The sequence below is a fragment of the Numenius arquata genome, chromosome Z, assembly GCF_964106895.1.
Source record: "Numenius arquata chromosome Z, bNumArq3.hap1.1, whole genome shotgun sequence".
Taxonomy (NCBI): domain Eukaryota; kingdom Metazoa; phylum Chordata; class Aves; order Charadriiformes; family Scolopacidae; genus Numenius; species Numenius arquata.
In genome coordinates this window covers 70,484,397-70,555,866 of record NC_133616.1, presented here as the reverse complement: position 1 = coordinate 70,555,866, position 71,470 = coordinate 70,484,397, and the positions used below count along the sequence as shown (strand labels likewise).

At 38.8% G+C, this 71,470-nt stretch overlaps 3 protein-coding genes across 10 annotated transcripts; 1 reads left to right on the top strand and 2 right to left on the bottom strand.

Moving 5' to 3' along the window:
- Positions 1–8,927: 8,927 nt before the first annotated feature.
- CDO1 (cysteine dioxygenase type 1) lies at positions 8,928–19,408 on the bottom strand. Its single transcript, XM_074166103.1, has 5 exons — positions 19,079–19,408; positions 16,719–16,796; positions 14,542–14,699; positions 11,785–11,954; positions 8,928–9,695 (listed from the first exon to the last, which is right to left on the bottom strand). The coding sequence occupies exons 1-5, from the start codon at positions 19,273–19,275 to the stop codon at positions 9,666–9,668; spliced, it is 633 nt and encodes a 210-aa protein (XP_074022204.1). The 5' UTR covers positions 19,276–19,408; the 3' UTR covers positions 8,928–9,665.
- A 6,814-nt stretch (positions 19,409–26,222) lies between these two features.
- On the bottom strand, positions 26,223–32,107 carry ATG12 (autophagy related 12). Its single transcript, XM_074166658.1, has 4 exons — positions 31,921–32,107; positions 31,619–31,755; positions 29,448–29,510; positions 26,223–29,073 (listed from the first exon to the last, which is right to left on the bottom strand). Exons 1-4 carry the CDS (start codon positions 32,090–32,092, stop codon positions 29,014–29,016), a joined length of 432 nt encoding a protein of 143 aa, XP_074022759.1. The 5' UTR covers positions 32,093–32,107; the 3' UTR covers positions 26,223–29,013.
- Positions 32,108–32,173: 66 nt separating this feature from the next.
- Positions 32,174–64,727, top strand: AP3S1 (adaptor related protein complex 3 subunit sigma 1). Of its 8 annotated transcripts, XM_074165924.1 has the most exons (7): positions 32,269–32,395; positions 35,688–35,779; positions 38,000–38,111; positions 45,905–45,976; positions 54,063–54,170; positions 63,424–63,566; positions 64,222–64,722. In XM_074165924.1, exons 1-6 carry the CDS (start codon positions 32,327–32,329, stop codon positions 63,550–63,552), a joined length of 582 nt encoding a protein of 193 aa, XP_074022025.1. In that variant the 5' UTR covers positions 32,269–32,326; the 3' UTR covers positions 63,553–63,566; positions 64,222–64,722. The 8 variants fall into 8 exon arrangements, with proteins under 8 accessions (XP_074022024.1, XP_074022025.1, XP_074022027.1 ...); XM_074165923.1 differs by having other exon boundaries at positions 32,174–32,395; positions 63,424–64,727; XM_074165926.1 differs by lacking the exons at positions 63,424–63,566; positions 64,222–64,722 and adding an exon at positions 57,155–57,190.
- The last annotated feature ends 6,743 nt before the right edge of the window (positions 64,728–71,470 follow it).

Below are 71,470 nucleotides of genomic sequence, written 5' to 3'. Positions count from 1 at the left end.
GACCAGGAAAGAGGCTTGAAATAGTGGAAAACAGTAAACAAGTTCCTGTGAGATGAACTAACATTGTGCCCTGCAATGAAAAGTAATTGGAAAGTAAAGAAAACAAAGGGTTTGGTGCCAGGACATGACAAAAATCATCACAGAGTCTCAGATCCCAGCTAGCCCAGGAACTTCTGGTGCTCGGCATGTCTTGGAAGAACAGTCTGTCTCCTGTTCGACCCAGGAGAGTTCACAGAAATTTATAAATGATAACTGCCTCTGCTGAAGGGAACGTAACAGGTATAAAGAGCATTGCTGCCCTTGTGCTGCCCTTTCCAACCCCATAACTGCAAAAACTTACTATTATGTCTCCTTAGGATACAGATCAACAGCACTGAATCCAGTTCTGCTTCCCTGGGAACTCAAGATATGTTACAAAAGCACTTGTCTGAAAAGCTTTTCTGAAATTAGCCATTGTCTTATTTTGCAAATGACACTTTATTGCTTTTTTTTGAGGGGAAGGAGGGGGCTGATATTAGCCTTCTAGAAAAGAATCACAAATCTACCAGGAACCTTCCTGTAAACCAGCAGATTGACATCTTAGACATGAATTTATTCTGAGATTAAATCATACGTGCTCATTGTCTCAATGCAGAAAAAGATTGTATGTGCCTGAAACTTGTCCATCTTTCCTCTTTGTAGTAGCTGGTCTAATGATGCTTGTGGAAAGAAGTAATGTTTGGTTTTTTTTTTATAGGTTTCTGGGGCATTATTCTTACTAATTTATGAATTATAAATATGAGTAACAGGGCCCACCCTATTGCAAAGATTCCCTGTCATGATCCTCTGTAAGTCAGTTACCTTTCTTGTACCTCATCTGGAAATGCAATGCCAAAGGATGAGGGCATGGAAACTACTGATGGAGCTGGAAGAACCAGTGGTAACCTGAGAAGTTACCTGAGAGACGGAACCCAAGAAGGAACCTGAGAAGGCGGCTGACCTATGAGAATCTGTGTTTAGGAGAAATGCCAACAGAGCTGCAGCATCCGAAAAGCATTTAAGAGCCCAGAGTGTACCCCAGAGCAGTGGTCCAGCGAGTGTGCTGCAGCAGATCTCTATCAATCAGCAAAAAAGAACAAGTCCAGGTATACCCGTGATTCATTCAAATGAGATGGTGATACTGGCTCCTATAATCCATGATGTCCCCGCCCTTGTAGACAAGGCCATGTACTTTGGCCCCTAATAGGAACTTCATGTACTTACTAAACAAAAATAAATCTCTTCTCAGCACTCTTAATGTTTGGTATAAGCTATTTGCATCACAATAACATGGGCAGCAATAACATTGAGAAATCAGCACTGCTTTTAACTGCTAAGTCATTGCCCTTTCACTAATCAATGATTCCAGATCTTTTCTAAGGGAATGTTTTCCCCAGAGTCCTCATGGAAATCTTACATGAGGAGATCTTATGTGATCTTAGGAGGCAAAGACTGTGAGTTGATTGAAGACTTCTGTAAAAATTTCATTTGAGATCTGGTTTGTGCAGGCAACTCTGATCTTACTGCCAGTGGGACTGCTTGGTCCAAGGTCATCATCCTTCCTTCTTTGCTGCATGGTTCCTCATGCGTGGCTGTTTAAACTCTGTTTTTTTGAACATGGAATCACTTCCATGAACCCAGGATGTGGGATAGTATGTTGGTGTATCTGTGTGCTAACTTAATGTGCTGCTGCTTTTCATTAGTGCTGTGAGAGAAACCAAGCTGAAGCTGCTTCACGCCACTGTATTTCTTTAACAACAAGGTTAGAGCATCTGTGTAGAGGGTTAAAGCAACCGCTAGTGGTTCCAGAATGTCATGTCAGTGAGTTGATGTGGTACAACACCAAAATGTTTTCTTTCTACCCATCCTTAATCTGAAGGAGGTAGCTGACAGTTGAAGTGGTTGCTGCTTCACTGTTTATTGAATGTGACCTGACGGCCACACTTTCCGTTCCACCTCGCACCAAGGACAGCTGAAAGTATGTGTAGCTCCTCATGAAATCTGGTGATTTACCGCTCTGTGTGTAACAAATCTGGCACTAACTTCAGAGTGTCTTAATATGCAAAGCTGCAGACTGTGATGGGTCAGAAGAAGCTTCAGCCTCCTGCGAGGCTATTTGGACAATAGATGGGCAGAGAGATAGCTGGAGGTAGCAACTGCTTGACCTGTCCATTTTAAATTACTGGTGAGTCTTGGTCCTGAGTTTTCGTCACTATACAAACATCTTCACAAAGTTAATCCCAGGGAGCCTGCAGCCCGTGGCAAAGCCTGAGCTTCGGAATCTCTCTGTCATACGGTATAGCTGGCTCTCAACAGGGGTTGCAAGGCTGAGGTAGTGGTGTTGCGAACATGCAGTCGTTTGCAATCAATTTGAATTTTTTCAAGTGACAGTGAGATATCCCTGGCAGCTATTCAAATAAGAGAGAGAAGCAATTGTTTCAGAGACATGGCTTATAATTAAGGTAAGCATTTAATGTTGCAGTGACTCCCTAACACACTCATTTGCTTGGGATCCTCTCACTAGCTGTTCCGCAGGTGCAAATAAGGGAATTCCAAAGGCAAGTCAATATTTGGGTCTTGTTTTGTTTAGAACTAACTGGTTTCCAAAACCCCACCTTTATTTTAGTATGAGTCTATGGAAAGAATTTTCCATTTGTTTTGAATCGTTTTCAGCTCTGTGGAAAAGACCTGCACAAGTGTTTGGGACTTTTTGATTACGAAAGATGGTTTTATTTAATGTTTTGATTGTGACTTCAGAGTCAAAGACTACTACAAAATACCTAGTGTTATTTTCTTCGGGAGTGGACTTTCCCTGTAAAGGAGCATTTAATATTTCTAGGTCTTAGTTCAACTTTTCAGTCTTACAATAGAAGTGCAAGGTAACTGAATTAGAGGTGCTCTGTAAGAATATTTACCCACCTTATATTTTAGCTCTCTGTGCAAGATGATAATTTTTTAGGCAGCAACAGAAATACGGAGTAGCTACATTAATTGGAAACTGGCATGGGGTTTGCAACACTTTTGTAGAGCTGTCTGCCCTGACTGACAGAAGGTCACCAATTTTACTGTTCCTCAATTCCCCTATTATTAAACAAATTACTGTTATTCACCCTCCACAGGCTTGATATGATTGGAATAATTATTTTTAGGAGCTCAGATGCTGCAGCAGTTGGGGCTATACAAGTTACTTTTGCATAATTTAGCTCATTTGGCGTACGAGAGCCTAATTTTCTGATACCTATAACATACTTCCACGATTCATGGAGGAATGGCACTAGTGATATCACATTGTATGTAAGAAGGCAATAAGAATTTACATTCTTGTACCTTATGCATTTTGTTTTCATTGAGAACCTTGAGTACTTTTCCTGCCTGGTTTAAGGAAGTTTTACAATTGGAATGTTGTGCTGCTCTGCAAAATGTCCTAACCACTCTTAACAAAAATTCTAAGTTTGGGGAGCCTGAAGATGACTTGAGCTGTTTTTTCAACTGCTTTGTGCCAACAGAGCAGGGGCCAGAATTCAGACCATAAGCCTTAGCCCAAGGGTTTTATTTTTCCAATATATCAGAACCCTAAGCCTCCAAATGAAAGGACCTCTTTAATCTGAGTTTTTGTTGCAATGAGGCAATGAAGTGCAAAAGCAGAGAGGTGTACTGTTTGTTTTAACAGATGCAATGACGTGGGAAGAGGCTTTTCCTCTCACACTTGCCTTTTGTCCAGGGGGTCTAATTCTGAATACTCCTGGCCAACATGAAACACTGAATGTTAGAAGATTTTCTCAAGCAGCGAGGGAGTACCTTTTCACTCATAAGTAACTGTGTCCAGGGAGAGTGACAGTTTGGAGTCTCAGGTAATAAATGTATCAGAATTAAGCACTCAGTCCCAGTAAAGGCTTAAAATAAGAACTGTTGTTTCAACTAACGTAAAACTTTGTAAGTCAGTTGATGACAGCATTGCTTTTCCAGCCTATGTTGAAGAAAGATCTATCCCAAAAAGGTGACAAGGCTTCCTCCAGCCTGTGAGTTTAAGCAGGGCTATTTTGCACATTTCCTTTGAAGCAAGCTTTTACAAATGTTGTTTTATTTCCCATGAATATGTTCGGTAAATATTTTCATATCAGAAGTCCCAGGGCCATTCAGAGCCCTCGTTATGACGAAGGAATTGTTATATGCCACAGGCCCAAAGGCCTCCCAGCAGGTTTTTGAATATTTCAGTGTAAGGTTCAAACCAGGGCTTCTATAACCGTATGTAAGCAGACCTCAAATGAACTTGGTCTTTGCAGTAGCAACAGGCCCTCAGCATTTATAGAGTAGTTCTCTAATCTCCAGAGCTATTCCTGCGCCTCAGGATTGTCTGTTCCTGTGCTCAGGACATGCACTTTCAGGGCCATCCTCAAAGCGAGTGATCGACAAGAGGTCTCCGCACCAGGCGTCAAGCACTCACACAGTTTTGCAATTCTCTTAAAGGCAAAGCTTTGTGCCTACCTGCAGATAGAAACAATGGGAGAAATGCTTTCCCGCATGCTTATTTGATCAGAGTGTTGATTGAAACAGGTGGTGTGTTGCAGGAGCATCTTTTTCAGCTAGAGAGGGAAAAGGGAGTTCATTTTTCTGTCTGCTGCTCCCAGAGCTTCCTGAGACAGAGGCTTACAAAGAAAATCAGACACTTTTCCTTCACGATGTAATTGAAAAAAACAAACAAATATGAAAAAAACAGAGATACTGGGGGTCTGAATCTGAATACCGAGTGGGAGCAGAAAACAGGATGTAGCTGTCTTTTGAAGCAGAAGTTTTGCTCTCTGGTCAGGGAACATGTTTTGCTCATGGTAGCTTCGTGATTCGTGTGGATCTCAAGGACCCTGGCCATATCTCAGGGACATTGTACAGCATGTGCCACACAATCCTCTTACATAATTTTTCTAATTGTTATGAATTAGGGAAGCAGACTAATGAAGTTTCATCCCCTAAGAAATACATTAATTCACATTTGATCATCATGTTTTAAAATGTTCTTCACCACCATTGGCCATAGGTCAGCCAGCTAGCTAAACTAAACCTGGGAGAGCACAAGGCCCTGAAAGAATATAAATCTAAACCCAAGAGCAGGGTGGACATGAAAAATAAACCAAAGCATGAGCCAGTGAACCGCAAATGCACTTTATCTTTGTGGTTCAGAACAGGATTTTCTTTTCCTACTGGGGAATGAAGTGCAAATAGAGTTGATTTTGATGTTATGTGTTCCTCTGAACCTACAATGAGACAGAAAAGGAGGCACACCAAGAAGTTAGGCTTTAAGAGAAAATAATGTACTCATTTGTCTGTACCAATGGTTTTTAGTGAATTGGAAAGTAAAAGCAAAGAGGAAACAGGTCTGGAAAAGACATATGATGTTTCATTATTTGTTAAAAAACCCCAAACATGTCTTGTGTAGCATGCAGGAATCATCAATTAGGTTAGAATAGTTTGTCCCTATTTTGGGGGTCATTCATCCCTGAAGCGATGTAATGTAGTGTAAAGTACCCACAGGATTCAAAGATTTGAGATCTAATTATTGGATGAATCCTTATATAAGCTAGTCGGAACTAGTCTTGAGGGCCTGCACAGTTAGCCCATGGTAGCTTTGCTTCCTTTACCAGCCAGAGAGGCTGGAGCTACTGAAGTTGCAACATAAGACTCTCTAACATTTAAGGACAACAAAGTCTTTCATGAGCTAGACCAGCAGGAGCAGAATATATAGTATGGTTGAAAAGTACTGAGCTTCACGTCGTCCTGTTTGTCTCTGCAAACAGAGTCAGTGTAGGCACAGTCACCTCTTTTAACCTTGGGAAGGCTATATTCTTGCGACACAGCTTTCTCTTGACCATGAGAGGAGTGTGAAAAACCATAAGGATTAGCTAGTGAATAGCACATCTTGTATCCTTGTGGTTCAGGGAAAATACTTTGTAATGGAAGCAGGGTTAGGATACATACATATATTCTGCCGAGTTCCATTATACATCAACAATGGAATAAGGCAAATAATGCTCAGACACCAAAAGGCTTAGCTGTTACCCAGGATTAAATAACAAATTGAGCTAATCTGTGTATGATAAGATTTTGTAGTGAGCTAGACAGAAAGTAGCTCTAGGCTCAATTATCCACAAGAACGTTAAGACACTGTGTTTAGGCAGCAAAGGACCCTCTCCCAGCAACAATTCCTGTTAGAGGCTTCCCACACCTCAGCATGGGAAGAAAAAGAGCTGCTCACCTGCTGGTTACACATAGGTGGAAACCCCCCAGAACACACATCCTGAACTTCTCTGAATCCAGTCCTCATCAGCCACAGCCACACAGACAGGGATAGCAATTCCATTCCTGGAAGAGTCCCTGTTGTCAGCTTTTCCCTTGCATAGGGCTTATGCCTTCCCAGGCTCTCTTTGCTACAGACCATGCCAATGTAAAACATGTCTCTGATAAACAACGTCTCTTCTTGCAAAATTCCTAATAATGACTTTCCACAACAACAATAAAACTGCCAAACCCTTGCAATTTGCTAAATTCATGTAAATGTTACACTTCCCTCCTGGCATTACTTTGCCTCCCTACGTCTTTCTGCTGAAGCTCCTTCACTGAAATCTTAGTTAATGCACCAAACCATAGTTAGACTGACCACCTCCTTCCTACTGTTGCCAGCCTGAATAATTTAGTAGTATTGATGGTTTAGGGCAGTATCTCTTACCACTTAAGGATCTTAGCTGTAACCCAGGTAAATGTTGAACTCTTCAATTTGCAGTGACACTGCTCAATAGCACCTTCCCAGTTGAAAGCGTATGAAACGCCAAACATCTGTTCACTGCCCAGTGAAGGCTAATTGTCAGCCCACAGCATATTGCTACCTCATCAACTGGCCAGTTAGCACCACTCCAAAGGTCAAGTACTTTCATATACCAGAAAGTTTAATACCTTGGCTGTTCACCCATAATAATGGGCAAATGCTATTTTGCTGTTACTGGTTTCTATGGTTTAAGCCAGCACAGGTTATATGAACATATCTGTGTAAGTGAAAAGGTGACTCTGTTTCTCATTATATTGCTTAATATTTATTGATTAAATATTGCTTTCAGTAGGTATTAGCTTTATGCTTAGATGCACATCTAGTGCTTAGGAAGTAGCAAAGGTAGCGGCTATGGTATGTGTTCTAAGGACTCTGAACCCAATTAATCATTTCTCTTGAGGTTTCCTCTATCAGTGCACTCTATGTTGGATAGGCTACCCCCTTATGTTTCTGTTATTGAGGGCATAAGTACCTGGTAAGTACCTTATTCTGAAACCGTTTACCGTGTCTAAACAGTGTTTGGACAATTGGGGTAGATAGTTGTTACCTTTTCTGCTTATATTTCCTTTGCTTCACTTGCTAGGCATGTGTGTGGCTAGCTGGAGTACTGCCTATGTTTCTGTAGCAATGGATCTCGGTACAGCTAGCTGCTGTTGTCGCTACTGTACTTTTTGGCTGTGTCTCCGACCTTTTCAGTTCCCCTGACCCTGACTGAACCTGTGATCTACAAGCTGTTGGGTTTGTCCTTTAATTTTACCCAGTAAGCAATAGCGTGCTGAATATGCTGTATTTGTAGTTAAGTGAAACTGCTCATGTCCTGTGAGAAGGGGGAGGAGGACAAGAGGCAGTAGGTGCAAACTGAAATACAAGATATTTTGTCTAAACATAAGGCTTTTTTACTGTGAGAGTGATCAAACACTGGAAAAGTGTGCCCAGAGAGGCGGTGCTGCCTTCATCCTTGGAGATACTCAAAACCCAACTGGACGTAGAGCCCTGAGCTACCTGCTGGAGGTGACTGTGCATGAGCAGGGCAGCTGAACTGCCAGCCTCAGCTCATCTCTGGTGCTGTGACACTCACACAGCAACTTGAGCCATGCCAAAATAAGATGCTCAAGACCAACGTCTGGCTTGGCAAGATTTTTCAGGAATTGGTTCATAGTGAATGAGAAAGAAACATGCTAAATTCTGGGGTATGCTGGAGCCCAGAAAATGCACAGGGGATTCTTTATGCCTGAGGTGTCATCGCTTTTAATGCTTCTTCCAGTTTTGGGCTGCAAGTTCGCTTGACCCATCTTTGGCACAGCCTCCAAGTCCACCTAATGCAGACAGTCCCCACTAACTCCCAATGCTTGCCCTTTTTCTTTTGCCTTTATTAGGCCTTCCGTATCTTTTATTGTTTTTTTTTCCTTCTCCTTCCATGCCCTTTTCTTCCCACGTACACCTCCCACTCCCCCAAAAAAACAAACCCAAAAACCCAAAAAGAATATTGCAAAGCACCTACTTGCAAAGCTACAAAGCTTTCCCACTGGACCTCAAGGCAAAATTGCAGCCCAAGGGCAGAGCTCAAACATTTTTTTAAAAATTTGACACAGCCTCCCTGAAAACAGGGTCTCATAAAGTAAATATTTTCTGGGCTTGTCTAAACGGAGGGAAATATGTGACTCACCTAAAAAGGGTATTATTTAAACTTAAAACTACTGCCTGAATAACCAGTGGTCACCTATGAGTCTTGCTGCACATTCTCTACTCGCCTTCTGTACTAGCTGCATTAAATGAATGAGATAGCCTCAGTGCAGGGAGCTTTGCTGATTTTGATAAGTTTGATTAGAGTTAACTTTTTTCAAGATGGTTCTTTCCTTGTAACTAAATCTGGAGGATAAAACTAAGCATCAGTGAACTCAGTGGCAGAACTCCCACCAGCTTAATTGGGATCAGGATTCTTCGCATGTTTGAAATCCTTTCAACCTTTTAAAGTCTCTTGTAGTAGTGTATTGCTTGGAAAAGACTTAGATGTTCATGAGGAATGTGGATTTTGGTAAACCATGATGAATATTTTTGTTACCAGGAGAAAAAGGCTGAAAACTTTGAAATCTTTGCACAAATCCAGTTTTATTTCAGTTACCTTTCTCAGTAGCTATACAGAATACTTTGAAACTGGACATTAGCTGAATTAAGTATGATTAGTCTTATTAAAAACCCGAGTCTCTGCCCAATCAATTTTGAAAATCATTGTGCATGAAGCATTTTGCTGTTCCTATTTAAAACAAGATCTGACAAATGAAATTGTAAAAAATAAAAAGTAAAAAATGCACAAAACTATCAAAATGGCCTAGAGCATTAAAACCTAAAAGACTTAATTAAAACAAACAAACAAGAAAAAAGAGCTGCTGTTAGTTGTATCTAGTGTACTACCCATAGGTACAAGTGACTGGAAGCTTACAAGTTTATGTAGTTATTAATTATATTGAGAGCATACATACACATAGGCCTATTAAGTAGTGTCAGACGATGTTTAAAAACCCTATTTCTGATATTCTCAGTGTGGTGTCAGAAGTGGAATTAAAAGGAGGCTAGAATCAGAAAACAAACTACTTAACTCTGACAGGAGCCTAAGAAAAGGCATCTGACCTCTGAAGTAGTTTATGGCACTAGTTAGCTTAGTGTCCTGTAATCGGCATTCGCTCGGGGGAGCTGCGGGTGGCCTAGAAGCTGCCCTAGTGTAATCCTATGTACAAGGTATTGAAATACAGCTGGCTGTCAGCCGTAGCCATGCAAGTCTTCTATCCCCAGTTAAACATTCAGCAGGTCTTATGCAAACGCGTGCTGGTGCTTCTCAGTTGTTCTCCTGCGGCACTGCTGTTGCCTGGAAGGAAAGAGGAGAGAAGTTGCTATTTTAAGGAAAGAGACACCTACTTCATGTTCTCAGCATGGGCCTTTATTGCCAGAGTAGTTCAGCACCTTAAAATACTTAGTGTATTTATTTTCAGTACTCCTTGCCAGAGTTTTATAGAGGGCACTGGGCACCTGAGAAAATCACCCTGTCCATTGGCTCTGTGTCACCACCAGCAAGCCTGCAGCAGAAGGGACAGCTGAGGAGTGCTTTCTCCTTCAGGCTATCTTTTCTCCCCAATACTTTGCTCTACTTTGTTTTGAGAGAAACTGCTTGAAACTGAAACTGATGTGCTGTGACACCCATGACAAAATCAGTTTTCCTTCTGTGAACTTTTGCATCAGCATTCTCATGGTTTGTACCTGAACCGTGGAAACAGTTACTTCCATAGGAAGTCCTTGGACATACTACATAACTGTTTTAATTATTAAGGCTATATAACTTATTACGTATTTACTGGAGATTTGGTTAATTAAGATTTCATCGTGGCCAGAAGCCACAAGGGATTTACCTGCAGAAAAATCTAAGACAAAGAGGAAGCACTCAATGTGCTTTAGCTAGGCAGATCTTCTCATTCATAAAAGATGCACAAGTATACTTTACGTTACTCTCCTGGTGTTTTTAACTTATAGCTGTGTGTCTTCCTACGTCCTTCTGAGATCTGGTAAACAGAAGAAAGTCTGATTTTCCAGTCAGCTTTCCAGAAACGCTCACTGAGACCATAAGGTTTTTGTAGCGTGAAGTCATTTCAGGCAGCTGGATGGCCCAGACTCGCTACCACTTTCCCCCTTACTGGAATTCCATTTACAGGAATTCATGAAAGAGAACCAATGATTAAGATTTACCTCTCTTCTGAAAGCCAGATCCAGTTTCCCACAAAAGGTGTAAACGCTGCCAGATGGTTACAGATTAAGAGTAGGAAAACAGTCCAAGTCAAAACATCTAGTCTCACTTGTTATCTTACATATTTCATAGTCAATAAACACTTAAACCAAAAAGAAAGCAAGCAAACACTGAATTCTTGTGTGAATTTTGTTTAACATTTTTCCTTGTTAATTTCCCTTTAAAATCTGAATTATAAATTGAATTTACTTTCTCAAGGACCTTTCAAACTAGGGAAGGTCAAAGTTTGCATTTCAGCTGTTTGGTAAAGTTGTAATCATGTAACGTGACAGGCTTCAAAGAAATAATTTACATAGTACTTGTCAATTATATAAAACTTTAACCGGATCTTACTAAGAGCTCACTCTGGGAAATTCGTGAGCATTGAATTTCTGGCTTCAGTGAAAGGTGAAAATGTTCTGTATCTAACAAAACCAAACAGTCTTTGAACCTCTGTGGCTGAACATCAGGAATTTGTCTTTTCTCCCCGTACAAGTGGTTATGTTTCCCAATGCATGGAAGAATGTTAGAAGGAACTTTATTAAACTCTCCCAGATGTCCTCGCCTGGTTCTCCAAAGCTGATCTTAAGATTTCTATTCTATCAAAATAAAATCTCATTCCATTGCTCAAGAATGCAGACAACAGCCAACCAGTCTACTCTCACCCTCAGAGCATGTCTTTCTGTGTCAAAGTTTTTATTTTAACGAATTAAATTTACTAAAGAATTCTTTACTTTACAGCAAGCTACAAGGTTTATAGCAACTGACTTGAAATGTGATGCCTTTTGGCAGAAAAGTTTAGGCAGGAAATGTTACACATGACTTAATCTGGCCAAAACAATGTGGCTGCTTCATGGTTTTCCATTGACTAGGTCGCATTTACCACCACTTGCTGCCTGAAGAGGCTTAGCTAGTAGCAAAATTCTCATTAATCCTCCTCTCTGCTTGGAACTGATCTCCTGTTGATCAAGGGGAGGCAAGCTACAAAGCAGGGAACTCCCCACAAGGGAAGTACAAATCAAGTAGTACTTGGAAACAGGTTTTATGCTGGTCCTGGGGACAGGGATGCCCTGGGAAAGGCAGGGCTCCTGGACCTCCTGCCTGTCCTGGGGCAGCGGTGCCTGCCCCTGCAGGGCTCCGACCTGGGGGCCAGGCAGGGACGGTGTTATCTCATACTTACACAGACAGTCCTTTCTCCAAACTGGCTGTAGAAAGTCATCTTGACTTTGTGCTTGTGTCCAGTCCTCTGATCAAAGGTGTTACAGCTGTCAAAGGGTGGGCTGTACAAATGCAGGCTGACGGCAGACTCTGTGTGGCTTATGTTCTCCACACGGTGCAGGCCAATGGAGTCTACACCGGCGAGGGCATGAAAGGAGAGATTGTGTTAGCGGGAAGAAGTAACAACATCTCAGATGGCTGGAAAGATGGTTTCCAAACCAAAACTCATGAGCAAGCCTGTACTTTTATGGGCAACGAGTAACTTGGTACAGGGATTTTGACATCTTGTTTTCTAGCACAGATTCCTAAATACCCTAGTAATTAAAAATACATTATCGCCTTCCACTCTTCATGTAACTTCTGGATTATTTGCCACAGGAAAAAGGCCAATAGAAATCCAGAGAAACTTAAGGAATGCCAGGCTCTCGGTAATTTTCTAGTCATCATTCTCAGAGGATTTCAAGGTTATTTACTTTCCTAGGAGACGCTGTTGTTATAGATGCTCCAGAAGCAGGAGGGTTTGTGCTTCTGAAAATTAGCAAGACATTTTACAGGGAAAAGGTTTTTGTACTGCTAATTCCTGGCCTGGTAACAAGGATATCAGTCACATTAAAAGTCAGCTATGTGTATTTGGGGCATGGACTTAGGGACAGAGACAGAGTTGTCTTCCACTGCAGGCATCTGTTTAGTGATTAATTCTTCCAGTTTATTAGTTTGGAGAACAGGCTTTTCGTTTGTCTGCTCTTTTGACTAAGGTGACAAATTAGTAGTGACTGGCATACTTCCAACTTTAACTGAATAGTAAGCATAATTGAACACGTAATAAAACAAGGCACTCTCTGTTGTGTGGTTACTAATGAAGTAATGGCACTTTCCGCAACAGTGGAGTAGAAATCAAGCTATTATGTGAAAATGTAAGGTATGAAGAATCACATCCATGAAATAAACCATTTCCGCTCTACACTACAGTAGAGGTTTTGAGTTACTTAAATGAGACCTTGAATTTAATTTTATGACCCTGCTGTAAAAACAACTCAGGCCTTTGTACTTGAATTAACCTGTTATATAATACCAAGACCTGTATTGTGCAATGTAGGCATGATACCCTGAGAATCATGAGTACACTCTTAACTCTGACACATTTGAAGGGTGAGCTCTAAGTGTCGTTAGCATAGTTTATCTAAATAGAGGACGTAGGGGCGAAAAGTCCTAAATCTGTGCACACCTAGTGATTAGTGGGAGAGTGACCCCTCACTGTTTAGTGGGTTCTACCCTTAAAAATAAAGTACAAGAGTAACCAAGAAGCACACAACAGAAACATGAAGGTCACTCACTGTTGAAGTAGTTAGGGCAATCAACACACTGTCAGTGTTTTTCTTCTACTGGTTTTACCTTTTTCTTTTAAACTGAAATATCTGTTATGAAACATGGCAGAGATTCAGACTGCCCCAGAGAATTGGATAGCAGATTTGTTTAAAACAAGCGAGGAAGCTTTGGACCAGGCCCACACAGGGTGAAATAACTTGAATCGGAAAGAACCACATTGGTAGGAAAACCTGAGTCTGAGAAACCATGTCCCTGGCACGGGAGCATCAGCAGATGTGACAAGCTCCTTCTAGCATTTCCTGTCTTACGGATTTTGTATTTTCATTTAAAGTGGCACACCTTCAACAGAGGGCTACAGAGCATTAGTCTGTCTTCCTCAATGCCCTCATCCTGGCTAAGTCCATAACCCAGCATGAGGCTCCCTCCAACTGGGGAGTTCCCAAGCTCAGCCCCACAAGGTGTGTGTGCTCCAGTTTTTAACTCATGACATAAAAGGTCTTCTTCTCTGACGCTTTGCGTTTGTTCTGCTGAACTCCGTGCTGTTCAGCATGATGTGCAATGTCTTTTATAGCATCAGAATACATCACACCCAGCTGGCCACGCCAGTGTAGCACAAAGTGGTGACAGATACAGATACATATGGTGCAGGGAAGAACTTTGTAGAGTAGGGTAGATGGTTGGACTCGATGATCCCAAAGGTCTTTTCCAACCTAGATGATTCTATGATTCTATGTAATGGCATGGATTTTGGTACGTAGGGAGGCTTACTGCTGGTCATGTCTCAGCATCTGTGGAGTCAGGCAATTTTTTTGTAGATTGGGTAGACTTCAGCATTTCAATTCTGCTGACACTGCACTTCAGCACTACAGTCTTTTGTTGATTTGGACATGAAGTAGCACTGAGGACTGGCACTTCTGCTGTTGGCTGGTCAATTAATTCCATTGACAGGTTTTACATTTTTTGTTCTCGGATTTCCATGACTGAGTAAAAGGATTTTTTCTTTGAAAAAAAATCAAGATGATTAAGCTATCTAAACTTTGGTTCCCTTATTTCTCACAAAGTACTATTCAAGGTCTATGTTTACAAGCAATTTCAGATATCCATTAGGGACACAATGCTGAAGGCTGCTTGATCTTGAGGAGGTACTCAACATATTTAAGCATCAAGCAATTGCTGCAATGTTTTAAGAGTGAGTTAAAAGGACCTTTTTTGTTGTTTGTTTTACTGAATCTAAATACAAGTTTGTGAAGAATCTAGAGAGCCACATTCTTAAGCTGTGCATAAAGCCATTAGTATTATACTGTTAAAGGTAGGAGAGTAGAGAGCAGATGACCTCTTCTGTTAGGAATAAGACTTGTGGATGCATAGTTGTCAAAACAAGTTAATAGCTTACCGTTAATGTAGGCACATTGATTTTCCCTCAAAACTCGTTCTGATTTCTTAGTCATTTCACCATTCCCTTTCTTCTCAGGCCATTCAAACAGAGTCTCCTTTAGATTTCCCTGGAGGATCTTCATAAAGCAGTGTGAGTCAGTGTGATCATGAATGCTGCTATATATGTAAAAAGAATAACCAAACTCAGTGTGATGTACATATTTAATTTCAGTACAGCAAACAGGAGAGATGGCGTAGCATATTCTATCTGGACATAGTCCTAGAATAAAATGCCATTGCGTATGGGTCACGCACAAGAGTCTTAGGAAAAAACATTCACAGTGACTAAGGTATGCCTACTTAAAACTGCTACTTTAGAAACATATTGACATAAGCTCACATGCAGCGGGACTTGGAGAAGAGTCAGATATTGATCAGCCTATGGCTTTGCCACAGAGAAATACAAAGAAAGTCTGGAGGAGGACAGAAAAATCCTTCCAAACACAGAAAATCTTGTGGGCCATGAAACAAAACAATGCTTTCCACAATGACCCCAGGCGGAGGCTGGTAGAAACTTGAAAGTAAACCTGATATTTGCAGATCCACTGTGCTCGCTCCTGAGATATGGGAGAAATCAGCTGCTTCTGCTTAATTTCTATGGTCTCATTACTGCTGGGGTGCACAGGCATTTGTTGAAGAAAAAATGCTGTCTCTCTTACTCCGATAGTACTAAGTACAACCAAGCTACAATAAGCTGTTCATTTCACTAGTTTGGCAAAATATGAAAAAAACAGCAGGACCTGGTACGATTTGGCTGCTTGCTTTATCTGTCTCCTTGCTCCAACATATGTTTCAATTACTACACTTGGAGACATATGGGCTAGATATGTACTTTAGTTTTGGCTTTATATTTTTAAATAAAGGATTAGCTGCTACAGAAGCCGATGGGATTAGGACAAAGGGAGAGCTCTTCACTCATGAGGGGCGAGTGAGAAGGAGGAATTTTACCCTCTTGCAAGTACAGTGCTAATGAGTTTCAATCAAAAACTTGGTACTTGTATGTTACTGTTTTCAGTAAACAAATGTCAGGGTTTCTTACAAACTGAGATGCCAAGAGAGCAGAGCTTGCTTCAGGCACAGAACAGTTCACAAATGCCACGTTGTCACGCTCCTTCCACAAGCCATGAGAACAATCTGATCCTCCTCATGTAGGAAGCAAAAACAACTTGTGGTCTCAGTCTAGTTCTAGCAAATGCTTGTCCAACTTAAACACAGTTTGACATAAATTACAGGCTTTGTGGGAATAGCCCGGAAGGAGTAGAGGTGCTGGGCTTGGTTCCTATATCCCTCTGAATATAATGTCATGGCATCCCCTAGACAATACCGCCAATGTTCAATTGCACGCTCAATTAAAACAAACAAAAAACCGCTCTGACATCTCCTCAGTTTTTCTATTTATATGTGAGAATAACCAGTCAAAACCTGCAGGTTTTGTTATTCTACATTTTATTTTAGCCAACATTTTGTGAAAGACCGTCCAAGGGACAGATCCTGCCCTCGCATTTGTAGGACGAGACAATGCAGTGTACAGTCCGAGTACCTGACTCAGGAGGCCACATCAGCAGTGTGGTCTCTTCTGAGGAAGGGAATGGGATGCATGAACCTAAAAAGGGCCAAGTACTCCTGGAAAGGGGCTCCTTCCCCACAGCCTGCAGTCTCAACCCAAACCTACTTTTCTTGTCTTTTCACAGAACCATGAGAGAACAAAGACTCTGTTCTCAGTTGAGACAGAACTCAAACTGCACCAACTCCTGCTTCTGCAACCAGGTGTTTTGTGGGTCTGTTGTATGGGACAGGTTGAAGAGGGTCTGTTCAACCTGTCCTGCCCCCAGGACCTCCTGTATCTCTGGGACTAAAAACTTCCTCTGACAGAAGGGAAGCTTAGATTTGGTAGAAAACCAGAGCATTTTAAAACGTGTACTCTAAAAATGTTCATGAGGTATAAACTTGCAAAACATACAGCAAATATTCAGGACTGCTATACCAATAGGAGCTCTTCACTGCTTAGTTTCCAGATGCTTTCTGATAGGGCTGATAGGGCCACAGAGGGCTGGTTATTTTTCTCTTTTTGTATGACAAGGAAAGATACAGTGGCTTTATATCTGTTTCCTAAAACCACGGTCTTTGGATACGAACCTGCCATGCCCTTCACCCCAGCACAAGATCATCAAGTTGAACTTTCCATTTCCACTGTCCACAAGATTTCTTGTATACCTGAAATAAAAAATGTTTGCTTTTTACTGTATTGATATGCCTATAAAAGACAAAATTACACAAACATGTTTATGAAGGAAGGTTGTGAATATAAAAATCTTTTTTCTTCTTTTTGGTGAAAGCCAAGTTTTATTTGGAAAAAATGAAATTGTGTTTTTAAGCTTTTTTTTCTTTTTTGTAAGAGTTCTTTTTCTGGGAAGAAAAAAAAAGAGACATTTAATATTTTATAATCATATGGCTTTTAAATTACATAGATGATTGGAGTTTGGGAATTGTGAGTCTGAGACTCGAGTGGTAGACGGGTTCAAATCAAAATAGTTATTGAATGAAGTCACTTCAGCAGCTGGCTTATAATTAGAAACAGAAGACTGCAATGAAACAAGAAAAATACATGGTTACATTGTGCTACAGCTCTTTTTCAGATATTGTTGGCTTTCTTTGTGTTACGCAGCATTCATTCGTACAAAGCCAAAAAAACAAAGACATAAGATGTCAGGCTTTCTGTACATGGTCCTCCTACTCTGTTCCTGAAAGTTCTATGTCTTGTACTGCATAATTTGTGTCTGGATAAAACACCTGTGGGGTACCTTCTGCCAGCATCTACTTCTAAACAAAGTTTATCAGAGCAAAATTTCTTAGAGGTTTTTCATGTGCTAACTTACAGGTGGCACAGAATAAGCTTGCCTCTAAAGGTTTTTTATTGATATGCATGTTCTAGACTGTGATTTTCTCTCAGGGCTTGAAAACATATTTGATAGCCACATCTTATGTTTCTTTCCTTGTACTCTCCTGCAAGCCTTCCCTCAGTTGCTGCTCGTCTTATTCTATTGAGAAGTTCACCAGAGAAGGGACTGGGATTTTGCTGATTAATTTCCAAAGTGGAGTTTTTCTGATCTGGGCTTGGTGCTTCAAGCTGTTATGGTGCAAGCAACCCAGTGGGACCTTCTGATTTCAGGCTAGCTTTAGTCATGGCTGTTCGCACTCTGCTTTGCCAAGTGAAGCAAGTATTTGTGCTCATGACAGGACATCTCACTCTTGCCTAAAAGATGCAAGCAGGGGCACACAGAAAGTGCACTGATGTAAACTGAGTGGTTCTTAATTAGTTTCCCCATAAGACCATTCTATTTTACTCAAGCCAGAATGCTCATAATGAATTACTTTTAAAGCATAACATGTATATCTACATGTTGCCTCTCACTGCATCCACAATTTGTGCGTATATTGGGTAGACATATTTTTTCTATTATGTCAGAATATAAGCAATCAATGCTGGCATTTGACTGAACTTTACAAGTGCTGTTATTTCTGTACAGCAGGTCTGGCTGGCCAAAAAAAAAAAAAAAAAAAGGCTGCCATGCATACTTCTCATGTTAGCACACTTTGTTTTTCCGATTCTTAGTTTCCTATGTTCTGTTACAAATTTTGTGATTTGTTCTGAGTGGAGGATAGTCAACACAAGTTCAAAGGATGTTTAAAAAAGGCAATCCAGAATGATGCTTTCATGATAGCAAGGTTAAAAGGAAAAGTTATGGAGTTTGGGTGGGTTTTTTTAAAGGAAATGCTCAAATAAAATTTATTTATATTGAAATTTAAGACAGGGAAGCCACCAATGGCAGGAATAAATCTCTTGTTGGCTAAGTAGGTGTGACTCAAAACCCTAATCGGTATTTTCCTCCCTCCTGGCAAGCAGTAAAAAGCCTCAACTCCGGAGAAGGAAGGGTCTGAAGCGTGGGGGGCAGACGGCTCCTGACCCACCGGTAAGGCCGGGAAAACATGCACCGGCTCCTCTACAGACACCAAAACCCCACTTTGGAACGGTTTCTGCTGCCGGCACGCTTCTCTGGGGCTTTTTTTTCCTAAATTTTTTGGGGTTGCTTTAGCATGTTTCTCTCTCCTCTGTGGGTTACCCGTGGGCACGACGACATGGCGGTCTCCCGGTTGCGGGTCGGCGGGCACCCATCCCGCCCGCCCGACGGGACAGACCCGCCGATCCGCAACCGGGGGACCGTCGGTGCCGGGGGACCGTCGGTGTCTCCATTGGCCGCCGCCGCCCCGCCCGCTCCCCGCCCCCGCCCGGCCCCGCCACCGGGCACCGCGGCGCGGTCCCCCCGGGAGGGGGCTTTGCCATTCGCGCCCCCCCACTCTCCCCCTTCCCCCGCGTCGTGCTGCCGGGTCGGTGAGGGGGGTTTTTGCCCCGCCGCCCCGCTTGCACGGTGAGAGGCGCGGCGCCGGGGGGAGGTGGCTGCTCCGGTGTGGCGGGGGGAGCGTGTGTGTTTTTGTACCTGTACTGGTCGAATTTGGCGTACTGCAGCCACTCCTCGGGGTTGCTCTCGTAGGACTCCATCAGCTCCTGCACTTCCTCCACGCTGACTTTGTCCTCGGCGAATATCCGATGGAGGATGCGGATCAGCTCCTCCAGGCTCCGCGCCTTCCACGTCTCCGTCTGCACCGGCTGCTCCATCATCGCCGGTTGCTCCATCGCCGCCAACGGCTGCCCCCGGCCGGTCGCCGGTCGCCTCCCTTTATGCGCCGGGAGGCACGGCGGGAGCCTACCAGCGCCCCGGCGGGCGGAGGGGCCGGGCGGCGGCGGGCGGGCCCGCGGCCAGCCGTGCCCGTCCCCGTCCCCGGCAGCGGGGCCACCGACCCCGGCGGGCGGGGGCAACCGGGGCTGGCTGCGGGGGCTCACCTCCCACCGCCTGCTTCTGCCTCCCCTCCGGTCGCCCTCAGTCCGGCCAGCCAGCCGGGGCGGTGCCGGGCAGGTCTCTAACCCCTGGGGCAGGCGGGCGTTTGGCTCTCTGGTATCCCCGGTGGGGGGAACACGAAGAGAAGAAGTGGCTGCCGCTGCCGGGCGGGAAGCATCTCTGCCGGCGGCAGCCTCCACGCAGCTCTCCCTCTCCCTTCCAGGCCTCTTTGTGTGTGCGCATCTTCATCCTCTCCGGACGAGGTCTGCCGCTTACAAAGCCTGGCCCGCCGCTGCCTCCTTGCTCGTATCACAGCGGGAGAAGCCTCCAGGCAGATAAACCGCAGCACAGGAGGGCCAGTTTGAGGCTGGCCTCGCGAAAAAATACATCTAGAAGCCCTATTTGAAAGCAAAACGAAACACACTGGCGCCTAACTCGCACAGAAAAGTGCCGCTGGAGGTTACATGTATACAGCCTGCCTGTTGCAAGTGCTGGTCCTTCAAAACCACGCACTCTGCAGTCACATTTAGGATTGCTGTGACCATTAGCACTGGGTGTGGCACCTAGAAATGTAATGAAGGGGACAAAGGAGGCCAGGCTAAGAGGACAAGCCTTCCTCACACTCCTCAGTCTGTCAAACCCATACACCGGCTGCAGAACAAGCCGATGCCACGCTGGCTGTCTTCATTTGCAGTTCAACTGTTAATAGGTTCTTCATTAGTCACAAATTCTGGCAATGGAATTCACTGTAAGTCAGAGAACTGTGCTTTAAAAAACCACATCTTTTCTTTCTGAAAAAAACCCCACCAAACTACCAAAATACCCCCGAGTTGAGTTATTTAGGTCTGCCTGATGATCGTGGGGCTGGAAATAAGCAGACTGGTGGTGTGGTCTGCTGCAGCTCTGAGGCATAAAGGTGCTCACAATACCAGGAGCCTGTGATTTCCCTTAGAGACAGTTGCAGGGAGGGATTTCTAGCGTGCCTGCTCTCCCTTCCCTCTTCCTGATCGCTGCATAAAGTAGGTGTGAGAAAAAGTAGCACCATGAATACAGTAGCTACAACTTGAGAGGCTGGATGAATTTCTGGCTCCACTGCAGTCAGGAATACATCCCTGTAGATTTAAACGGGGCTGGGATCTGGTGCACTGGAGTGAAATACGAATGAATGTACTGAATAGGTACATAGGTACATTGTCAGGCACCACTCCAGAATCTCTCCCAGCACACAGAAAGCAGACCCAACCTTATTGCTACTTTTTTTTAACAAGCTGTGCTTGTGTGTGTGTGTCTGCGAGAGAGAACTGTGATGATTTCAAGTAGACTCTTTAAGGTCTGAAAGAACCTAAGACTCTGAAATGCAACCAGGACACCCTGGCACTGATATCAACAGCCGCGGTGTGGTTAAATAAGAAAATATCCAGTCTTCCTGGGAGAGTGTGGGTAATGAGCAAACACATCACTTACCTTGGTATCTTGTTGAAACTCATGGTTAAGAACAAGTGCCTTATTTCTTAATGAAATTTGCCTCAGGTCCATTTTAGCTATTGGTTGGTGTCAAAAGATTGTATGGGCAGTAGCACTTCTTCCATTCTTTGCTTGAATATTCACATATGGGCACCATTAAAACTGCTGTAGGTTGCAAAGAGTTAGAATTAGTGTCTATGCCATATGTTTCAATGGAAGAATTCATATAACTTTATGGGTTTTCAGAAACACTGCCCAAAGGAATAAAATATCTTACAAGAATAAGTTCTTGTAAGGATCACCAAAATGGGATGGGTAGTAAAGTGAAATGAAAAGTGAGATAAGATTTAAAAGATTTTTTTGTTTTATTCTGATATTCCCAAGACCTGATTTTAATTATTTTCCAGCAGATATAATGTTGCTCTGCTTATTTCTACACTCATGTGCTTGGTGTCTTTGGTGATGTTCTGGCATTTAAATAAAAAAAAAAAAAAAATAAAAAAGGAATTATGCTTCTGCTGTTAATCCCAGAAACCTCAGAACTTTGATTCCTTTGCCACAATGTTGATGGGATCATCAACGATGTTTTTAAATACTGCTAGTAAAAGCAAAAGGACAGTTTTTTACCTTTCTCTGTTACAACTATGGGATCAGGCTGGATCTACTTATTGCCATTTTGACCTGCTCTTGTTGTTTATTAGCTCACCTACATTGCTGTACTAATTTGTCAAAGTGTTTTCCTTGTTTACCTATCCCATAAATTTCTCTAGTAGTAATAGAAAATACTATCTTTTATTTGCTCCTATTCAAAGTGTTTACACAGTTTTTCATTTTGAATCTTTCAACACTACTTGTTGATCCTGAAATCTTTTATAGGAGTTGATTACCTGACTGCATGAAAATCACTAGGAACAATATTTACAGCTCTCCAGCTTGTGTTTTTGCCTATACCCCATTGACAGAAATGGTGCAAGGATCTGAGCACATACAGTGGTCGACAGATTCTAGCTTTAGTCACTTGAGGATATCCGTCACTGAAAATTTAAAAAAAAAAAAGAAAAGAGAGGTTTGTAATCCACACAGCATGGGAATTGTCTTCACGTTCTCAGTTGTGTTTCTTATAAATCAGTGTACTGCATTTTACCCATTTCTTTTTATTTCTGAAAATCATATATTCATACCCCTATAGAAATTAACCATTGTGCATATTTTTCACTGTTCTATTGTTATAGAATAATACTCAGTCTGTAGGAGGCTTTATTCCAAAAGATGTAAGGGATGTTGTAGCTTTCAATTTTATAGCAAAAAGCTTAGGTCCCTTTCAGGACCAATTACTTAAAGCTTATTTTTAAAGTAAGTCCAAAGTTGAGGAAAACGGCACAGCAATTCACATCTAGGTATCTTACAACTCAGAACGCAACACTGCAACTGGTATGCGTACTTCATACTCATATGTCATATACCACAGTTCCTGAAGTGGATATATATTCTTTAGGCTACAGAGAAAGAGCAAGCAAGCAAGCAGCTCCAGGGAAGAAGCAAAAAGGTCTAAGGTCTTCTCCTGTATTTCACCTTATGCAGCCCTTGTGAAAAGCACAGAATCTCAGAGGATTTTAAGAGAAAAATCTGGATATGCAGCTGCAGTGCAAGTTTTGGGGCTACATCACTCAATGGCATTACCTCTCTGAGGAGCTTTAAGAGAAGAGAGTATTTAACCGCACAGATCATGATACAGATAAAAGGTTAATAACCTGTGCCAAGGAAACTACCTTACTGAAATACAACATTGTGTCCTGTAGCCCCAAAGCATTACAAAAGGGTTACTGCCCGTTCCTTTAAGCTTTGTACGATTTAAGAAGGACTGCATCCGGCACCTGAAAAACCTGAAGTGCCTCAGTCTATGACACCTAGAGTTCTGTCCCTGCCATTTCACATCAAGGTCTTTGAACTCTTGGAAGGATGCCAATTGCACAGAGGAGACCTTTTGGATTATAACCGGGAGGAGATATAAGCAAATGTTTGTTGCAGACGTCACTCAGATTGCTATTTGGACGCAATACACTATCTAAAACCGCAATTCCCAAACTCTGATCTGGAAGACCAAGCTAAATCATTGTGGAGCCCTACATCCAGATGGGATGACTCCTTCTGGGGCTGTGGAACAGTGCTGCAGCTGTTCTTCAGTCAAACAACCTGGAAAGTGAGATTGATCTCTCAGTACACAACAGATTTTGCATGAGAACCTGCTGCTTGCACAGTGATTTACCAAAAAAAAAAAAGCCTGAGAACAAATCGTATCAAACATAGATCATGCAGTGAAACGTCAGCAGAATACAAAATGCAGTAATCAATGAGTGAAATGAGGGCATCACATACTAAGTCATGCCATACATTGAAAACACTAACAACTACTAAGCAGTGTGTGTACCGCTGAAGGAGAAAAAATAAACCATACTGGAGAGCTGTGAGACATTAAACCACACAGCACAGAAAGGACTCTCGGAAGAAATAATTTTGATCCACTTTTGGTGGGAGGTTAGTACACTAGGCATGTGTTATAAATAAAATATAAAATATTGACATTTATCTCTCTGAGAAAAACACTTTAAAATAAGTTTCTGTTTCTTTCAACTTGTGGTATTTAGATGAGAAAGCTGAAGTGCTGGCTAGTCTTCTCTGCACTGGCAATATTTACTGTGTAGTTTTCTGTTTGGAGCCCTTCTCTTCTTTGAGGTTTCCTGTTTCAGAGCTGAAGAGCTCTTAAAGCATTTTAGTTCCCAAGAGTTGCTAGGGTTATTAGTTCTGTTACCAAACTGGATTTGAGGGAAAGGCATTTTTGTCTACTTTAACGTCATATACTGATTTTTGCAATTGGAATGTGTAACTTGAACCTCTTTTTTTTTATTTTTTTATGCTTAAGCCCTCCATGCAATTATATTTTAACACTATATTCACTCAGTCCAATTGATGATATGGGTTTTTTTATATATATAAAAATAATATTCATGTGGAACTATTACATGAGAAAATACACAGCAAGGACACTGAGACTCCTCTAGTTTTTCCTAAATCTTACTAATTAACTACTTCTAATAAGGAAAGGTATGAGCGAATTGAGATGTATAAGTAGTAATTCCTCACCGTATATAACCTGCAGTCTTAACAAAAACTGTTGCAGAATCTAGCTATTGGTAGGCATTTAAAGCAAGCATCTATGGTGTGATTACATGGAAGAAAAGCTGGAGAACCATTTAAAAAGAGTTCTGAGACTGCTCCTGAAGCTTGAAGATGGACAATGTTTTTCTCCCCAAAGTTTAATTCTTCTCAATGTGTGGACAAGCAATCAAATCTCACCTGAAACTGGGGCTGTGTATCCACTAACAAATATCCCAAGGCCTGCCCTCTGGCACAGAAGCAAACTTGCAAAGAACAGTTTGCAACCACATTATTTACCTTTTAACCTCCAGAACAGGCTGGTCACGTCCAACGTGCCCACCAGAAATGGTGCCTTGCCAACTCCTGAATTGTGCACAGGCCAAAATCTGTGCTAGCAACTGTTCTACCAACTAACTGTACAGATGACTGAGCTACAGTGTCCCAGAAAACTTCCTGGCACTACTGAGTCTAGTCTAGTGTGACTGGCTTAATGTTAAGCTTTTAATGTACTTATTTTGGTCTCCCTTTAGTCAACCTTTCTTAACACCTATTTTAGGATGAAACAACCTGTAAATGAGTTTTGTCTCTCTAGGTGTTTTGGCCTCAAGTTAAAAGCTTTCTGGTTAAAATACAGTGAGATGCACCTGGCATCTCATGGCATTATGGCTATTGGAACAAGTGCAAAGCAGGGACAAGAAAAATATCTGGAATGTTATGACGTTTAGCCTTGGGAGCATAATAAGAATGATGCTAGCAAAGCTGACGCATGGTCTCCACAAATAAGAACAAACACATTCAACATAGTTTCTTGTAAAATGTTTTTGTTCTCTTGATGATGCAATACAAAACAAGGCTGAGAACACTGTTTGGTGGGTTATTTTTTTTTTTTTTTAATGCACATGGAATTTATATAAGCTTGTAATGGAGTCATAATCACCATGAAAAACCCAGAGTTAAAGGCACTTTCCCCCCTTTTTTTGTCTCATCTCCAAGTATGAAGATGTTGTAGTATGCCTTGAGTAACCTTTGTACAACATCCCTGAAGAGTAATTAAGACTTCAGGAACTTCAAGAACAGTGTAAGCCAAAAGCTCGTGTAACCAGAAGCAGAATTTGAGCTGCAAAACGAGCATGAACAGCAGCAATGGATACACAGAAGCTGCTTTAGAGTTGAGAAGGAGTTTGCAGAACTGATGTGTGGATTTCTATCCCCCTCACCTGCAGATCAGCACATTCAAGATTATGTTGTGGGGATAATTAACACAGACACATCTTCTATTAATACCTTCACAGTAATCCCTCAAGACTTAAAAGTAAGGATTACATTTGCTCATTATGCACATAGGTGATATGACTACATATTTTATCATTTCACTTTCAAGTTACTTTAGTTCACTTAGCTCTTTCATTAGTGCTTTTAAGACTAGTTGAAGCTACAAATTAGAAATTTGTAATGAATGCTAGTCTCTAAACCATTTTCTGAATAATAGTTCATATAAATAAGGCCTCCCAGTTTAGAAGGTTTGAATTTGGTGACTGTTGCCTTGGAAACAGGATAAAAAAATAGTGCTATGCAAAATTCAGTTAAGTATCAGGATGTTGTGATGAACTAAGCATTTCATAAAATCAGCATAATTTTCGTTTCCAGTACTTAATTTCTCCATCTTTAAAAACTAGTTTATTTACTGTTTTTTTGTTTTCTGATTTGCCTATTCTGTTAATTCAATTACATCAAATCAAGTGAATTAAAATATATTATACATTTTTGTTGCTCAGTACTGTAGCATCTTGCAGCGGAACACAATACTCTTCTAAGTCTACATATTTATATTTTTATACCATTCTCACAGACTTGCCCAAAAGGTCAACCTTTACTTTCAGATCCTTTTTCTTCCTACTATTGCAACTGAAGTCACTTAAACTATACAGTCAACACTTTTGCCCAAAGCACACTGAATACAGAGAACATATTTCATGTTCTACTTAAACTTCTGGTGTTTCCAGTTCACTGGAATTACTCTTTTTTAAAGAGGTAAGTACATACATTTTAAAGCATTTCAGGATCACCTATGATTTCAGATGCTGTAACTGTCACTTTTTAAAGTATTAGATTTAACATGCCTTTTGCAAATTCTGCAAGCAACGTGCTGCTAATCATTTATTTGTTCACTCTACACATTATCTACTTGACACATTTACATTTGAGACTTATTTAAGAACATGCACAAGGAAAAGTTTCTGTCAAACAGTCACACCGAGCCTTCAGACAGAGAGAGCCCATGGTCATTAAGGAGTTACCACAGATAAACAAGCACTGACTTACCTTCCTGATGTGGGAAGATAGAAAACTACAGAGAAAAGTGGCAAAAAGGAGAAGTCTCTCCATAAAGAGGTACAGACACTACAGGGGAGAATTAGCAGAATTGGAACTGGCAGTCATTAAAAGGAAAGAAACAGAATAAAGGGGGCCACTTAGAGCATTCAGTAAACAGAAAGCAAGAGCCGGATCAGGTGAGTAGTCATTGTGCACTGGTAAACTAGGGGCCAAGAAATAATTAGTTGGGACTGGAGAAATAATAGGAGCAGAAAAATGCTGCAGAAATTTTAATAAATAAACATTGTTCAAGGAAAAAGTTGAATCTTAAGTAAATGAATAATTCAAATCCTCATGAGAAAGTTATCCAAGTTCAAAAATGCATGCCGTGAATAAAAGCAATCACAGAATCACAAAATGGTAAATCCAAACCACTATTGTGGGTTTTATGCTACTGGACTATTACCTTTGAAGCGATAGAGGCAAAACCTTTTTTTTTTTTCAACTCCAGATGATAAAAATTATCTATAGATGACAGAAGGACAACCTTCTACTATTAGCTGGCAAGATACAATAACCTACAGTCCTCCTTCACCTTGAGATCTGAGTTGGTTTTCACTTGTTTTTATTTTTTAAAGAAAAAAACAGAACAAAACACAACCCCCTCAAAAAACACACACACAAAACCCAATCTTCTTGCATCACTTCTGAAAAGCACATTTGCAGTATATCAGTAGTTTCATTTAGGATCAAATGAGGTGAAAGGCACCAATAGAACATTCTTTAAAGAGAGGCAGACTAGTAGCTTATCTTAGGTAAACATACTGCCACACAGGAGAACAAACTACTTATATTTGTAAGGCCAGCAAGTGGACATATTACGAAAAAGGCTGGGGGTGGGGGGGGAAACAAACTAGGAAAAACTATGCAAATACCTTTGTCCTTGCGTACCCTCTAGTGGCTGTGCAAGGTTATGCTGGCCTCACAGTAACTGAGCAGGCAATTTAAGAGAGTGCTTACCTCTGCAATAGTTCTCTTCAATAGACAAAGATTCATGAGATCAGGGTTCTGAGCAGGCACACGTATGGATTATTTGAAGTGTTTTAAGTTTACAACCAATTCTGCCTTGTTAGCTTAATCCAACGAACCCAGGGTTTCCACTTAAAAAGTGGTAGAACATATCGAGCTATTCGCGTAACAAGCATTCAGGGCATGTGCCTGTGTTCCTGTGCCATATATATGCAGGCTGCATGCAAACTGCAGCAACGTCAGTAAGTTCAGCTGAGTATTAGTTCTCCAGAAGTCCTCCAAAGGTGGAAACAATCTGATACACAGGTTGCAGAGACCACATAAGAGCCACCTATACATGAAACTGCAATGAACTGCTCAAGAGTATTGTACAAGCATGCTTTAAACTAGAACAGGCTGTTTTGCCTGCATGTGCTAAAGAACTAGATTACCTCAGAGACAAAAACTGTCATCTAGTGTAAGAACACTCGGCAAGCAAACCACTAGCATTTAATTTAGTACAGCTTAAACAAACATAAAAGATTCTACAACAGACATTTAAAGTAAATCCACAAAAAAACCATCCCCCACATCCAAACCCTGCAATAAATAAAAGCAAAGGTCTGTACCCAAGTCAAGGCACCAAGTCCTCTCCAGGATGAAAAAACAAAAATCCTCATTAAGTTATCACTTAGTAAAAGGATATAAATCACATTCTATTTTATTGATGGAACATGCAGCTGATGAAAGAGGAAAATAACAGCAGCCAAAAGAATACAGAATAGGTTTTTAGCACCTCATGTCTATTTCTTCATTAACTGAAGATGCAACAGTTAGTTGCATCATACAACTAATGATGCTAGTCATTAAACAGTGCCAGAAGAAACACCTTGGCAACTGCTGATGTGTTCAGCCTTCAAAAAATCACTACACGATTTGGGCAGGAGGCAAGTATTTCTGAGGCCTATCATTATGCTGTGCCATATAAATGAGATACTTAGATTACAAACACGATGAAGGCACAGAGTGAAGTAATTAGATTATATACCAATACCTACATATTAATTGTGAGAAAAAAATCAAAATACTGTCTTGAAATGACATGAGTAATGTGTGTTCAAGATGAAGACTTCACAAAGAATAGAACGCACATAACAGACATACAACATGTCAGAAGTGGACTGAATCCCAGGCTACATGTACAATAAACATCCCTTTTAATAAAAAGGAACTTTTCTCTTCAGTACAGCATACAGACTGACAGAGCTGTCCAGTCCTCCAGACAACTTTGAAACAGTTTCCCTTCAGATACAGCAATTGAGAACTCAGCAGCAAGAGAACTGGCTCTACTTTATAGATGGCAGATGCAGATTTTTTTCTGTACCTCAGATGTACGTCAGAAGAAAAACTACATGATCAGACAGCCTAGGTAGCTCTTCTTTTTTGCTGTTCATCTGCATCATTTTTATAAATGTACAGTCATAAGCAGAAATGCAAAAAATCCTTCTTTCTGTGTGTTTACAAGTTGAGTTTAAGAAAGTTAATCCCTTTTCCATTTTTGAAAACAACACCTAAACAATTGTATTGCTTGTAATTCATCCCCATGCCTGGGTTTTACAATAATGCAGTACAAGCTTGCCATCACTTCCAAAACACTGCAAGAAAAAACAGAAAACAAAACAAGAGCTGTTAGATTATTCATGGGCTAGCTTATACATGAAGGAAAACAAACAAAAAAGCCCCTCACCAGATAACTGTGTCATGGAATACTGTAACTTATAACAAAGCTCTCCATTATAATGGAAAGCACGACAACATACTGCATGTAAAGGAACACATTTCCAGAGATCGGTATGAAGTCATGTCTCTTTATATCACGTTCATACAGATCTGTGAGTATCAACCATATTATATTAACATACAAGGCATTGCCAGCATAGCTAGGGGCAGTAACAGATTTCAAGTACCAGAAGTGTACTGTTAAGTTCTGCTAAGCACATTTGCAAAGGATATTTAAGATGAAAGTCACCTCATAGAGGGTCCCAACTTCTTGGTCTGGAGATGGAGCAAAAGACTGGTTTACATATATGAACTGCAAGAAAAGAAAACAGAAGATGGAGATCTCCCACAGATCACATAGAAGAAATATTCTGCAGCCAGAGCTGGATACATCTGTCCTCTGTTCACCATTAATTTTATAATCTTTACAGTCCACACCAAAATGCCACGAAGTAGTATTTTCACTTCAGTGTGGAGGGGCAACATGACTTCTGGGAGTCACCTCTGACTGGCCAAGCCACAGCAAGCATGCTGACTGCCTTCTCCTGCAAGTTGACCCATTAGTCTCCCTTACAGCAGCACGAAGTGAACTCACTGGTTTAGTTCTTGCTCTTCTTTCAAGTACTCAAACTATTCCCGCTATTTCAAATTTGTGCAATTAGAACAGCAACCATGAAATTAGAATTCTTTTGTTCTTTTTTAAAGTCATCTTTCTCACTTCCTGCTCCAAACATATACATGCATACAGCAGCCTGTCCATAATATCAAAAAGGGCCTTGGGATCTGCAGTGTGAGATGGCAATGTGAAGTAGGGTATTATGTGCTATTTCCAAATAAGAGTTATAAAACTCCCATGGCTTTGTTCGTGAAGTATAACCTTAAGCTTAAATCACACTGGACGACTCCATGCTCCTGTATTTTTTTTCCTGAGACACTGAGATGGCAGCTAGTTAATTAAACTGTTAGAATACCCATGAACAGTAAATACCTGACCTATTACTCCTCTTTGAGATATTAGCCCTGGGAAAAAGAAACCCTTCACGATTTCCCAGTGAAAGAGATGGCTGGTGGAACTGTTTATGACTATATGCTTAAATAAGAGCCTCCAGACCAAGAGCAGAGCACTTTGATCTACACTTTAGCTACACATTTGACTGTTTTAATGAGTCTAGCTTTAACTTTACATCTTAACAATCATGCACTCCAAGGTTTCATTTAAGAGTTTACTGCTAATCGCAAAATTAGTACAACCATATTTTTGGTTGTAATAATTTCTGGCTTCTAGGTTCTGTACTAGGTTCTGGTTTCTGTTCCAGCTCTTCCAATGTTATCAGAAGTCCACTTGGGCCTCCCAGGAAGGAATAGTGAAGGCAGTAACGTGCTGCCGAACTGTGAACATTTCCAGGCTATCCATTTTAAAAGATAAATCACTCCTAGAACAGTAACTAAACTGTTTGAGAAGTTCTGAAGGAAACAGACATTATTGTTCAGAAAGCCAACCCCAAACCCTTTAGACTTTTTCCCAAATATTCCTACTGCCTACCCGACTTCTATAGTTACACTGTGCATATGAACCTTTCCGTGAAATGCATCACTGGACAACACACACAGAGCTCTGCACATCAGCATCAGACAAGAAGAAATCGAGACACTGCAAAAAGCCCAAAGGCTGGAGCTGAGCACCCAAGCACATTTAAACCACACCACTACAGCTCATCTCAACGTTACACTGCAGTGTTGCCCAAGCTTCAGCTGGGAAAGAATGAGTTTTCTCTCTAGTGACTGCTGTGAAAGGAATGTCAATAATACCTATGGTTTTAGTTGTTGCTAAGTGATGTTTGCACCATTCAAGGCCTTTTTTCAGCTTCCTATAGAAGCACAGACAGAGGGATGGAATGATCAATGAAATATTCCACACCATAGATGTACAGGGCTTGGGGGGGGACAGCAATCACTGCTCAGGATGGTGCCAGTTCACCAGACAGTGGAAGTGAACCATGTCATTATTATTTTTCCTTTTCTGTTATTGTTTCGATTAAACTCTTTATCTACACCCACAAGGCTTTTTTCTCTCCCTTTTTCCTCCTTTCTTCCCTCTTCTCCCCACCCTTCTTGGGGAGTGGGGTGGGTGTGAGGCAGGAGAAGAGGGTGTGAAGGGGGAAGAGGGGGTGTGAGCCAGCTGCATGGTTCTAGTTGCTGGCTGGGGTTAAACCATGACAGACGTGAACTTTGAACAGTTTTACTAGTGCTCCTATGCCAAGTTTCCTGCTAAAAGCCATAGCCTAGATGCAAAGAATCTCCCAGCAAGGTGTGACAGCCTGGACCTAGGGTGAGCAGAGCTCCCTGTTATGGCTGCCTCCTGGCCTCCCGCAGGGTACGTCTGGACAGGCCAGGCGGGCCACCAGGTACACCTGCGCCTACCAGCTGCTCGGAGGCCATCAGCTTGAGGAACTTCTTGATGAAGTCAACGAGGCCTTGGATGGTCCGGGTCCGCTCCACGGCCCACTTCTTGGTCTTCATGATAGGGGTGTCGCCCACGGCCTTCAGCAGGATGTCAACTGCGGGGGAGGGGCATGCGTTAGGGCCGGCCGGCCGCCCACCCACCCACCTACCCACCGCCTCATTGGCCAGAGCCACCCGCTCCCGCCGCCGACTGGCCAACGCGCCCGCCCGTCACCGCACGAGCCCGCCCGCCCGCCGGCGATGACTTCTCGCCCCATTACTTTTCTTTTTCGTGTCACCGGCGGGCTCTTCGGTGCCCGGCGACCCGGCCGCAGGGGGCGCCGGGTCGGCAGCCCCCGCTGCCGCTCCACCTTCCGGGGCCTCCTCCCCGCCCTCGCTCCGGCCCTCGCCCTGAGGCGATGCAGGCAGCGCCTGCTCCTCCGCTTCCGCCATGCTGCTTTCCCCAGCGGAAGTGACGTCCCTCGCGGGACACCGCCTTCCCGTCAGGTGACGGGGCAGGGGGGCGTCACGTGCGTGCGGTGCGACCGTTCACGCCGCGACCGGCTGGTGCGCGCGACCGGCTGCCGCCGCCCCGAGAGCGGGGGCGGGGGGAAAGGGCGGGAGGAGGAAGAGGAAGAGGAGGGCGCAAGGCAGCGAGCCCGGCGGCCGCCGCCCTCCCGTCCCACCATGATCAAAGCCATCCTCATCTTCAACAACCACGGCAAGCCGCGGCTCTCCAAGTTCTACCAGCGCTATGTACGGGCGAGCCGGGGACGGGATGGTGGGGAGTGGCCTCCTGAGGCGGCGGGGGTCTCCTCAGGACCGGCGGTTTTGGGGGGGGGGTAAGGGGAAACCGCTCGCCTGGCCCGGCCCCGCCCCGGCGCCCCTGCTGCTGTGGTGTTGGGAAGATGGGGGGGTGCTGAGGACGTGTAAGAGCCGTCAGCAAGGAAAATGGGATTTCGGAAAAAAGCTGTTTTCTCGGACAGTGCTCTTTTCATTGGAAATTGTCCTTTGGTAGGGGCTGAAGGTGAAGGAAGGGAGTCTCCTTCAACGGCAGACTGGGTTCTCTGAACTTATTCATGGAAGCGCTTTTGTAGCCTGGCTTTCAGGCTCTCTGATGTAGGGCTGCTTGTCTCCATGCTGTGGCAGAGGTGTTAGAGTTGGGAGGATGAGTTTTGCGAGACTGATAGGTTCAATAAGCAGAGGCTTTTCCTTTGGAAACTTTCAGAGTACTGTAAAAATACAGTTGACATGAAAAAGAAACGTTACAAAGTAGAATAGTATATTCTTTTACATGGGAGAAGGCAAGTAGCAAGGCAGCTCTGAAAATGCAGCACATGCACTTGATATCAATGAAAAGAAAGTGCAGCCACAGGGAATTAAGAAACAATATGGAAACAGTTGGTTTAATTCAAGGATAAGAGATTTTGAGGTACTGTTGTGGTCATGTACTGTATTTCTTAGCGAGTAGGCTAAGCTCTGCTTAGGCTGACCTTGTGCATTAAAGCACAGGGGAAAAACTGATGCTTCCCATAATTATGTAAACAAAATATTCTCTTTCATTAGTGTTATTACTTACTTGGATTTCTGGCTACTTGCAATTTTGGCTATTAGGGAAGTAATATTTAACTTTATTGGATGGGATGAATCTACATCTCAGAGCAGAAATGATGGCCCTGACGCTTCAGTTTGCACTGTCAGGCTTTCAATTAAAGGCATGCAACTGATACAGGTCTCTGCTGTGGATGAGTAAATTTGATCCCTTCTCCTTAGAAAAGCAATACTGGGAAATTCTGTGTTTGTGAACCTGTTTTTTTTTTTTTTTCTTACCAGTTCGGGGTTACCAATCAGATGTCTTTTGTTTACCGTTTCTAATTTAAAGATTAAAATGGAATATTCTCACCTACACATACTGATAAGCATTCCCCTTAATGTGCATCCCTACTCTGTTCTGTTGCAGCGCTACAGTAACTTATTAAAAAAGTTTGGTGGGTATTTTTTCCTTTTGTTTTTTTCCTGCCTGTGGAGGTAACAATTAAATAGGTAGATGAAAGACTTTGGAAAGGTATACAAAACTTGGATTAATGTCAAACAGTTTACTTCCATTCTCATTTTTCGTTCAAATGTAATTATCTTTTTGTGTGTTCTGTTACTGTTGAGTAATCAAAAGTCCTAGGAGGGAGAAGAAGAGCAAGGAGAGGAGAGAATGGCGGGAAGATACCAGATTTTCCTTGTCAACTCCATTCTACTTTACTACTATCATAACTGGAATTAGAACAAATCCTCAATGCTTAAAGTAGGGTAATATGTTTGTATAAACAGAACACCTTGAAATTTTGAAAATGTGAATACCAAATGAGACTAAGAAATTACATGGTTAGGTGATTTCACTAAAGCTTCATGACCCACAGAAACAGATACAATTGTCTTGATTATCTTTTTGTGTGTGACTTCAATAAGATGGGTTTATTTATGGACTTTTTGAAACTTAACCATAGCTTTATATCAATTGAACAAGTACTGGAGGTAAATATCAGGTTTTTTTCTACAATTGGAACCATCTCATGCTTTCTAGAGAAATTAATTTGGTCAGATCTGTGAAAGAGGTATTTGCTTCATTGTACCAAAACTTGTAAAATGTGTGTAATGTTTTTTCCCTGGTATATATGAGAATGGGAAGATTTTCTACTGCATAAAATGAGGTTAATAATCTTTTGCAATTGGGTAGAAAAATAATAATTCATGGCAATTAAATAGGAAGATATATGTAACCTGGTTTTGTGTTTCAGAATATAGACTTGTGGCCATAATTTCGAAGTTAAAAATAAGTTTCTGAACAACTTCGTGAATAGGGCCAGATTCTGAAAACAAAAGTTGTTTTAAATACTCGGTATCTCAATTTCTTAAGGAGAAAAGACACATTGTCTCTTTCCTACTACCATGGAACATGTGACGGAAAAAACTGACATAACTGCAGCAGGGTAAGGCAGGCACAGTTTAAGGAACACAAACTATAGAACCAAAGGAACCTGCATTTTCTTGTTCTGCATTTTATGGAACAACTTACTTCTGCTGGAGCCATTTGCTGATGTCTTTGTGGATCCTAGAGGTTTTCTGTAAAATGACGTATGAATTTAAAGTGATGAATATGAACCACACCAATGCCAGGCTTGCTTTGCTTAGCAGTCATGCAGGGTTCTAGCTGAAAATGCTTTTAAGATACATACCAGTTTTGCTTAGAGTGTTAGTTCATATAACGATTTAAAATGCGGACTTACATGCTTGGGCAGGGATGGGGGCTATCTATGCTTGATAACTTTAGGGTTCTGTGCAGTAAAACAAATGCAGGATTTTAGGAATTGTATCTATATTTTCCTTATTATGAAAGAACAGGCTTGTTAAAAATGCTGCTCTTACAGATGGGTAGCAAAAGTAAGTGTGCAGGAATGATGGAGTCACAGTGGGGACTCCAGAAGAGTCAGGCAAATTCAAACTCGGAAGTGATGTTTCTGATCTGCTAGAAGGAAATCTAATGGCTTAGGAGAAGCTGTTGCTCATGATGCTGTTGCATTTTAAACTATTTCTGAAAGAATTATGTATTGTGGGATTTCTAGCTTCCCCACTCCCTTCAAGATTTTGAGACTGTTTCCCTGCCCTGTTCATGGGTGAAAGTCATTTCAAAGCATGTCTGTAGCTGTTCAGGCTACAGTGGAAATACAAAAAATTCAGAATACTTGAGAAGATTTTCTGTTTACTTGAAGAAACTATTTTTTGATGTGGTTTTTTTTTTTTTTAGCAGTTTCTTAAAACCAGTCACTTTTTTTCACAGTTCTTTCTCAGTAATGTATTCTTCTGCAACTTAACTTGTAAAAATGTCTTTTTGTGTTGAAATGACGCAAACGATATGCTGCTTGTTAACTGGCAGATTTAAGGCTTCTGAAGTAGTTTGTGTGCTGATATACTTTGTGTTCTATTTCTTAGTTGTGTGTGCTGTGTATTGTTAATTAATCCATTTTAACTTGATAGCAAAATATGTTTTCTTTCATAGAGTGAAGATACGCAGCAACAAATTATCCGAGAAACTTTCCATTTAGTATCAAAACGTGATGAAAATGTCTGTAATTTCCTAGAAGGAGGATTGTAAGTATCAAGTTTGAAATAAGTAATATCTACTGCTATAATTGTTTCAAACACAAATGGGGAAGAAACAGGCAGATTGTATGTAACCAGTTTCTTTATAATCAAGCTAAAGATTTCTGGCCTCAATTGAAAAGGCATTGGCATTTGCCATACCCATTGAAAATATTGAAATATTTGCTTTGGCTTGAGCTTCTAACGTTTGAGTGTACAGCCCCTGATGGTAGGATTCCTTTTGCCTTTTTGCCAGGGTTCAGACTTGCTGTATAAGCTAGGAAGAAAAAAAGTAGGTTTTAAATGTGCTAACTATTGCAGCTTCAACCAAGATATTTAATTAATATAGGTAGAGCAAGGTAGGAGGAAAGCCAGACTTAATGTCTTCTGTCTCTAGATTCTTTCTTGAATCATCTTGGTTGCTTCTTTTTAATGTGGTCTTGCTTTAGTTGAAGAGAAGAAATTCTGAAATGGAAAAGTGTTTTGTTTTGTGATATTAGTCATCAAGAGTAAATAGTTACAAAGCCACCTTCTAGGAAAAGGGATCATAATTGGTGGAGAAAGCTCATGATCTCCAGTATAGGTATTGTCACAGTCCATTAAATACTGTAATTGTGGAAATTTCTGATTACTGAAAGTTAGTATGTTAATGCCTTAATTTTCTGTGTGCAGAGTCAGTTAAATGCTTCTCTGTATTTTGTCAGCTATGATGTCTTTTTCCCGATCAAGATGATTCCTGTTTTTTTTATTTTATTATTTTTTAAACTAAAATAGTTCTCTTCCAGCTACTCAACTGGTGATTCTGTTAGGTTCTTGCAGATGATTTCAAGCTGGAAGCATGCTGGCTTGAATTGTGTAAGTCAAAGACAGAAGCCATTTAGAGCCTTTTAAAAAAATCACAGCTGTGCAACAAAAAGAAACTAAAACAGGGGACATAATTCTGGCTTTCCTCCTACTGCTCAATTAATTACCATTTCAATATATTTTTTTTCAGTTTTTTTTTTTTTTTTCAGGACAGGGATCACTTTATAGGTTGCAGTTTAACCAAAGGCCTCAACAGTTTATATATACTAACTCAGGGTACTAAAGTATTTGAAAGAATTGGGTAAATAAAGCACAAAAGAGGAAAGTTTAATTGCCATTTCTTTCCACTTTCACATTCGTTTGTAATATTTTTGTCTGATATTTCTTAAACGTTGTTCCTGCTCTTGAGGAACAAAGAGTTCTTCCTCCCCCCACCCAAGCATCAATGCAAAGCAATGTGCTTAAGCAAAAGTGACCTAAACGTTTTCTCATTTTTTTTATTTATCAATGTATACTTTCCCTATATTAAAGGCAGAAACTAAAGGGATAAATTATGATACACCAAAAAGGTGATTCAGTTCTGGTACAGAATAAAGGGAGAATTATGATGTTTGTAGCCGTGTAGTTTCAGGCTACAAAATATTTTCATTTCTATTTGAGTGGGCCTCCTGCTGCTCGCAGCAAAGATTGGTGATCCAAGAACATCTCTTTTTATGATTTCTGTACTTTCTTTGCAAAGGCTATAACAGAAGAGTGGAAGGAAATACCTGTTTTGACCTCTTTCTTGTTCAGTAACTTGATGATTAGTGAGTGCATAAAAATGTAATTGCTTCTGTGACTTTAACATTGCATCACAAGCTATTGGTTGTAGTACAATCTTATTTCTCAAGGTATGAAACATTTTGTAGCACAAGAGTGTTACATGGTTACTAAGTGGACCATAAACCCGATTTAAGGCTTTTCCCATAATCCAAATGCCACTCTGCATTATAGCTTTCTTTTTCTGTTGATACTCCTCTGAGAAGGGCAGGGAAGGATTCACAGCCATACTCTCTGTTAATCTGTAAAGCAGATTAATCCCTGTACAGCATGTACACTAATGTGTAATGGAAGTACATTTAATACCTATTTTTTGATGAAGCTGCATGATCTGTTTGAATTGATACTAATAAAAAGTTGCATATGTTGATGTAATTATTATCCATATGGATAACAATAACTGTGCCTGTGTGGTAAATGTAACTTGGTTTAGTACTTAGTATTCTCCATCTAATTTTATCACAAAATAAAAGTTGTTATATAGTTGCATTTGGGAAAGCTCCAGCCAGCCATTAACACTAGGTCTCCTATTAACTGAAATAACTGCGAGGGTTTGCTCAGCTTATCCTGAGATGCTAACTAAGCTTTCCTGTTTTTCCTTTTTAGATTAATAGGTGGATCTGATAACAAACTAATTTACCGACACTATGCTACCTTGTATTTTGTCTTCTGTGTTGATTCTTCAGAAAGCGAGCTTGGCATTTTAGACCTCATACAAGTAAGTTTTTTTTGCTGCATTTTTTTTTTAATAAGTGAAATTATACTTCTGAGTATCTTACAAGTTCAATATTTAGCTGTGTCTTTTTCTGTAATATTTGGAAGTGAAGGTGGCTTTCGTACTGTGAACACACCCAAAGTACTGAGAATTACTTTTAGATTGTTTGCAGTTTTCTGGACTCTGAAAAAGTTGTTTCCCAAGTTGATGAGAAAGAGATATATATATATATATGTATATTTATTCATTACAAATATACAATGGATTAACATATCCAAAACATCTTTGGATGAAACTTTTCTTGTGGCTTATGAGCTTTTGCTCAGATATACTTTAGGAAATGAGTGCAAAAGCTGCCCCTAGGCACGTGTTCGCCACCAGAGGGGGTGGATGGGGAGAGGTGGTACAGGTTCTTTCTGGATCTCAAAAAGAAAGGCTTGACAAAAAAAAAAGGCTTAATAAGATAACTGCTTAACAAACAAGAATAAGAGGAATGTAAAAATCTTACACTCCTTCAGATGCTGGGCATTCTGTGTTCATGCAGCATCCAATGGAGCCCAGGTGTATTTTCCCGCAATGCACTGTGCAGAACACATTATGTCCACAGAGAAAAGCTCTCCCATTTTTGACCTTTAAGCTAATATATAATTTCCTCACAAGAAAACAGTTCTATTCCTAAAGAATGTTCTCAGGAGAACTTCTTGCTGCACTTTGAGGTACAGGCAAGGCCATGTAGGTGGCTTAATCACCAGTACCAAGTGGTGATTGGTACTGAAGGAGCCTGCAGGCTCCTCTGTTATGGTGAGCTGGCTGAGTTCATCCTTCAGCCAGGGAGTTTGTGCAGCACAGCACAGGCCTGTTCCTACTCAGGTCAAATGTAATGTGGATCATTAACTCCTAAACATGCAATGGTCTTTTGGTCAGGATCAATACATTCCACTCCTTCATCCACCTAGGTTACATTTCCTAAAGACATAAGTTATAGATTACATTGATAAGATAAAGGCTTCTCGAGCCCAGTAGAGCAGACATGGCCTGTTCAAGATAACTCCTTGAATACAATGTCTTCTTCAAGGCTCCCAATACAGCATATATGATTTAACCTGTTGAATATGTCTGTATCAACTCAGCAACAAAAATCATGTCTGGTAATATGAACACTTATATCAAGAGAACTCTGATTACACCGATGGTTTTTCAACTTAAAATTTGCACATAAACAATTTCACTCATGATTATTAGTGCAGTCAGATGTGGCAAAAAAGTTTCATACCATGTAGTGATGTATGTTATTACATAAAGTGGGTCTCGGATATATATATGCATGATTCTTTTACCATTAAGCCTTTCAAAAGCTTGCACATCAAGAGAAATGATTTATTACATAAGTAAAATCTGTGGTATCCTGAGTCATAGGCCTGTATCTATTGATTATTTCACTACAGAAAGCACTGTGAGCCCTAAAGGCCTCGCCGTCCCCTGCAGACCTTTTTTGGAGCTAAATAGCTTCTCATAGTCACCTCTTAGTGTTCAGAACATCTCTTCAGTGTTTAATACTCTTCTGGACAGTAGATCCAAATTGTCTTTCTGAGTGGCTGTCTGGGTAGCAGGGAAGGGAACTCCGTTTCTAGATTCTTATATCATCTTTGGTCATAGAAACATTCTGCAATAGCTGAACAGTGCAAGTTGCTGACTGTGGTACACAATGGCCTTACCTGTTCTTAACAGTTCATTGGACGGAGCTGCTTGTTGCTTAATGTGTCGTCTTACTTGGAAGTGCTAAAATATTTATGAACTGAGAAAAGAAGCATGTTAAAGTTTCATGTGACTTAGGGGTGTTTTTCAAATAAAGTGGGTATTATAAGTGTCTTATGTTTAATTAGATAATAAGAATAGGAAAGATTATCTAGGTCAATCAGATTGATCTGTTATATTTTGCAGGGCCACTATTCAATTCAACTAAGATTTTTTTCATTTTGGTATACTAAAAATGTCACATCAGTAGCCTTGATTATTTCCAATTACACAGTGTAACCTAAATTTTACTTGAAGGTGTTGAAGCAAATTGCTTGAAGTTTCTACTACCACCTATATTTGCATAGCCCTCAAACTCTCTGAATTAGGGAGATCTTAAACTTTCCTCTAAATTGTATTGCTTCTTGTGCCAGAAGTACTTTGATGGATTTCAGTCTCTCAGTTTTTTTTTATTTCACATCTTTTCCATTACGCCCCAGTGTTTAATTACATGCCAGTATAATTACAGGAGGGAAGCAGAAATAACAGAAATACTATTTCTATTTATAGAAATACTTTACTTTTTTCTGACCTGTATGATTTTGTTTATAAATAGAGTCTCACCACAGTACCTGCAGCTTTTTTAGTACTCCCATTTCTCTAGATCATTGTAATTCAACCATTTAATTATAGGAGAAAGCATACAGAGATTAATTAAACATTTTTAATTTCCAGTCTGGCTCACAAAAAGGATCTATTTAATCCTCTTAGCAACAGTAATCAGAATTAAATGTATCTTACATTGGAAAAGTGCCCTCAGAATGTTTATTATTACATGTCAAACTCGCCTGCAATGCAGACTGGCAACATATACACATCAACTCAGGCAAATAAACTTTGTCATTTTTTTGTTGAGAAGTGCTGAACCATTTTCGTACATCTTTGTTTACCATAGCACAGGTAAGAGTAAGTCATCTGGAGTTCGTTATTAATCATACATACACTGAATTGTTTAAATAATCATCTTTATGATCTCATGAAAATAAACTGGTGAAACGAACCCAGAACTCAGTCTGGCACTTAAGAGTTTTCTGTCTTGTAAACAGAGTAAATCTATAGTACATTAGATTACATGTGGCAGTCTGCAGTTCTTTTCAGCATAAAGGTTTTGTTGTAATACTTAAGATAAGCTTCTGTGAAGGCCACTTACACATTCAAGCCATTAGGTCAGAGCTATTTCACAGGTAAGTCTTATTGGCTCAGGCTTAATGCTACAAATCATAGACTCTCCTTCAGATTTTATACTGTGCTCCAACTAGATGTGTTGGAACAGCTCAGGCAAATGCATACTTCTAATTTTTGTCAATTTTCTTTGTGTGGTGGTTGTTTTGGTGGCTTTTTTTGTTTGTTTGGTTTTTTTTTTGTTTGTTTTTGTTTTTTTCACAAATACAAGGTTCTGTTACTGGTTTTGGGAGATAGGTCAGTATCTGTTCTGTGCTTGGTAGGTTTTGCAGTCAATTTGGATTCAGTGTAAATTATGTCATGAGTTCTAGCTATTTTCAACTCTTCTTATTAGCTTGTGAAGTGTAAGGTTATAGTGCATGGAAATAGAGTACATAAGAAAATAGAAGTAGTGATAGACTGCCGTGAGGGAAAATTTAGTGACATTTATAGTGTTACCTAACTATCTTATGGACATAAAAGCCCATTCAACTCTAAGCATTCTAAGCATTTTTGAGGATTTTAGCCCATTGCTGTGCTTCTAAGACATATTGACTCAGTAAGAAGCTAAATCTGTGAGGTCAATCTTCCGTGAAATGTTGTATATAGCATTGCAAAATAATGTTCTTCAGTAAGATGCATATGGGAAATGCAGTGCAGTCAATGAAGGATGTTTTTCTCAGTTCTTAAAGATAAATCATCCTGACCAGAGATGCCTTTATGCTAATTAAATAAAAAAAGGAGAGGCATAAGATTTGGATACCTATTTTGGCAGAAAAAATACCTGAATAATTCTAAGTTAACACTGTTAGTTTTAGAGTTGGGTGGAAAGTAAAGGGCAGGAATAAAGAAGAATAAAGAAGAGAAAGAACATTTTGATCTAAAAAGCCTTATTGGTAATGCATTAAGTCTATTGGCAGGTCTACTTGAAAGACCTAACACACTTCTGTTTTGACTAATCAGCAGGACTTGTACAGTCTTTCCCTTACATGGTAATCTTGGCATTCTTGTATAAGCTATGACTAGTTTAAAAAAAAAAATATTGAAAGAAAACTGGGAAGTCAGTGCAACTGTGGGGAAAATGCAGCAGTTGCGCCAAGGATTTATGAATTAGAAAGGCTGGGGAAACAATGTAGTTGATTTCATATGCTTGCAATGATACATGAATGATGACTTATTAAGGCTCTTAAAGCAGAAGAGAAACTGGTCTTGTGTATGGAGAACTGTATGGAGACTATTATGTTCTAGTTGGAGTCTCAAGTAGCGTTTGAACAGTCAAAAGCAGTGAAGGAGAGGGCTCTCCACGGGCAGATTGAATTAATTCTGTCTTAAGGTTTGCCATTGCTGTTTAGCCTAGAAGAAGGTTGGGATATTCTTGATATGAGTTACTCCTGTTGTTTTTACTTTTTGTACCTGCTTTTGTTAGTATTTGACATTATCTAGCATCGGATGCATTTAATTGATTACGTGTTCTGATTTTTCTGCTAGCCTTGTTATCTTCCCACTATTAATGTATGTTCTAGTCCTTTGTCTTATTTGTCTAATCAAAAAACGAGCCCTTTATGGTAAAGGTGGTGTTTTATGTTTTGCTGTATTACTGAGGGTAGGGAGCTCCTGGCTTGTTTATATCCGATAACCATATGGTATTTTGATTCATATACTTTACTCTCCAGTTGTGTATCTGGCTTTATTAAACCGTATTTGTTACAAAATAAAGGTGTGGGGTTTTCCTTTTTTTTTTTTTTTTTTTTTTTTTTCTTTTTGCTGTTTACTTGTGTGGAGGTGTGCAAGGGTTTTTCTTTGACTGGGGAAAGATTATGATTTCAAAAATTAAGCACAAGGGGGAGCTAGTAACTCATTGGACATGCATCCTTATTTTTCTGCAATTTGACTCATTTATTTATATTTCTTTTCCAATAATGTCACAAGGTGCATTTCAACTGATGTGTGGTTTGTGTGTCCTGAAACAATTGATGTGTTTTCTCTTCTGGTTATTTTGATCTACCAGTCTGCAGCATCTGAAGTAATTACTGAAGTGCTTAGAATTTAAGCGCTGCTTTCCATAGTGTGCAATTCCTTAGGCTCTCAACTAAAATTATGATGAAAGCGGCTCTAGTTTTATTTACCACATTGATTATTTGAAGTTGTCTTAAAATAGGTCAAGGAATGTTAGTGTAGAAAATCTAGTTTACCTTGTAGACTAATGCTTTTAAAGACCAGTTATTTGTAACAGATACGTACCTTGTCACAGTGCTGGTATTACTGTGAGTGAACTCTGTGTTGTGAGTGGAAAATTGAGAAAGTCTCCATGAGAAATCCTTAGCCAGTGAAAAATCTCTCTGAAGAATACCAGTGCCAGCTGATTTCCCTTAGATTAAAATATATTTGTATGCCTTACTGGTCATCTGTTGCAGGGAGAGATCTGTGGGTTCATTCAGTGTATATTGTTGTCACTATATAATGGATAAAGGTTTAAAAGTAACCATTGTAACTATGAACCAAGTGTTGCTATGTGGAAGAAGGACACAAAAATAAAACTTTTGTGTTGTGCATGTGTGGGTGTACGTCGTTACTAAATACACATATCTATGGGGGCCTTTCTGAGGATATTAGACTTGTGTTTGTTTTTAACATGTTCCTTTGTCCTCCAAGAAACTAGTTGGTTGTCAAGGTCAGTACGTGAATTCATGTGCAAACATGGTGATGTATATGAGGAATATTTTCTTTTCTTTCAAAAATAGTGTCAAAATGTTAATGCTTATAACTGAAACCTTTGGATAAAGGTTACATTTTACACACTATTTCCTATCTTCTTCCTGCAGCTAATATCCAACAGCACTGTCCTTGTAACCGCATTCTCCTAAGGTACAAGGAAAGTAAGAGAACATCTTTGGTCATTTGTCTTGCTGCACATAGTTGTGAACTGTGTAGTTTGTTCTGCTTAACATATAAGTTTTTTTGTTTACTCGCCTCCCTTCTATATAGAAGGCTGTTATTATCACAAAAAATTAACAAGTACTCGAAGAAAAAAAAAAATTTGCTTTGCCTAGTTTCAGTATAATTTAACATAAGCGTATTCATTTACTTATTTAGCTGTTGTCACTGAACCGTACTGTCTTGAGTCTGCCTGTGAAAATGCTCTCTGTTCCTAGTTTAAGTAACTTTGGTGTTGAAGAATGATCCTTGTTCTAAATGCATGGAACATCAGTTAGATGTAGTTTGGCTTTAAAATGGTGACTGATAGTAATAGTAGTAGCAACAGTAGAGTATGATCCCCTTCTGTTCTATAGTGTTCGCAGGATCTGAGAACGGGGATTCAGACATAAGAGTAATCTTTCTTGATATGCAAAGTAGACAACTGGAAATGGCTAATGTCAAGTAGACCTGTTTCACTGGCTCTGTAGACATAAATATGTATCTATAGAAGCAGGCCTTTTATCCACTTAATTTTTGTCATCAGAACATGATTTCTCATTACTATTGCTCTGTGCCTAGGCATTTTGAAATCTGGTACCTCTCAAAAACTAAGATGGGATGAATAAACCATGTTGAAAAGAGAGAGAATCAAAACCAGGTGTTTAACTTCTTCCATATTTGTGCTTTAGGGTTTGAGTTTGAAGTGGAAAAAAAAAAAAATTACATATACTGACAATATTAAGTGCATATTTGACAAAACGGCCTTGAAACATATAAAACTGAGATTAGAATTTCCCACAAGCTTCAACTTATTTACTAGTCATTAGTAAATGATCTGTAAATTCTTACAGAAATTCTTTTTAATTTTGAGGACCCTAAGCTCTCGAACTTAAGCGTATGTTTAACTTAGAGGTCTTGACACATCTCATCAAAGTCAGTAGGAGTTATCCCTTGCATAAAGGGCACTGTGCTTGTGCTTTTCCAAGACTGGAGTCTTTGTCAGCACTTGCCACAAGCACATGGTGATTGTCATTCAGGAGCTTTGGGAGTGCAAGTACAGTCATCTTTTCATTGTCTGGCCTAACTGGGGGCTGGCATGCCCTTAGTGTACCAAAACTGGCTAACTTGAATACCAAGGAATCTGTTACAGCAGTAGCCAGAGCAGGCTAATGTACAGTCCATATTCAGCAGAAATCATCAGTGGCTGGACTTCAGCAGTTGGTTGGGTTTTTCTGCTTTGTGCGCTTACATTCTAGATTCATGGAGGAGCTGCCTTGGTACAAGCTGCTAGACTTTTCTAAATTTACGTGGTGGTAAGCCTGACAGAATCAGCAGGTGGGATATTGAGACAGCTACCTTTTTCCTTGGTCCATCCTGAATTCAACAGGTCTAAATGAGTTGAAAGCTGTTGTACTGTTGCTGGAAGCCATAATGCTGACAAACTTGCATGATGCTGACAGTTTGCATTGCACACGTGCCTTTGTATGGCAAAGTTAACAGTAGTCTGGTTAACTGCCAGATGCCTGCAATGTAGTAATTGTTACAATTAATAAGAATAAAAAACTAGCTGTTTGTTGCTTGAGTTCTAATGAAATGGGAAGGAACACTTTGAATCACAGCTGAGAAAATTGTAGCATAGATGATTTTTTTTTTTCCTAAGATACAACTGTTGTTTAAAACTGCGTGCCGTGTGACTTTTAGCAGGGTTAGAGCATAAAATGACTTGTGCATATAGTTTTGCCCTCTACAAATAACATACTGTTGGCATAATAATGTTAACCACATAATTTCTATAGATGCTTTTATTGACTTAAAATCTGCCTAGTGTTTATTTTCTCTATTTGCTTTTGTTAAACTTCACACCTAATGGAACTATTGAGTTTCTGTTAAAGCTTGACATCTGGGGTTTTTTTTCCTCTTTGCAGGTATTTGTGGAAACACTAGACAAATGTTTTGAAAACGTCTGTGAACTGGATTTAATTTTCCATGTAGACAAGGTACTGTGATGAATTCTGTAATATTTCTTGTCAAGTAAAACGTTTGGTTCAACTGATACTTGATATTAAACTCTGCAGTGATTCTACTTTTATTGTTAGAGAAATCTGGACAGTTTCTATCAACATATTATTTTTAAGACTTGAAAACTATGGTGGAACATCTTTCTGAGGAAAAATAAAATAACGTGTGAGATGTGTGTAGTGTCTTGCACATATAATTGTCAAATTGGAGACGTGAATATTTTCAGAGTAGTACTTAGTTTCAAGAAATAATTTGTTCTATTTTGTTTATGGTTAGGTGTAATATCACTCAGAACTGAAACTGTTATGGGGTTTTCCAGTTGGGGCTGGTTGTTACCTTTCAAATGCTATGATTTTGTAATTTAAATGCTGTGCAGATCTTTCTCTTCTAAATCTCAAAAAGGTTATGTCTTTTTTCACACATTTAGAAACAATCTTACTTGGATATTCCTAGCTATCAGGCATAAGTGTTTTATTTATTAATCTAGTTTTGAGAAATGCTATTATTATAGTAATATTTCATTTAAAAGGACATTGGCACAACTTGATGTAATACCTAAAATGCTGAGAAATGAATATACAGAATTTACTCCTCAGTTGTATTTTGTGCCTTCTGTTGCTTTCTGTGCAGTCACCATTCCCCATCTGTGAATGTTTTTCTGCATCAATAGCAAAAGATATGAAAGGACAATAAGATAAAAATCACTGAAAGTGGACTAAGTATAATAACAAGTATCTGAAATAACCATTTGGAATTGACTCAATTTGTTTAAAAATCAGGAAGTTCTTTTGGAAGAAACACTTGTACCTTGACCAGACAGTGAAATGAAAATGACCTTAGTAGATGTTTGAAGTGATACCTTGCTCATGACAAGTCATTAGGATTTCTAGCCTGGCTGGAACACACTGTCTATTTCCAAAATGGCAGATTAAAGTATAAAGGAATTTATGAGTGGTTTATGTATTGGCTTCTGAGCTTAAAGAACCCAAATACTGCAATCGTTTTGTGACAAGGAGTTTGATCTTTACCTTTAGCTGCAGAATACTTCAGCTTCTATGCAGTCCAAGCTGTTGCTCTGCGATCTTTCTAATAAAATGTAGATAAGTTTGATGCTTCAAAATGTGTAATTTTTTGAAGAATATTTTGGTTTGTATCGGATATGAGATGCTACTTTGTTTTTGAAAACTATTTGTCAAAGGGAAGCTAGAATTAAGATGGTTCATTTGATTTACTAAAAAACTGCATGAGACCCCCATTAAATGTTTAGGCTAGAATTTTCAACTCTGAGGAAAATGTGAATCCTAAATACTAATTAGATATTTTAGCAAAAAGTAACCCATTTCCAAAATAAAAGATCAGTGAAACTTTGAGTTAAAAAATTTTTGAACATGGCATTTACAAGTGCAGTGATTTTGAACTTGAGCGCAAGTCAACAAAAGAATACAATACAGAAAACTGAACTCCTGTAGTAATGCCAGGCTACTATCAGCAGTACAACAGCATTAGTTTTGCAGTTGTGACTAGCCTGATGTCATCTCCATTCTTTTTTTTTTCTCCAGTGTATTTGGTTTGTAAGACTTTATACCGTCACGTAGGATCAAAACATTTGATTTGGTACAGTTTAAGTTCATTAGTATTCTTGTAGATCTGTAAGAAAAAACACTGTAAAATGTATCTGCGAGAATGAAATTACAGCATTAAATTCTCTTTAAACTGCTGGTAAGGTCACCTTGTCAAGAAGCAAGACACATTGAGTCTTCTGAGTTAAAAGACATTAACTTTCTCTTGTCAGGTATTTGAGGTCTGGCTTGTTAATAGATTTCAAGTGTGCACTAGGGAAAAACAGCAACTGGTGCTGGATGTTTGGTCTGGATAGAATTTTAGTTATAGTGGATACTTCCATGTGGAAGCTGTTTGCGGTGGATGGAACATTCCAAATATTTTTATTTTGAGTGGTCCGGTGTTGGGAAAAGTGAGGATTGACTAATTGATTTGGAGGAGAGTTGGTCTGTGTCTTCAGTTCTTGATGGAGTTGTGTGAGATAACTTTCTTCCAGTCTTCTTGCCAGAAGTGCCTAAAAACAAGAAATACTTTTCTTGTAAAAAATGATGTAGCATGTAAAAGAGTTAAACTATGTAATCTCAACAGCTGTTGCCTCTTTAAGTAGCATTTTAGGTGGCATCTCTGTAAGGAAACATTTACCTTCATCAGGCAGCCATCATTATACAGGACCCAGCAGCCATCATTATACAGGACCCAGTGATGACTTGTAGTAACCTGGAGCCAACGTAGATGCTTATTCAAGAAGAATATTGGTATAATACTAGAAATTCATTTGGAGAATGGAATATAAGTGGGAATGGGATAGTGGGTTTTATGTGCTGTAGCAGTTGAAGACTTCGGGTGTCAGGGAGTGCAGTTTGTACAGGACATAACTGGGCTTCTCCTTTACAGAAAAGCTGTATTAAAAACAAACAAACTAACTTGCTATAGCAGTAGCAAAATATTTTCCAGAGACAGAGGTTTATTTCAGTCCTGTTCTGATTCCTACAATGAGTCCAGGAGTGTAATGCTTTTTCATGGAAAAGACATCACAGAAAGCTCTCTCATAAGCATCAACTAAAACACTAGAATACATTCTCTACATTAGACATGTAAGGAAATACTTCTATTTTTCCACAAGTTTTTGGCACCTGTTGAAATGTCCCTGGGAGTATCATGATCTCTTCCAAGGGTTTGTCATCTGACCAGAACAGTGGACCCTCTAGAATCACATTGAGGCTTGAAGACAAGGAAATGTGTTTGCCAGATCTTCCCAGGAGAGTTTTTTCTTGATGCATTGCTTTTCCACATTTGTTAAAGTATGTATGCATACTTTTAGACAGCACATAGAATAGAAGTAGGAAGCACTCGATTTTTATAAAAAAACCCCTCAAAATTATTATTACAAAATGGCAATTTCAGATTTTGAAAAGTTGATGTTCTCAACAGTTTGATTGCTTTTAGAATATAAATGTAAGAGGAGTATTCCTTGTGCCTTCTGTCTTTCACTTAAATACTATTTTGAAATTCAGATTTGCACTTCATTGCCACTTACTGCTTTCATAATCTTTTTTGTTTCTTCAGGAAAAGAATTAGTGAAAATTTTAATTAGAAAAAGTAGAGAAAATAATGTGTATTTGTTAATTTAATATGTATTTGCAATGAAAAATAAAGAAAAGTAATAGTTAATTCTATTCTGTTATTTAGAAAATCACCACTTTAGAAGAAAAAAGGGCCAAGAAAAATAATGGTTAAACTACAGTGTCAATCCATGCTTGATAAACATTTTTAAATATTGCATGTTAGACTTGCATATTGTATACAAAAAGTAGGAAGAAAAATACAGAGAAAGGTAAGAAGCATGATCAAAGGTATGGAACAGCTTGCATGGAAGAAGCTGTTAAATATTCAAGATACTGGAGGCAGAGAAGAAATAGGTGTATTAAAAAAAAAAGGTGTTGAAGGGCCTGAAGAAAATGAACAACCTTGTTTCTCAGAAATAAAGAACAGTGGCATATCAAATAAAATTTCGAGAAGTAAGATTGAAAAAAAGAAAATGTATTTTTCATGATTGATAATTAGATTATGGAATGCTATTGTCGTGTTTTATCATAGATACCAAGAATATTATAAATAGGTACAAAAGTGATTAGACATATTAACCAAATGAAAATCTGACAGGGGCTATGAAATACAGTCGTATAGCAAGAAACAGCCAAAAGTCTCTGTTTCAGGAATCTTTAAGTTGGACATATTTCGAAGCAGAGAACTTATAACAGAATAAATAGTACCCTTAAGATTTCTTGCATAATTTTAAGTGTCAATTGGTGAATTTTTGAAACCAGATAATAATGAAGTAGGTGTGTTTTGCCTCTGCCTTAATAAATTTTTTTAAGCATGCTTGAGCATAAGTAGAAAATACAATTTTCATGTTTTTAAAAGCAACTTGCATGATGGGAAGGTAAATCTTATGATGAATATCTACTGTAATGTGAAACACTGAACATGATATACAGATACAACTGCTCAGCAGTAATTCATGATTCTTTAATTTGAACTGTATACTTACTAGGGGGCTTTCTGAGAGCAAAATGATAATAAAGCCACAAGAGGCTTTAGAAGAAGTGTCTTTAAAACACCACAAGAGTAATGAAATAGTTTCTTCACAACTAAAAAGATTAAGGAAGGTATTTTCTTAATGTTTTGAGGTAGAATACTAGGACTTCCTCTAATGTGCTTTAAGAAAAAAAAATTCTTGCAGTTCTTTATTGTAGTATTGGTAAATCTCCATATACACATCTCGATTATGAGCATTTTGTGTGTGTGTGTGTGAGAAGCTGTATTCAGAATTGTATTCATTGCACTTCTTCACTGCATCCATCATAGTAAAGATAATGGCAATAACTGCCAGAGGCTATATATTAATGCTAGTCATACAAGTATATTGATGTTGTGTACGATTATGGCATCAGTGCTACAACTGTCCAGAAGCCTGAAATTTGCCTTCTGCAAACGGTGTTCCCTTGTCAATTATTTCTTAATCTGTACCTTGCTGGCAAGTTAAGGACTTCTTTCAGATCTTGCACCAAGGGTAATTGATGTCTTTGTGAGATGCATTCTTTGAACCCATAAATCAAATTCTTTCTCTTGGAACCATGCAGTTATTGCCGCCTTTTGTTGCTGTGGTTGGGCTACAACAGACCACAATCAGTGGTCTATCTGCTCAAGAAGCCTTTTTTTTTTAACCTTTTTAATTTATATAATAGTAAAACAGTTCAGCTTCTTTGTTCTTGGAATCATAGAATAATTTATGCTGGGAGAGACCTCTGGAGGACATGTGATTTAGTTATTCTGCTCAAGCTTGTCCACTTTTTGAATTTATGTCTGTCTTGATATTGTATAAAAGCATCAGATAGGTCATATCATATGGGTTTTTCTCTGAACTGTCATACATAATGTGGACTTATGGTAGAGATGTTGCACCACCACTACTGTTTTAAGGTGATGGTACCAACTGGGCCTCTTACTGTATATATTGAGCAATATCTCTGCATCTTCTACCAGGCTGGAAAAAAAAACCCAACCCAAAACCAATCAACCAAACCCCCCAAACCTTAACCTGGTACACTGGCATTTGTTCATGCTTTCAGTATTTAAACACCACATGCAAAGCTGCTGCTGCATGTGCTCTGAATTCATAGTTGAAAGTGTGTTTCATTAAGTAATATGTTTGGTGATGTCTTGTATATCCTTCAGTCCAAGTGATGATAGAGAACATTAATATTAGTCACTCTTTTCTAAAACATTTGCAGACTTGTTTGGATACCTGTTTAACCCCCTGTGATCCTTCCACAGTTATTCTTTAAAGCATTTATTACACTTGAGAAGTAGTAAGTGTTAGTGTGTTCCTGAGCAATTTTATAACTTGGCTTTTATGAAGTTGGTTGATGTAAAACCTTAGAATCATAGAATGGTTTGGGTTGGAAGAGACCTTAAAGATCATCTAGTTCCAACCACCCTGCCATGAGCAGGGACACCTCCCACTACACGAGGTTGCTCAAAGGCCCCTTCAGCCTGGCCTTGAATGCTTCTGGGCAACTTCATCCAGTGTCTCACTGCCCTCAGAGTCAAAAATTTCTTCCTAATATCTAATGTAAATTTACCCTCCCCTGGCAGTGGACAGTAAATGTGGGACACTGTGAGCATTATGGCTTCAGGAGGAAGGGAAGGCTTCAGGGGTCCAGTACAAGGGCAGGAAGTTCTCAGAATGGCAGCCAATATTTTCACAAATTCAGACACTAGAGTCTTCTAAAAAAGCAGTTTTCCCTAGTATTAGAAGAGACCTTACTGAAAAGTAAAATTACTGAAAGAGAAATTAATCCCTTGTCGCTCAAACCAGGACAATTATATATTTACTATGTTAGTAACACTCTACAGGAAAAAAATCTCTGTTATGAGTAGTGTTGACAGGACTGTAATAGCTTACCTTTAACTATTGGGGGCAAAAATAGCTGCCAAAACTGGCATAATTTAATTACATTTCTTTTCAAATACACCTTGTAATTTATTTCAGAGAAAACAGAACACTTGTGAAAACCTAATCAGGTGCTCAGTCTCTTCAGGTATTTTGGTGTAGGTTTCATACGGAGTTCAGCTTGTTATCTTATAGCTTTAACGTCTCAGTTCTTCACAGTATGTGAAAAATAGTTGCTTAGTAAATTCTCTATAGAATAATGTGAAATATAACCAAAATGACCTTCACGGCTTAAAAGTTGTGGTGTAATCAAGAAGGCCAGATAAACCTGTGCAGAAGCTTAAAAACATAACTGATCTTGGAGTGGAGTCTGATTGTGATTGAAGCTGCACATGTGTCTACTTTTAAAGTACATCTTGTCCCTAAGGAATAATGAAACCTGATATTGTGTTGATTAGCTTAAACACTGATTCAATAATACCTTTAGCTAGACCTCTTTAAAGTGTCAGTCTTTATGACCATCACCAGTGGTAGGCATATGTTTGTGTTGTGTTTTAAATGCCATTAATGGTTATTGTTAACTTGTTGATTAAGGAAAAAAAAATACCGTTTTTGTGTCTATTTTAATTTTTTTAAATAATAATTTCCATATTAACATCTTTGATATTTTCTTTTTGATACTAAAAACATCTTAGGTCAACTTTTTGCATCATCAACTTATATTATCAAGCCTTTCATATGAGTAAAACTGACAACTGCCTGAAAAAATCAGTATTTTTTTCCATTGATTCTATTGAATATATTGTATCTTTCATCAGGTGTCTGTGAAATATTTCTTCGCAAATTTGTAGACAAATGCAAACTTATGTAAGTTTTTTATGTTTTTTAGCTTGGTATGTTACGAGGGACATACATATGCCAGGACTAAGAGAGTGGCTCATTAAGGATTGTTAATCTTTCTTATAAGTATTTGATTCTTAAAGCTCCACTCAGCAGCAATATGCAGAGAGGAAGAGTTGTTTTCAAGCTCTCTAAAGATACTCATTGCAAGCTTATATGGAAATATATTAATGACTTATCAGGAAATCAAGGCTTCAATTTTGGTTTTGAGGTTTAGCGCAAAAATGGGAAGTGTGGTGGTTTTTGATGTAGTACTTGCAACTCATCTTTAGCATTGTTTCATTTAGAGATTTACTTCTTTTGAAGTATGAAATTGCACAATGTGTTTATTTCAGAAAAGTAATAAAATGTTCCTTGTTTCAAGAATTATAATGGGATTCAAATATTATACATTACATGTTAACTCTGGATTTTTACTAGAAAGTATGTGGAAGCTTTTTTTTTTTTAAAAAAATTAGTCTAAATACAGATTCTGAAGCAGAGATTCGTGAAACAGGGCTCACAACCCCAAATTAGGATTGCAGGGAAGAGGGATTTTAGAGGTACCCATTTCACTAATGTCTCCAGCTGGCTTATGAGGTCCTTCTGTTTGAGTCCTAGCTGTCAATCTTAGTCCTAGATGCTGAAGACACCCTCTTTATAGTGTAGCTCAGGTACGGGTCAGCTCAAGTATGTTAATTCTACTTCTAAGCCTAGTCTTGGTACCAATGGTGGGTGAGCATCACTATCGCTTCTTTCATAGATGTAGCCCAAAGTAGTTTTTACACATCTGTTTGTGAGCAATTTGTTTAATCTTGTAGAACCTGCTCCTTAAGGGTTGTTACTACTATTGATACTAGTTACAACCCTTGTCTGTAGTCCTTGGATAGAAAACAGGCACTGAGAGAGAGATGAATGTGAACGTTTCTTCTAGTATTGATAAGCAACGTGGCATAGCTGATGAGTTTGTAACTGACTACAAGCAAAGACGATACTGGAGAAATGTACATCAAGTTATAGACTTTGTTCCCATTTGGCTTTAAATAAATTGCTAACATCAATTGACTTACAGCATATATGTGTTCCTGTATTAATTAATCTAGATACCATCTGTCTAGATATGTGTAGGACATTGTGCATTTTTAAATTTTCTTTCGGGTCTTTTTTAGGTCCATAATATATTGGCCGAAATGGTCATGGGTGGAATGGTTTTGGAGACCAACATGAATGAAATTGTCACTCAGATTGATGCTCAAAATAAACTGGAAAAATCTGAGGTAAGAGTGATGCACTGTGTAGTTTCTAAACTAAAAACATGGTTGTAGTAAATGCTTGTTTATATAGTGCTGTTTGTCCTTCAGTAGCAAACTATATACAGCTGCTTGCTTATAATGCTGAAAATTGACAATGTATCATTAGGCTAGTATGTCATACCTTTCATAAGTAATAATTGCTTAGAGTCACTGCTGATTAGTTTTTGCTATTTGTATCTAATAGCATTTTGCGCTATTGCTATTGAGATACTTCTGTAGGTCTCTAAGTTTCTCTTGCAGAAAGCATTTTATTTCCAGTGTATTTATTATGCTGGACTAGTGACTATAACACTTAAATGAAATAAAGAACCAACTGTGTATACAAAGATTACATATTCCTGTCTGCTAGTATGTTTCTAGCACATGAAATAAATGGCAGCATATTCAGTATCACAATAATACTGCAACACAAAATAATAAATTTGACTGAAATGGACTACATAGAATTTAAAACCCAGTTTTAGACCCTTTAAAGTAAATACGAATTCTACCATTTTGGTAATCATTTTGGTAATCAACATTTGGTCTTCAGCTGAGTAGATTCAAGTGAGAAAATTATTTTCTCTATATGCCTGCAACAGTCTGACTGAGGGATACTCACATAAGTTGTGGGAATCACTTTTCAATTCAACAGTTATTGAATTTGTGTTTCGGAAGGGAACTTAGATTAAGAAAGGATTTTAGAATTACTTTAGCTACAGCATAGAATATTACTGTTCTTTTAACATCACCAGACATGCCTTGTAAATCAGAATTCTACTAGTACATCTTAACTCAATCTGTGATTGATGCTTATTGATGAGATTAATTCCACAGAAGAGCACATAATCTGATTTTCAGAGCCTAGTATTCAAATTTCTAAACAAACATTTGCTTGAATTGGAAACTTTCTAAAGTTGAGGTCAGCTGAGTAGACTGAAATATTGCAGGTGGCATAAATGTGAACTAAGTGACATTTTAGGAGAAGACCCAGAGAACTTCCTAGTTTTAACGGAGAGAGAGAAATGAATTCTTCAGCTTTTTTTGTGGTACAATGTATACTGTTCACATAATTCTGCAGTCTGACACTGCACCACCTCAAGTCTTATAATACACTTAGTTGTCTGTTTTGCACACATTCCAAACGGTATTCAAGAACATGACAACATTGTTTGAAAAACAGGAAAATGCTAGGTATGATGTGACACAATGCAGAGCAGTATACACCCAGAAGATTGTACTTTAGACTATGAAGATGTCCAAAATGTTCATTTTAACATTTTTCTAAAACTCAGAGTAGCCAGTAATCACAGAGATGAATATTTGGAATTATTCTCATAAATTTTTACTATATTTGAATAACTGCTGTATACGTGTATTTTTATTTAATGGAAAAATAACAATGTCCCAAAAGCTGAGTTTACTGAGCAGCTGTGTTCTACTGTGTATTATGTGCATATCAGTTTTACCTACAAGCATTTAGTCTTAATTATGTGAATTCTGTTACCAAATCAATTGTAGTCAGTCTCTGACTAGTCATCTGAAACACATCAATTCAATGCAGCCAGCTGCAATACTTGCTATTTTCCATTATTCATCAGTAAGTCATTCTTTCTTTTAAGATGCTTTTATTATAATAATAGGTGGTAGAAGATATAAAAAAACATGTAGAGCTCAGGCGGTATGCAAGGCAAATAGCAACTTTTCCCTTTACGTTCAGCAATGAATTATAGAAGGTAAAGAAACAGCAGTGATAAATTAACGCACTTGGTGACTGGGATGGAGTAGAACATTTTGCAGTTTGCTCACCACAAATACTTTTTTTTTTTTTGTTAGTTCAGTGACTGTTTCTTTTCGAATTTAACAGTTACTGTAATGCTGAGATACTTCACAGTACCTGGTAACTATTTCCTCAGGTCATTAATCATTTGTTTCATGTATATCCACAGAAATTTCCTGATTGCTATTTCTTTTCCTTTTGTCTTTTTGATCAAGATTGTAAATCTTTCAACATGTCTTTCCTGAACGTGTATTTTCAAGATATAAGCAAATCCAGTTCATGTAACTCAAAATCAGTAATAACTTAATAATATTCTTGAATGCTGGTCACTAAGAAATCAAAACTAGTGGATCATCTTAGTTTCATTTAATTAAAAAAAAATTAAAATTTTGAAATTTTTACTGCTATAGTCTGTAGTTCATAGGACTGCCACATATACCACAGCACTCTCGCTTTAGTCTGTTCGGCTTGTTAGACCTCTGCCATAGTTCTTGCATCTATAAAATAGCTGCTTTAAGGTGAAATTGCTTTTTCTTTTACAGCTGAAATGATGAAGCTAATAAAATCATAACTCAGCTACATTTTAAGAAACATTTTAAATTTTGTACTGTGCCCACCTGACTTAAGTTACAAAATGTAGGCATTTGATATCAAGTATTTGTTTAGTTATGTATTATGTTTCTAAACAGGATTTCAGTTAGAATTCAGTGAAGAAGATAAAATGTATTTTTTAAATTCACAAATATTTGAGCAAAGTTATCAACTCAAAGAATTTGTTAATGCTTTCAACAGAGATTAATTATTTAAACCACTATGAGGGAGTCCCTAGCTTTGATTTCTGATTCAGCTCTTACATTACTTGGATGGGCTACAAAGGAAATTCTGCTCTTACCCTGAGAAATGTTGTCTTTAATGTATTTCCCTACCTTTCAGTTTAGTCTTTATCTGTGAATGGATTTCTGGTCAATCCTCCTAAAGCGAAAGGATCATTATGATTAAGGGAGGGAATTTTTGGGAGAGGGGTCATTGGGATTTTATCCAGAGCCTGTGGAAGTATTGTAGATAAGCCTGGGCTACCTCTTCTCTATTTGGAGTGTTCGACTGCGTGTGATTTAGACTTTTAAGTTGGACCTCACTTTTTCCGAACCTCCTGATCTTTTCTAGCTCTTTCCATTCTTCTCTCTTACAGACCTTTATCTTTCAGTCTCCCAGACAGGACAGGTAGACAAAGGTATTGCTGACTTTTAGAAAAAATGTACTTTTTAACAAAAAGGGAAAGCAAAATGATGTCAAAGGCAATAAATTATGTAGGCCAGACTCAAAAATTATATGTAAAAATACCCATACTAGTCCTTGTAGCCTACTTTTTGTGCTAGTTTCTTCTTGTAGTTCCCTCATCTTTTTATTGGCTATAGTGTATTTTACTAGCTTTCCATTGACATCATATTTTTTATTTTATTTCTCTTCCTGCATTTTAGAATTTAACTTTTCTTTGTGTCATTGTTTAAGAAACAAAGGTATATGAACTTGTATTAATAGGAACAAAAAAACCCTGTAAAACTAACCTGAATAAAAATTGAACACACAGATAACAAAATGTGATATGATGATGTAATAGAAATAGCTTTCTTATTGGGAGAATTTTATACCTGATAATCTAGAATAGGTAGTTTGAATTCTTTTGCTTCACCATTTAGTATTTCCAAATGAAAACAGAACTTTTACCTGCTTGCAGAGAGGTTTCAGGTGAAAAAAACTTTTGAAAAAAAAAAACACCACCGAAACCAACAAATTCAAGTAGTTTTATGCCTACAGAATAAAATTATCAGTGCAATTTGTAAAGATGATGTAGAAATACCAAAGTTGATCTTTCAACCTGAAGTATATCAAACATAAAATGAGAAGGGCTGTCAGCATGTACTCAACTTCAGATGTACATTTGCTGCCCTTATCTGAATCACTGGATTTTGCTTTAAGATGTCTTGGTTAACTGCAGTCACTAAACATGAATACTAACAAAGAACTGAAAAAGGAGGAGGAAAATGGATGTTTGAAGTTCAGTTTATGGTCATTGTCCCCCATCATTTGCTGTTTATAAAGCATTTAGTTCAGCTCAACAGTTTGAATGTCCGTTAACTTGAATTGCAGTACTCAAAATTCATTTCCACTCATTTTAAGTATCTGTGTATTCAAACTGCAGATGAAGTTTATCTAACTTACGAATAGCCTTGCTCTTTACTTTTTACATGATCTTTATAGGATAAAGTAATGTCATATCTTTAAGATTTAATAAATATAAATCTGTAATTGGATTTAGTAGCACTAAGTTGTGAAGCATTAGCTAAAAATATTTTTGTGTAGTATGAAACATTTTACCTAAATTTGAAGCGTGTTATAGCACGTGAAGAAAATCAAGCAAAAGACCTTCCTCTGCCTAATATGTCAACACTTGTAATTTATAATCTGCATTTTATTGTAAGAGTAGGGAGATTGATTTCAGGTTTAGGGTTTCTTAATTTTTTTTTTTAATTTGTGCAAAGCTACTTTTCTTATTCTGTGTTCTGCTCACACATATTCTTTTTTTATTTTTGGGTCTGGCAATGAAAAACAAACAAACAAATAATTAATCATTCCCATCCATTACTCTCTTTGTGATTCAAGTGCTTAAAATTTCTAAGAGTACGTCTTAAGTCTTCTTATCTGTTTGGCCTCATTTTGATATACTTGCAGACTTCATTTTGTTTTTTCTCTAATTATGTTCATTTATTTAACTTCATAAGCAGGGGACATGATCATTCCTTTATATTATGTATTGCATCCTTTCATGATTTCATAAACCCTGCTGCTTTGAAATCATACTTATTCTGGAAAGAAACATTGGTATGAAACACCAGCAGCAGAGAGGTCCTAGTACCTCCGAAATATCTGGAAAAGGGTGGCTTATTTTGCAAAGCGTTAGCCTTCATTATTTTGTTTTCCAGTAGGCTGTATATTTTTATGTAGTTATTTTAGTGATAGCTAGCTCTTGTGTAGAGTTGTTTGGGATGGTGGTTTGAATCTTTTTTTAATATATTTGTATATGCATATTAACTACATTTATGATGTGCAGTACTTTTTCCAAATGATCTGAATTTCTTTTTAAAGAGTAAACCGGGATCACTTTAATATCAAGATACCTGTGGGGAGTTAGATGATAAGAATGAAGAAAATTGATTCCTATAGTGATAAATAATGACCTAAGTAAACTAACAACAGCTCATGTTTCTCACTTGATAGACTAGGAGCAGTAGAATAAAAGTTCTGTTATTAAATGTATCTATTTCAATCTTTAAAATTGCATTATTGTTTTGCATATGTGGCATTGCTCTTTCACTGTAGAAGTATATGAACATGTTTAAAAGGATTTTTTGCAGTAACTGAACCTAAAATTTTCATATACAGAGTTTCAACATTAAAGTACAACCTTCAGTAATGAAATTGAGAATACAAAGCAGCTGCGGCAAAAATGTGGTGTATTGGCTTATTCTATTACCAGCTGTATGCAATTCGTACTGTATTTTGAAATTTCATTAATATGTCTTAAGAAGTTTCATTTTCACTTGCTTACGTCATTGGCTCTCTGTGACAGACAATTCATCATTCACTGCATGTTTAAAGCTTGCTACGTGTTTTGTTTTGTTTTGTTTTTTCAAGTGAAACAGTTTTTTCTTTGCACTTCACCAACTTACCTGCTGAATTATTTGATAAAAAAGGCAGTTGAAACTTGGCCAGTTCAATGTTACAGTGATGGCTCTTTTAATCAGGTACCTCTATAAAACTGTTTAAATGCACACTGGGCTGGAAGTACTTCTTGGAGTACATTTGTGTTTGTAAATACAGTTCACTTTCTGTAAAAGAGATGATAAATAAATGGGAGGACTGCATACTAGTTCATTGTTTGACATGCTAAAAAGAAATGCTAAGGCATTGGATATAATAGCATTTGGAATATCGTATTAGTTACACAGTTTGGGAGTTTAATTACTCATTATTCAGTCATTTTATCCATTAGACATTTTTTATGAACTGTTTGCTCTCTCTTAGAAATACTGTATGACTGTATTGTGCTTGATAGGGTTGACTTTGTAACAAATAGCATTCTGCTATGCATATTATGTATACATTGAATTACAAACCCACTTAATATAGAGAATTACAGGAGAAGAGAATGTAATAGTTTGGAAATCTCTACTCCAGCACATGATAGTGAAAGACAATTGACAGTCTTGCTGGCAAAAAAACCCAAAACAAAAACCAAAGAGGTAACCTGAAATTCACAGTATTTTTGTCAGGGATCTTCGCTGATCCTGGTCCAGAATGGTCCTCGTGAAATGTGACTGTTGGAAGTCGTGACTATATAGGGGGGTGGAAGGGCAATGGTCATGTCAATTGTGGTATTTTAAATAATTCTCAATTGTGTCTCCATTGTATCCTATGCCATTGGGGCGGGAGGCAGGGACTGTAAGTCTGTGTAAAGAGGATAGCTGCAGGTAGGTAAAAATAATGACCAGTTATACTAAAACTTTTATTTGTCCATTAAGAATAATTAACTTTCATTAAACTAGGGTAAGGAATCTCCATCCTAGTCACCTAGAAGGCATCTCTTTTTTGAATTGCCAGCCATGCCTGTTTGTGTGGACCATGTCCATCACTTACAATATTTTTCTGGTTTCCCATTGTTTCAGTTACAAATTGTATAATTCATTGCTTTTGTTACTACTTTATTAGTATTTTCATCTTTTCTATGGAAAACAGTTTACATTGCCCCACTCTTGGTTTCGCTTAAGGAATATTTCTCCAGTTACTGAATATAGAACTTAAAGGATAAAACCAAATAAAAAGGAAATACATTTATTGTTTTATCTGTTAAAACTTCACTGGTAGTTACCTGCTCATTTCAAATTAGTATTTCCTGGTTCTCAAATATAAAAGGACAGTGTCGAGCAGCTTCATGTCTTCTGCACCGTTTTTTAATAAGTAGCAAGAAATTGTAGTGTCTAATACTGCTCCTGCACATTCAGGGATGCTAATTTTGGATACTTCCATTTCTTAATGCTACTAGTGTTAGGTCCAGATTTTCCCCTTCGTGAAGGAGAAAACAGCCTCTGAAGTGAATGACCTGATAGACCTGGTGATGTTAAGGGAAACTAAGGAAAAAGAGGCTTTGAAAATACTTTTTTGCACCTTTTTATTTTTACTTAATCTGTACTTCTGAAAACCAATAATTTGGATTACGTCAGGGCCAAAGTGAGCAAATTGTTTTGTTGCATTAGAGATTTAGGATTTCCTGAGCTTTCTTTTCTCTATCCCCGCATGCCTTTCCCAACTTTGACATGTCTCCTATCTGAGCGTTTGGCAGGGGGGATGTTACAACAAATGACTCGTGGCTTTCTGGTCTCTGTTCCTGGTGCTGGGAATCCTCCTGTGACTAAAATCTAGGGATTTATGATGCTTTAGCCTTTCCACATGATAAAAAAGGGTCATTCCAAAATTGGAAACTTTAATCAGTTTTATCTTGAATATGTTTTTGAAGGGAGAAGGAGGAGAGTAGGTAGCATTTTAACTGCAAATCTTATTAATTTGATCTTACAAGAAATAAATATAAGACAGTAGTAAAAGGGAGAAGATATTTTTTTGGACAACCTTCAAAAAGTAGAGTTATCTGAGGAGTATATGAGGAGTCTGTCTCCTTTTGTGCAGTAGTGCAGGCAGACACCATGTAAGTCTGGTGTAATTCTCAGTAATTATACCCTGCAATTGCAGTGAATTTCAGTGAATATTAAGAATCTGAAAAGATTATACTTTGAGCAGTAGTCACCTACCAACACCATTTAATAAACAGATAAGATACAAACTTTTGCAGAAGTTTTGCTTCTTTTGTTTTGCTGTATTTCTTTAGAAATTATTTTATCTGCAAATGCACTGGTTTCTTCAATCTTTGACTCTTACAATGAAAGACCTTCCATTTCTACAGGTTCAGTCTTTTCATTAACCAGTTCTTTGCATGTTGCTTTGTTTATTTTGGATTGCTCCTTTTTACCGGGCTTGCAAGATGCCACACTGTAGAACTGTAGTAGTTCTGAAAATCACTTTGTGTGTTTTATTATTTTTTAATATTTTTAATCCTACTTTTAAAACATCAAATAAAAAGTTGGGGTTTTTTACGTATTCACAGAACTTGGAATATGATGTCTTTTTCTGCAAATAAGAGCTCTGTTTTTAAAATCTTCCAAACTTTTTTTTTCCTTTCCCAGCAACGACAAAATTGATTTTTACACTTCAGTGACAAGCCTGAAGGAAAACCACACAGCTAATTCTAATTACGCATAGAGAGTCTGAATTTTTACGAGAAATATTTCCATAGTTAAAATGAATAGTACCTTTTCTACACAGCCTCAAACACAGTAGCAACTTAATTACTGGCCTTTTTTCAGTAGTCCTTAAAATAACAAGGTGTTCTTCAGAGAGGTGTTCTTCAGAAGCAGTAAGGAAAAATCATGTTCTGTATGTCTTCAGACCTCTGAGCTGTAAATCATCCGTGTTAGCATTTCAGTAATATGCCCTAGTGTTTTGTAAAGTTGGCAGTTACTTTATCTAAAAGGCAGAACTGAACAGAATGCAGTAATGAACTTACTTGTAAAACTTGCATATTTTTACAGAAAGGGTCAGACTTTAAATGAAGAGAGACTACATGCAGTAGAAGACTTTAATACACAATAGCTATTTCAATGTTTAATTTGGCTTATCAGTTTATTATGTAATGTTCCAGTGTGCCCGCAGGCTGCAGATAAGTTAGCGTATAATTAGGTGCTGTGGGATAACAGAGTGCTCCAGCTGGTCTAGAGAAATGATATCTTTGCATGCTCTTTATCACCCACAAATGCAAGGTGCTTATCCTTTTCATTTTAGGCTAAGCCACCTTGAATACCTTTCATATGTATATATACGTATATATTCACTTAAATAAGTAATAGTGGTTCAACTGATACTCAGTAACTTGTTACTTTGAGGTTACATATTCTGAACCTGTAATTAATGTTGGTCAACTGTGAACCATGTGAACTTTTAGAATAGGTAAGAGACAAAGACAGCACATTGGACCTTAAATATCTCAGGACTGTCTATTCTATAACCTATACATTACACACGCTTGGATAAGCCTCCTATTCCTCCCCATATACTTTTCCATCAATTTGACATTACATGTTTTACCATATAAAAAGGAATGTGTGAACTGTTTTCTCTTTCTGGTTTAATATTTCCAAATAACCCATTTCATTCCAAACACAATTACCATCTGGTCTTTCTAATTGTGTAACCATGGAAATACTTGAAAAGTTAGTTGTCTGTGTATGTTGCTAGTGAATCTTCTTGTGACCAGCTTTGCCTGACTTGCATTTTTCCTCACTTTATACACAGGCTGGTTTAGCAGGAGCTCCAGCCCGGGCTGTTTCAGCTGTAAAGAATATGAATCTGCCAGAGATCCCAAGAAATATTAATATTGGTGACATCAGTATAAAAGTGCCAAACCTGCCCTCTTTTAAATAACATGGCTACTCCAGGTAAAGCCAAGGAAGAAATGTAATAGAGATTTACTGCATAATTGTTTACTAAATAAACAACATGTCTAACTTTTGCTATTTGGATAAAACTCAAGGTACTGTATAGACATAATTTGAAAAATCAGTGTGTGGAGTTGAATGTTGCTTTTGTCTTGTTTGTGAAATTAAAGGAAATGGGTAGTTCCCGTGTGATTTCTAAATTACATTCCTGTGCCTGTGTAAGGCATATCACTGTGTCTAGGCTGCTGCAGTATTTTGGGAAAGTATTTAAGATGTTCTTTACTTTGTATAACCTATAATACTGAGTTTTTTGTATATTCACTAAGGTCTATAATTAGTGCATTCCTTAACTACTTCTGCTCTTTGTCATGATTATTTAAGACTTAAGTGCAAATGTTGCATGAAAACATTAAACTCTTCTTTTGTTTAAATAAAATCATAACCAACCAGACTTCTAAATACCTGTTAGTCTGACATCTACTCTTTGCAATAAATCATGTTATTTCCTATTCATGGAGCCAATTGACTATATATAAATACTGTTGTAGCAAGCATTAATGTTGTAGTTTAATCTCTGAAGGAATTACACGGGGATATTGTGTAACATATTGGCTCTTTACATTCCTAACAAAAGCTGTTCATTATTATTCTGAAGGAAAAACTGCCTTTACTGAAGATCTGATGACTCCTGTTTACATATAGACGTTGAGAAGATACTTACACAATCTGATAGACTGTCGCTGATGGTCTGACTTTGTTTTAGGAAAAAGGGTCTCTGCAGTTACTGTGCATGTTGTGAGAAGTACAGAATGGGCTGAGGGGATTGGGCAGCTCAGAACTGTAAATGTGAGTGTATTAAGTATTGTGGTAAAGAAAGGCACTCTGGAAAGATATATGGGGATAATTTAATAGCGCCTCTGTGCCTGGTGACATTTGTGATTCTCTACTTCAAGAATTAGATTTATGAGATATCTAGTATTGTCAAGACCTCAGAAAATCTAAGTGCTATCACCTCTGTGTAAGTTGCTCAGCTCTTAAACTCTTCTGTGATTTGAAAAGAATAAAGGGGGATAGTGATTGGTTTTTATAATCATGCTCTTAAGCTCTGTGTGATGTACAAGTCTGTTTAAATGAATAATAAAAATATCATTGGCATATTTAAGAATTCCTGTAAAGTTTCCTTCTCTAAAAAAGTGTGCAGTTAATAATATATGTATATGAAAATACAATAATGAAGTATCAAGGACAACACATTTCAGGACTAGTCAGAGAGGTCCTGTGTTACTTCAGAAATTTGGATTTGATGTAAACGAAGCATTCTTTTCCTTTGAGTTAAATGTTAAGACATACCCCATAGGATAAACTTGGAATCACATCACACTCTCTGTTTGATCCATAGTAACTGTTATTGGTGCCATTTGAGAGGAAAAAAGATAACTTACTTTTGAGGCAGAAAATCTGATACAATCCAAGGAACTCTGATGTATTTTCTAAGGGGGGGCGGGGGGGAAACTTTGCGTGTATTGTTCATATTATAGTTATTAAGCATCAGGTAACACTATTGTGTAAATGCTTTTGAAAACAGCATTGCCCTCTTTGTACCTCTTGAAAAGAATATTTTTCATTCCAAATTAACTTTCTTAGTTTGAGGCTTCAGGAAATTTCAGGTGGGGTTTAAGTAGAAAACTGCCACTTTCTCATTTCCACTAGAGAAATTGAGAGAATTAAGTGTGCAGCATTCCACCCCCCCCCGGCCCCTTCATGAAGTAGGGTGTTCCCAAGTTAGACAGTTTAGCTAGTACAGATCTGGAACTGCTATAATTTCACCTGCTTTTGCCAACTTTTGTTTTTCTGCTTAATGCATAGACCATGTGACATCCAAAGTAAAGATGTTGAAAATTTTCCACATTGTTCCCCCTGTGAGGATTCAGTTAGTGCTGCTGCTAAAGGATAAATTGGAAATTTTGAAACATTTGGTACTCTTGACCTACAGAGAGTTTTTCTGGCTATTTATGAGAGGAGCTCACAATTTCAGAAATTCTTCCAAGTCCTCTATTTTTTTGCCTTGCTTTTTTCCCTGGGGTTCATTTTCACATTTTTAAGCTTATGTAGTTAAAAAGTTTTTTGTTCCTCACAGAAAAATCTTTTCTGGGTTTATTTGAATCAAACGTTTTTCCAAATGAGAAAAATAGGTCTGAGATGCATCTTGACATGAAACATATGTTAGATTAAATTCTCACCTCTTATTTGTCAATTGCCAGGCTTTCATTCATTTTACTGAACTAGATCTTAGCTCTCAACAATTATATGACTATTTTAAAGCTTGCTTTTTTTTTTTTTTAGCTTTGTATTTTTTATTACTGTTGTTTATGCTACCTTTCTCATACCTGACAACATGGCTTCTGCTGGAAAGGATTCCTCTCTGGACAATTCTTCCAGACTTTTCAGGAAGCTTCTCTGTTTGTTACTGGCCAGCAAATATTTAATGCAAGGCTGTGACTAACAACTGGAGATTCCTTACTCAGAAGATCTTTGGATGGGAAGAAATTCTTTATCAGATTTTCAGGGTAAAATTGCACTCCTTTCAAAGAAACTTTCGCACACGCAAGAGGTACCACAGGAAGCCAGAATGGTAGTATTTTTTTCTTAAGTAAGAAGAGATGGTATGACAACGTGGGCTTCCTCATGGTAGCTGAGCCTGTCTGTTTGCCACCCTTTTGCCAGAGGAGTGTCTTAGTTTGCCAGTGGATATATTTTCCTCTTAACGTGTCATTTGACACTGCCAGGCCTTAAACTAAAACCAGTCAGAGGAAGATGGAATACTTGATTGACAGAAATGATGGAAATGGAGTTCTTACTCTTGACCTTCTAGGGCTTGCCTTGTGTTGCAGGTATTCAGAGGTTTTCCACGATGCTGATCTGCTAGTATTCATCACCTTCATGAGACCGATACGCCTTTTAAATTCTTTCTCCTATTTCACCAGTGTCCTCTTAACTACTGCTTAGAATGATGTAAATCATTAAACTCTTGATTATAAATTTATATGTTTTTAATGCTTTTGTAACTGCAAAAAAACCCCAACCCTCAATATGTATATGTGTGTGTATACATACATATATATGTATAAGAATGACATTAATCTTTTGCAGTAGCTGTTGCTAAAAAGGAAGAGAGGTCATCTTGAGGCATTGTTTAGCTAAAGAAGCCTGGCAACTGATTGGCAATACTGCTCCTCCATAGGGCCTGCCTTTTAAGTGATGTTCTTCGGGGTGCCAGAATGTGTAAATGAATCACTGAAAGCGTTTTTTCCTAACTGGGCATTTCATAGAACTGCAAATGAAATATTATTAAACAGTAGCTGAGACTATTTGGTATTTACAGTACCTGAGACGACACATCGTGTTATTTCCCACATAAGGTTTTCTTCCCTATTCAGCTCAGTTTCTCTGCTAGTGAAGTTCTCTGGGGAGAAACCCTTCCATGTGATCATAGCAATTTAAGTGTAGTAAGTATTATCTGTACTACTTTTTGATAGCCCTTGATAAATTGTGCACAGAGCTAATTTCACAGAGACTATAACATTAATAATATGGATTAGTAATTAAGCCTTCAGGATGTCTTAACTAATCTATTTTTTCCCATATTTCCCCACACCTGCTGTTTTTCTGTTGGCAGTCCCGGTATCACAGGTGGTTACTTGTCTCAATATTCCACAAGATAAGTATTTTTCCACTTTTGTTTGTATTCTGGAGATGCAGGCTGAAGTGCCCTCAGAGAGCAAGTTTGAGGCTTGGGTGTAGTGGCAGTTGAGATCACTTGTCTCCAAAATGTGACTGTCTCTCTCGTTATGAATTATGCCTTTCAAATTCAGAGATATTTATTGTGAAACTGAGTAATGGGAGAAGATTAAGTCTGATTAGCCCCTGAGAGCAACTGCTAGCTCTGGCAAGTAATTTTTTTGTCTTTGAGAAGAAAAATTCTACTCTGGGGTACAGATTCCCCCTCAAGTATTGAAAGGAAAGGTGTTGGAGGCATTTGCCTTTCAGAAACCAAAGACTTTCTCTGAAGGCCCACGTAGATCAAATTATTTTCTTCCTTCTTGCAAGATGGATTCTTCTAAACAAGTGAAGAAAGGGCAGAAAGGATAAAGTCCCACGGAGTGAGCGGGAATTCCCAGCTGCTTCCATAGACGTGAAACACAGCAGCTAGCTTTCCTACTGGGACAGGGGCAGTGAGTGCTGCTGAAAAAATCTTATGACTCTTGCTAAAAGAGAAGCATCTATGTTAGAATCAGCTGAGTATGCTGTCTACATTATTGACAGCACAAACAGGACAGGTATCGTGTCAATGCACTCCCCTCTCCTCCTTGGGTAGTGAAGTGCTGTTTTGAATATATTTTGTGAAGGGGGAATATTTTACAACATTGCAAGTGTGTACAAAATTCCTCCTCTTAAACAGATGTTACTGCTCGGATTTATTCTGCTTGACAGGAATGGGTGGAGAAGGGTGTCACTTGTTGCAAGGGAGAAACGGGTTCAAGCCAGAAACTCGAATTGGCACTGCCTTCCTTTGACCTTTTCTTTCTAGTAGCATATTCCAATAAGTGCTAAAATTAGTCCTGAGTTTTACTTAGGCCTATGCTGACAGCTACATTGGAACTTACTAATGTTATAAGGGTTACCCCATAACGCTCTTTGATACTGAATTATAGAGTATGCAGGGCATAAAATACCGAAGGAACTGGAAATTAAAATGTCACAAATCAAATCGGTGTCTGTTTATAACTGTTAAAGAAAAACAGAGCCTAAGTCTTGCACAAAATATATTTTCAACTTCTACACAGAGTATTCATAATTTTACTAGGAGCAAGGAGAGCAGCCAGGTACTGCCAAAACTGACTAAAGGTGAATAGTTAACTCCACAAAAAAATAATCTCTTGTTATTTACTTTAATGATTATCATAACAAATTGTAAATTTCTTTTCCTTTCTTCATTTATGGAAATGATCTGTCCTTGCGAGTTTTGGTGTTCAGTGTTTACCCCAACCTGCTCAATGAGCTCAGGTAATGTTGTTACCTCCATGGCATGGGTGGAAACGCAAAGGTAGTCAGGCTGCAATGTCAGCTCAGCAGTCAGGTTTCGTCTGCAGAAGTTCTGGCATTGTGGTGCATTAGGAGTGCTGTGACAGTGTGCCATGTTCCACTGCTTTCCTGCCCACTTTGTCTCCCCTGAAACTCAGCAGCACACACAGGCTCCAAGTGCCCCTTTCTGGGCTGGCTCTGCTGCCCAGCCAGCCATCAGACTGCACCAGGAGTGAAGCAGATTCCCTTCCAGATTCTCTCTGAACAGGACTGTAAATGTGCCACCAAACCTGGAGCTAAAAGGAGGCCTGTAATGATGACTGAGCTGCGTGGATGGATGAGAGCATGGTCTCCCTTTTCTCTTTTGGCTCTCATGGTCTGATCCACAGACCCTTTTCTGGTACGATTTTCAGCACTCAGCCAGCAGAGTTGCTATGGGACCCACGTCGAATTCCACAGCTTCAAGTGTTTGCAGAGTACCTGCGTGATCAGTACTCTGGGTGTGCATCTAGGAAATTTTGCCTTTGGTGTAGACATCATAAACGGCACCCACATCTTCTCCACCTGCGTAGAGAGAAGGAAAACTGGAATGGACTGTGCATTTAAAGTAGGCTTACAATAATTTGTTGTGCTGATGTGTGCTACAAGAGCAAAGATCTTTCATGGTTCAAACAGCCATCCCATTCCCAAGTGAGGTGCTTGCCACTGTAGAATCTTTTTAGTTTAATTTGGATTGCAGTTTACTAAAATACTCATATCCAAGTTATGGATATGTGTTGGGTTAGCACTACACAAATTACAGCTGTAATTACAGCTGTCCCAGCCATTTCCCTTCCCAACTTAGGCACCCTCAGCCGACTCACTGATGGGGCAGAGTGAGGAAAGGCTTTGATGCTGTGTAAGTGCTGCTCAGCAATAGCTGAAACATGGGTGTGCCATCAACATTGTTTTGGTCACAAATCTGAAACATCGCACCATAGCAGCTACTGTGAAGAAAAATAGCTATCCCAACCAAACCCAAGAAAATAGCAAAACAGGTAGTAGGATGAGGGACACAAGGTGATAGGGTAACAACTCGGTAGGGCTTTGTGTCATGCATGAAACCATTATTTTAAATCCATTCTTTCATAAGTATGTATGATGAAGGGCTTCCTGCTAAATCTCGATTAGGTTTCCCAGGAGAGAAATACTCAAGAGAGGGTTTGGGTGAAAAGAAATTGGTAGTTTGCAAAGCAGCTTAAAAAGAATACTGCCCAGAAGAAAAGCCAGAAGGAAAATAAAGGATAAGGAAGGTTGTAAAAGAAGGAGGAGCTAAACAGGTATATATAATCCAGGGATAAAAGTGTGAGAGAGTTGTGAAATAATTTGTTAGGTTAGCTGATATATTTAGAAAAATAGACAAGCCTTTGCAAAACTAGGTATTTTCAGGTAAAGACAAAGGCAGCAAGCTTTAAACTGCTTCTAAGATATGTGTGTTTTTTTCTGACAGTTGCTAGCTGGTCTAATTTTACTTTTCTGACACACATCTAAAGGTGGCATGAGTGATAAGGAAGCAGTAACAGAAAAACACGAGAAGGAAGCAAATAGATTTGAATGCGAGAAAAGAGAAAATAGAATATTTTTTAAAAATTTAAAAAAATTAAAAACAGGGAGAATATAAAACAAGAAAAAGAGAAAAGAGAAAATAGTAGAAAAGAGAAAATACATGGTATTAAAAGCGTTTGCAAACATAAGAAATTACTTATATGATCTTTGTGTGCTTTCTGACACAAAACAGGGAATAGTGCTGCTGGTGGGGTGAATATTCAAGGTGACAAATGGTTTCCCCCCCCTCCCCTTGTCCTGCAAGGGCTGAGGATGAGCTGTGGTGGCTTCAGGCTGCAGGTACTCCCCACGGCGGGTGTCGAAAGCAGAGCTGTGTCTGGACAGCAGTGGGGAGGCTGAGCGCAGCATGTTTTCAAGTGAGGGAGAACAGCAAAGAAAAAAGAGTCAGTCCATTGCCAGAAGATGTGCCGCCCAGTGGCTTTCCACTTATTTTGTCCTTTTATTACATTTAAACATTGTGCTGGAGGTTTGGGATTTTCAGTGACCAATGACCGAACAAAGACATGTTAGCACACAGAGTTTCAGCACAGGGCCAGTGCAAATATATTATAGTATGATTTTATGTTATCCCCAAGTTAAGTATAACACCATGTGTTTCCTTTGCCTTAACAAAATTGTTCTCTGTTGCCTTCCCTAGAGTTTCTGGGTTTCAGTATTAAAAAAAAATCTACCCCTTCCTTCAGAGTTTTTGTAGAGATCTTAATCTTCTTTGTAAAGATTTAGCGGGTGAGAGCTTTGGGGAGGCAGTTCAAGTGGAGCATTGGTTTATAGGTGGTCTGATGGACAGTGGGGGTTCACAGCTTCATGTTGAGGCAGATCCTAGAATCTCTTGGCTCACAGCACACACGGGGAGCTGCAGAGCCCCCGTTTTGCTGGACAAGCAACTGTAACTCCAGTTTTTCTGCATGAGGGACCATTTAGCTTCCTTGCTTGGGATCAGGCAAAAGTCTGTTTTTGTCAAAATTCCTTAATTTAATGCATTCAAAGCAAAGAAATAGAAAACTTTGGGATGGGAGTAGGAACTAAAAAAGGGAGTTTCTTGGCATGGAGAGAATGGGAGTTGAGGACAATTTGGAAAAACAGTTTGAGAGAGGGAGGTGGTGGAGAAAGTCATGGGAAGGAGGACATGCACACACAGGGCATATGAAGAAATTTCTGAGGAAAACCAGAAGGATGACTCATGTATGGAGGACGGGAGAGTAAGAATCAAGATGCTA

Bases quoted from the DNA above. Each gene is read 5' to 3' on its own strand.
- CDO1 (XM_074166103.1), bottom strand. From the start codon at position 19,275: ATGGAGCAACCGGCGATGATGGAGCAGCCGGTGCAGACGGAGACGTGG. The intron at 16,797-19,078 runs GTACAAAAACAC...TTTTTATTTCAG, and splicing joins GCCAAATTCGACCAGTACAG to GTATACAAGAAATCTTGTGG. The intron at 14,700-16,718 runs GTTCGTATCCAA...TTACATATATAG, and splicing joins TGGGGTGAAGGGCATGGCAG to CAGCATTCATGATCACACTG.
- ATG12 (XM_074166658.1), bottom strand. From the start codon at position 32,092: ATGGCGGAAGCGGAGGAGCAGGCGCTGCCTGCATCGCCTCAGGGCGAG. The intron at 31,756-31,920 runs GTAATGGGGCGA...CCTCCCCCGCAG, and splicing joins CGGTGACACGAAAAAGAAAA to TTGACATCCTGCTGAAGGCC. The intron at 29,511-31,618 runs GTAGGCGCAGGT...CTTTTCTTGCAG, and splicing joins TGATGGCCTCCGAGCAGCTG to TTCATATATGTAAACCAGTC.
- AP3S1 (XM_074165923.1), top strand. From the start codon at position 32,327: ATGATCAAAGCCATCCTCATCTTCAACAACCACGGCAAGCCGCGGCTC. The intron at 45,977-54,062 runs GTACTGTGATGA...GGTCTTTTTTAG, and splicing joins TAATTTTCCATGTAGACAAG to GTCCATAATATATTGGCCGA. The intron at 54,171-63,423 runs GTAAGAGTGATG...CTTTATACACAG, and splicing joins ATAAACTGGAAAAATCTGAG to GCTGGTTTAGCAGGAGCTCC.